This window comes from Salvelinus namaycush, chromosome 3, assembly GCF_016432855.1.
Source record: "Salvelinus namaycush isolate Seneca chromosome 3, SaNama_1.0, whole genome shotgun sequence".
Taxonomy (NCBI): Eukaryota; Metazoa; Chordata; class Actinopteri; order Salmoniformes; family Salmonidae; genus Salvelinus; species Salvelinus namaycush.
In genome coordinates this window covers 12,295,844-12,367,932 of record NC_052309.1, presented here as the reverse complement: position 1 = coordinate 12,367,932, position 72,089 = coordinate 12,295,844, and the positions used below count along the sequence as shown (strand labels likewise).

General features: G+C 41.1%; 2 protein-coding genes across 6 annotated transcripts; one reads left to right on the top strand and one right to left on the bottom strand.

Annotated features, from left to right (window-relative positions):
- The first annotated feature begins 16,274 nt into the window (after positions 1-16,274).
- LOC120044955 (tyrosine-protein kinase Fer-like) lies at positions 16,275-45,560 on the top strand. Its single transcript, XM_038989719.1, has 19 exons — positions 16,275-16,365; positions 26,336-26,638; positions 27,386-27,559; positions 29,447-29,546; positions 29,801-29,984; positions 30,742-30,879; positions 30,988-31,107; positions 31,315-31,437; positions 32,369-32,558; positions 33,736-33,831; positions 34,531-34,737; positions 35,204-35,326; positions 36,882-36,938; positions 37,090-37,205; positions 37,466-37,560; positions 37,676-37,799; positions 42,813-42,967; positions 43,230-43,352; positions 44,206-45,560. The coding sequence occupies exons 2-19, from the start codon at positions 26,429-26,431 to the stop codon at positions 44,340-44,342; spliced, it is 2,472 nt and encodes an 823-aa protein (XP_038845647.1). The 5' UTR covers positions 16,275-16,365; positions 26,336-26,428; the 3' UTR covers positions 44,343-45,560.
- A 3,419-nt stretch (positions 45,561-48,979) lies between these two features.
- On the bottom strand, positions 48,980-68,989 carry LOC120044954 (E3 ubiquitin-protein ligase Praja-2-like). 5 transcript variants are annotated; one of them, XM_038989715.1, is made up of 9 exons: positions 68,917-68,989; positions 58,695-58,889; positions 57,234-58,269; positions 56,613-56,774; positions 54,035-54,304; positions 53,689-53,800; positions 50,909-51,023; positions 49,767-49,882; positions 48,980-49,525 (listed from the first exon to the last, which is right to left on the bottom strand). In XM_038989715.1, the coding sequence occupies exons 2-9, from the start codon at positions 58,885-58,887 to the stop codon at positions 49,400-49,402; spliced, it is 2,130 nt and encodes a 709-aa protein (XP_038845643.1). In that variant the 5' UTR covers positions 58,888-58,889; positions 68,917-68,989; the 3' UTR covers positions 48,980-49,399. The 5 variants fall into 5 exon arrangements, with proteins under 5 accessions (XP_038845643.1, XP_038845644.1, XP_038845642.1 ...); XM_038989716.1 differs by having other exon boundaries at positions 68,848-68,926; XM_038989714.1 differs by lacking the exon at positions 68,917-68,989 and adding an exon at positions 60,209-60,654.
- Between the last annotated feature and the right edge of the window lie 3,100 nt (positions 68,990-72,089).

The following is a 72,089-nucleotide window of genomic DNA, read 5'->3' as shown; positions in this document are numbered from 1 at the left end:
ACCGGGGTTCCGCTAGCGGAACTCCTCCCACATTCCACTGAAAAGGCAGAGCGCGAAATTCAAAAAATATTTTTGAGAAATATTTAACTTTCACACATTAACAAGTCCAATACAGCAAATGAAAGATACACATCTTGTGAATCCAGTCAACATGTCCGATTTTTAAAATGTTTTACAGCGAAAACACCACATATATATTTATGTTAGCTCACCACCAAATACAAAAAAGGACAGACATTTTTCACAGCACAGGTAGCATGCACAAAGCCAACCTAACTAACCAAGAACCAACCAAACTAACCAAGAAACAACTTCATCAGATGACAGTCTTATAACATGTTATACAATAAATCTATGTTTTGTTCGAAAAATGTGCATATTTGAGGTATAAATCAGTTTTACATTGCAGCTACCATCACAGCTACCGTCAGAAATAGCACCGAAGCAGCCAGAGTAATTAGACACCAACGTCAAATACCTAAATACTCATCATAAAACATTTCTGAAAAATCGATGGTGTACAGCAAATTAAAGACAAACATCTTGTGAATCCAGCCAATGTTTACGATTTTTTAAGTGTTTTACAGCGAAAACACAATATAGCATTATATTAGCTTACTACAATAGCCTACCACACTACCGCATTCATTCATCAAGGCACGTTAGCGATAGCAATAGGCACGTTAGCGATAGCGAATAAACCAGCAAAAGATATTAATTTTCACTAACCTTCATAAACCTTCATCAGATGACAGTCCTATAACATCAGGTTATACATACACTTATGTTTTGTTCGAAAATGTGCATATTTAGAGCTGAAATCAGTGGTTATACATTGTGCTAACGTAGCATCTTTTTCCCAGAATGTGCGGATATTTTTATGACACTCAACTATTCTGACCAAATAACTATTCATAAACGTTACTAGAAAATACATGTTGTATAGGAAATGATAGATACACTAGTTCTTAATGCAATCGTGTTAGAATTCTAAAAATAACTTCATTACGACATCCAGCTTAGTTATAGCGAGAGCGTGCCCAAAATCTGGGCGCAAACTACTATTTCACATGTTCGACAGATATATGAAATAGCATCATAAAATGGGTCCTACTTTTGATGATCTTCCATCAGAATGTTGTACAAGGGGTCCTTTGTCCAGAACAATCGTTGTTTGGTTTTAGAATGTCCTCTTCTCCAGTCAATTAGCACGGAAAGCTAGCAAAGTAGCGCGAAGCTCTCCTTCCTGAACAAAGGCACACAACGCAACACGCCTAACGTCCCGAATAAATTTCAATAATCTAATAAAACTACGATGAAAAAACATACTTTACGATGATATTGTCACATTTATCAAATAAAATCAAAGCCGGAGATATTAGTCGTCTATAACGACAGCTTTTCAGAAGGCAATACCAGGTCCCTTCTCGCGCGCTCCAGAAAACAGGAAACTGGTGACACGTCATGCCAAGAGCTTTTATTCGACCCCAGATCAAGTTATACACTCCATTTCTTCTCTCACTGCCTGTCGACATCTAGTGGAAGGTGTATGAAGTGCATGTATACTGATATATATGAAGGCCATTTATAGGCAGGCCCTAGAACAGAGCATCGATTTCAGGTTTTCCACTTCCTGTCAGGAAGTTTGCTGCAAAATGAGTTCTGTTTTACTCACAGATATAATTCAAACGGTTTTAGAAACTAGAGAGTGTTTTCTATCCAATAGTAATAATAATATGCATATTGTACGAGCAAGAATTGAGTACGAGGCCGTTTAAATTGGGCACGATTTTCCCCCAAAGTGAAAACAGCGCCCTCTGTCCTCAACAGGTTAAAGTAATGTTCAAGAGCATCAAGAATAGCTATAGCGTTACCTTGCTGAGCTGCTGTTAGGTTCAGGTTGTGTTTGTATACGTGTCGGCATTCAATTCCCATTATAGTCCTCAAAGTGGCAGCCACTACCTCATCGTCCTTTTCCAGAAGTCCCGTTGCTGGCGCATAGTCCTCCCATTCACCTCTAAACGTATCCCAGTTCGTGCTCCAATCCCCGCTGAGCTTCATAACGGCGGGAGGGGGAATGTTCGCTGCCATGTCTAACCGGTGCTAACAACATTGAAGCTAACTAGCAAACTCACTCTAGCAAAGGCCAATTCCGGCGAAATTTTACTCAAATAAGCATTTGTTTGGTCAACCAGAACAGGTGACTCTAATTTGTGGAAAGCATGGTTAGTTATCCCACTTCTGACACCATGTTTGAATGTTAAATGACGAGACAGAGGCATTGATGCGAGTAACCAGTCTTGTTCAGTACATCACAATGCATCCGGGTATCTCAAGCACCCCGGTAAAACACATGAGTTGCAGTAATGAACATTTACCAACAGATGACATCACTGTGCCATCTTACACCCATAATAACTTACCGTTCTTTGTGCAGCTTCAAATGTCGAACAAAGTTGGAAATTGTTGCGCCTCCATCTGTAATTTTCTTCCCGCATGTTTTGCAAGTTGCAATCCTTTTTTTGTTGATACAGCGTCGTCTTTATATCCAAAAATAATAATTTTGGGTATCATCTTTCCAATGGCTCCATCTGAATTCACCCGCCGACGTTCCTCTGCACTGCCACGAACAACTTTTTCTCAGCTGGCACAATTTGATTGGCTGCTGTCCGATTCAAACTGTAATCCGTTAAATGAAGAGTTGATGCACCGCACACATTTTTTAATAGCATAATTTTAAATATTTGGGCTTGGGGAGGGTATCAAGTCAGATCGAGTCATAAGGCTCAAGTCCAAGTCACGAGTCATTGGTGTTAAAGTCGAGTTGCAAGTCATCATATTTGTGACTTGAGTCTGACTCGAGTCCAAGTCATGTGACTCGAGTCCACACCTCTGCATTTTCGTGCCATCACCTCATGTTTCAGCATGATAATGCACAGCTCTACAGTATGTCACAAGGATCTGTACACAATTCCTGGAAGCTGAACATGTCCCAGTTGGCTCATTGGCTCATTCATTGGCTCATTCATCCCCCTCCTCTCCCCTGTAACTATTCCCCAAGTCGTTGCTGTAAATGAGAATGTGTTCTCAGTCAACTTACCTGGTAAAATAACAGATAAATAAATAAAAAAGTTCTTCCATGGCCTACATAATCACCAGACATGTCACCCATTGAGCATGTTGGGGATGCTCTGGATCGACGTGTACGACAGCATCTTCCAGTTCCCACCAATATCCAGCAACTTCACATAGCCATTGAAGATGAGTGGGACAGCACTTCACAGGCCACAATCAACAGCCTGATCAACCTCAAAGTATTCAGACCCCTTTCCTTTTATCACATTGTGTTACGTTACAGCCTTATTCTAAAATTAATTAAATAAAAAATGTTCCTCATCAATCTACATATAATACTAGATAATATCAAAGCGAAAATAGGTTTTTATAATTTTTTTGCAAATGTATTAAAAAGCAGAAATACATTTATTTACATAAGTATTCAGACCCTTTGCTAGGAAACTCGAAATTGAGCTCAAGTGCAAGTCAGGATCGAGGGAAAGATGTACAGAGAGAGCAAAGTACAGAGAGATCCATGATGAAAACCTTCTCCAGAGCGCTCAGGACCTCAGACTGGGGTGAAGGTTCACCTTCCAACAGGACAACGACCCTAAGCACTGATAAAATAACTTATATGTTTAAAGATAATGATAAAATAATTCTACCCTGAAACTTAACCATTAGGGATTATAGTTTATGTATAAGGAATAATTAAAGTATTAAACATAAGTCCAACTAGGTTGGACTGGGAGGGAGAGAAATGTATGTGTGTGCCTAAGAAAATACTGAGAACAATTAAACTGTGTTTGACCTGACCTGGCTAGAACTCTGAGAAACTTATGATAGGACAGGGAGTACTTCTCAAGGTTTCCCTAATCTCGGGGGAATGGAACTGTCGGCCGGGTAGTGATATACAGTGGTGAGAACTCTGGAGAAGGATACAACTCACCTACTGTTTGTGTGTATGTATGTGCGTAGGATACCTACTGTTTGTGTGGAAGTATGTGCGCCGCTATAAAATGGATGTCTTTGTATAATGGACTTCAGAACGTTCTCGTGAATAAACTGTACTAACCTTTTGCATAAGCTGAGTCTTTGACTAATTATTATTAAACCCATGGTCTTACAAACCTCGGGGATTGGTCAAAGCTATTGATTGTTAGTTATTATCATTGTAATTGAAAATTCTCATGACAGCACACAGCCAAGACAACGGAGAAGTGGCTTCGGGACAAGTCTCTGAATGTCCTTGAGTGGTCCAGCCAGAGTGCGGACTTGAACCCGATCAAACATCTCCGGAGAGACCTGAAAATAGTTGTGCAGCGACGCTCCCCATCCAACCTGACAGAGCTTGAGAGGATCTGCAGAGAAGAATGGGAGAAACTCCCCAAATACAGGTTTGCCAAGCTTGACGTGTCATACCCAAGAAGACTTGAGGCTGTAATCACTGCCAAAGGTGTTTCAACAAACTACTGTGTAAAGGGTCTGAATACTTATGTAAATGTGATATTTCATTTTTATAAATTAGCAGTTTTTGCTTTGTCATTATGGGGTATTGTGTGTAGATTGATGAAGAAAATAAACAACTTAGTCAATTTTAGAATAAGGCTGGAAAAAGTTAAGGGGTCTGAATACTTTCCCGACTGTATTGTATTTTCACAGGAATGAAGTCTCTCTACACAACAACCCCTTAGTTAATTTCATATAACCCAGGGCTTGGAGCCTACAATGCAACTTTACCACCACCTCAGAAGGAAATCATTCAGCAGAAATAACTATTACAGTTTGGCTCTGTAATTTCTCTTTAACTGTCAAGCAATGTCTCGCTTAAACCTCTATAACGAGGTAGTTGAAGCAATAACTTCCTGAAATAGAATTGACCCTGACCTTTACTGTATCTGGAAATGGCAGAGTTGCCTTATATTTAAATGTCTGTCATTTAGGAAACACTCTTATTCATAACCCTAATTGCTTAAGTGGCTTGCTCAAGAACACATCAACAGATTTTTCACCTAGTCGTCTCAGGGATTCGAACCAGTGACCTTTCGGTTATTAACAGCTTGGCTACCAGCCTTGTCGGGCTTTTGCAGTCACTTTCTCAATATGACATCTTAGTATTGGGTTATATATGCACATTGTTTTGTGTCATATTCATTGGTCCAGGTTGACATTTTATTCATACTTTTTGTTTGAATTCATTTGTCTTTTCCACCAGCTGATGTGTATCAGAAAAATAAAGTATTCTCTATAACACTAGCGGATGGGTATTGGTATAAAGGATAATAAGTTGGGGACAAATTGCAATATACTGGGGGTGGTCCAAAATAGGGGAGGGTTTTCAAACTTTGTTATTGCTTTGGGGAGGGTTGTGTGGATTTTAATTGGGCACAGGGGAGGATAGTGCGTTTTTCCCCTGGTTTACATTCACTCTTTTGCAGATTTTATTATATAATTTCTTCCTCCTCGCAACATTTCCTCATCTGCTTGTATGCACCTCCCTTATATCAAGGTGTTTTGGTACTTCCCTTTTGCACTATGCTTTTCCGTGTGCTAACTTTTACTATACCACAGGTCAGTATAGTCTACTAGTCTAACGGTCTATCCTGCCCTCTATCCACTATATCCATTATAATTGTATTGTCCCTAAACAAGATCAGTAGGGGAGATTTTTTTTGCTGTATTTCTCATGTCTTCATTGTTATTTCATGTGCAATGATACACCTGGCCTCTCTGCTGCCTATCAGCTATTCCTATTTGTTCTTGTCGATTCATATAAAAAAATGCATGCAGCGTTGAATGTTTTTATGTGTGGTATTATTGTTAGTTAGCATATTGCAGATCTGGAAAACCATCAGTAGAGTTGAAAATGCCATGGAAACCCATTTAACTTGTATATTTTATTTGGTACATGGGAATATAAACACAAAAGGTATTTTTATGTGCACTACGTCATCACACACAGCCTTTTATCTGCAACAATTTGATGGAAACACATCTCTGGTGGGAGAATGCGGATATTGTTTTTATGCAGATTTTAGAATATTCGCATGAAAATCTGTCGCCAATTTGATGGATACCTAGCTACTGACATGCTTTTCTAAAAACATGTTTTTCAGGCTTTAAAGGTTGGACTAAATTTGTTTTCATGCAAACTGTCCAGTTTCTGAGAGAGCCTGATTTCTCTATACTGAGAGCCAGAGTTGAAGTGACCCGTCTATCTGAATGTTGTGGAACAAACACAATGGACGAGTGTGCGGGAGCTTCTTTTTCCTTCTGTATTCACCACTTGGACTGTATGCACAACAGGGTGAACCCATGCTGAGCCACGACATTGATATGTAAATATGATCTCTGCCCTCTATATTTACAGTATGTGCTGCAGTATCTGGACTAATGTAAACATACATACAGAGGCTCCTTTGTTTTGCCAGCACATGTGTAGGCTATAACCTGTTTATGGGAAGGACAGAGCCACTGTTTGTACTGCATGTGAGGATGCTCCAGGTACAGTAGAAGTTGTCTTTAGATACAGATCTAGGAACAGTTTAGCTTGCAAGAAATCCTTAATTTAACCATTGCAGGAAAAGCACAAAACTGACCTTAGGTAAGTGTCCAGGAATAACTTCCTGGACAATCAATGAGCAGCAGAGAATTTCACTTTTTTTTAACCAGGTAGGCTAGTTGAGAACAAGTTCTCATTTGCAACTGTGACCTGGCCAAGATAAAGCAAAGCAGTTCGACACATACAACAACACAGAGTTACACATGGAATAAACAAACATACAGTAGAAAAAGTATATATACAGTATGTGCAACTGAGGTAGGATAAGGGAGGTAAGGCAATAAATAGGCCATGGTGGCGAAGTAATTACAATATAGCAATTAAACATTGGAATGGTAGATGTGCAGAATATATATATATATATGTGCAAGTAGAGATACTGGGGTGCAAAGGAGCAAGATAAATAAATAAATAAATACAGTATGGGGATGAGGTAGTTGGAAGGGACAGAGATGAGATGTGCAATTATTCACTTTAGTTTCATATGGAAGTTTTGGGTGACATTTGGCTTTCTGAATGATGAAATGACAGATACTGACTTGTGAGATATGATTCTGTAACTTCTTTATCTTAGTGTGAAGCAGTGGAGGCTCCTCAGAGGAGGAAGGAGAGGACCATCATCCTCAGTGAATTTCAGAAAAATAAAATTAGTGAAACATTAAAAAAGTTTTTGATAAAACTATGCTAAATATATTCACGTGACCAAATTATTGATTCAAACATACTGTTTTGCAATAAAGGTCTTCATTAGCCTCAACAGCATTCTCTGGGGTAGCACCATGGTGTAGCCAGAGGACAGTTAGTTTCTGCCTCCTCTGGGTACATTGACGTCAATACAAAACCTAGGAAGCTCATGGTTCTCCTTCCATAGACTTAAACAGTAATTATGACAACTTCCGGAGGACATCCTCCAACCTATCAGAGCTCTTGCAGGATGAACTGACATGTTGTCCACCCAATCAAAAGATTAGATAATTAATCTAGAACTGAAAGCATATGCTACAGCTAGCAAGCACTGTAGTGCATAACATTTGCTGAGTAGTTGAGTCAAAGCGAGAGAGAAAGAAAATTGTTGAACAGTTTTGAACAAATTAATTTAATCAAACATGAAGGAGAAGCAATCGAGAGAAAGACAGAGAGCTAGCTATATTTTGTTGTATCTTTTTCACTTACTTAGCTAACAAATGCAGCTAGGTAGTTTAGTCTACTGAAACACCTGGCTCAGAGAGGGATGTTACGTTAGCTAGCTGGCTATGGCTATCCAACACTGGAACTCTTCCATGTCAATATAAGCTTTTGGTTTTATTAATTTATTGCCACCGGGGCCCATCGTTTTAACCGCTAAACTGCTTTCTGTACACCGTACTGCATGATTGTAGCGGTTTTACTCACTCGTTAGTTCTAGTAGCTGTTTTGACTATGGCATTTGCTAATATGGTGACGATGTAGGCTGTGTTAGCAGGTATGGAAGGTTTTATTTGGAAAGCTTTTGTCGCCTGGTCACAGACAACTGTTGGGTTGTGCACTAAAGTTTACAAGTGAAGGGAAAAGGTGCAAGGGGAAGAGTGTGTAAATGTGAGAAGGAATTACAGTATGCAACGAACAAAATTATCATGCTGTTTGTATGTGGCTGCTGTGAAAGTTAACTGTGTTTGCAGGTGATAAGGGGTGTATTCATTCGTCCGATTATGTTGAAAACATTTCTTAAACACAAGCAAACGGAACGAAACAGGGATAAACATATCTGTATTTGTCCAATGGAAACTCTTGTTTGCAACTTTTTGGACTAATGATTACACCCTAGCAGAGGCGTGTATTCATGGATACCAAGGGAAGTCAGGCTTCCCCAAAAAATTGACAAAACAAAAAACATAGCAAATAATTTAGCATTCATCTCTCTGTTTCATTATTTTCCTTTCAATTTGCAAGAGGCTGAATGTATCTCACTGGAGAAAACATCCAAGCGAGCGAAACAGCACCCCTCTGTCTCTGTATGTGTAGGCCATCTATCTGATGCTGTCTGGTCCAAAAGAGTATGACATAGTTGCCGCCCTGTAGCATTGAATGCAAGGGAAGCCAGCGAGTATTTGGCCTCCCTTGATGAAAAAAGTATAAAACAATAGCCAATCAGCGTTGAGCTAAACTGAGTGAGGTCAAGTGTGAATGGTCCTGGCACACCAAAAACAAAGTGTCAAGGGAAGCCGGTTTGGATTTGGCATCACTCCAATCACATCACATCAAGAGCATATGTAATTGGCAGAAACAACTTGAATTGTTGCATCTGGTTGTATTGTTGTCCTCCGGTGGCTAGCTAGCTAGCTAAAATTGGCCCTTTTCTAAATTAGCCATGGATGGAGATAGGGATATGGACTTGTGGTTTTACTTTATTCTCCATACTGGCCAATGATTACCTGTATAACTGAGATTCTGATCCAACTATTAATTAAATGTGCCCCTGACCTGAGAGGATGGAAGTTCAATATGTAGCTAGATGTAGAAGGCTAAAGTAAACTAGCTAACGTTGCCCATGAAAGGAAGTTAGACTAACGAGGAAGCATTTTAGCCAGGTAGCCTAGGAGAACAAAAAATAAAAGTGTGCACTGTATGACAGAGCAATAGACAGTGTCCTCGACATGAGAGGTGGATGGCATTGGCGTTTCTCTACAAGTAGGGTGAGTCAACGCACACACACACAAATCAGAACCATAGACAGCCACATCATATTTAGCTTACGTTGATTGCACTAAATTGTTTTAGGTATATTTTAGTTGTCACTGTATTAGACTATGCATGGGTGATTTGATGATGTTGAAATGTTGAAGTTGAAATGGTGCTGGAATAGTGGAGGCAACTTCTGTTTTCTTTGCGACTTGCGGTAACTCTCCTGGTTCTAAATCAATAGTTGTTTAGTGGTTCGAAAATGACGGAAACATTAACTTGCTTGACCATGCTGTAGGTCATGTAACTAACTGGTTGTTACATGCAATATGCTTTGTGGACTTCACTGGACAGTGGTTGCTCTCCGGTTTGTGATGAAACAAAGATGTGGTTGAATTTATTCTGCCACTGTGTCTTCTTACTATCTCGACCTTTAGACCTATATATCACAGTCGCAAGGCATATGAACTAACAGGTTATATAGCAAACAACGCAATTATCACAACACACAGGTTGTAACATGGCTATTTTTTCTCTGCCTTCCCAGTGATTTTACCCATGAACTGCTACTGCACCCTAGATCAGCTAGATGCAGGCAAGTGTGCAAGGCGGTATTGAGTAGCGCAGCGGTCTAAGGCACTGCATCTCAGTGCTTGAGGCGTCACTACAGACACCCTGGTTTGATTCCATGCTGTATTACAACCGGACGTGATTGGTAGTCCCATAGGGCGGCGCACAATTGGCCCAGCGTCGTCCAGGTTTGGCCGGTGTAGGCCGTCATTGTAAATAAGAATTTGTTCTTAACTAACTTGCCTAGTTAAACATTTAAAATGTGTCACTGTCTGTCACCTTGATTACTCAAACTTTTCTCTGTAACAACCTCATGATGGGTATAGGGACAATTTATATCATCCATCATGTAGTGGCCTAAACCTATCGATGTTACATTGAGCTGGGTGAATGGAATATGAATGACAGTCATCCAATATGCTGTAATATAAATAAGGCCAGTCATGAGAATTGTTTTTATTATTGTGTGTGTACGTACATTTGGATCCTGTCCAGGATGAGAGAGAGAACCTTTGTGTGTGTATCTGCTCTATCGATACAGTTTTAGTTGGACATTGGCCTCCCGGGTGGCGCAGTGGTCTAGGGCACTGCATCGCAGTGCTAGCTGCGCCACCAGAGTCTCTGGGTTCGCGCCCAGGCTGGGCTGGGTTCGCGCCCAGGCTCTGTCGCAGCCGGCCGCAACCGGGAGGTCCGTGGGGCGACGCACAATTGGCATAGCGTCGTCCGGGTTAGGGAGGGTTTGGCCGGTAGGGATATCCTTGTCTCAGTATGTAAAAATGTAATAAAATGTATGCACTCTACTGTAAGTCGCTCTGGATAAGAGCGTCTGCTAAATGACTAAAATGTAAATGTAATTAATACGATAACAGGGATATGGGCTAGACACCTTTGTGTGACACTAACACAGGTCAAATGATGTTGTTTACTTCCTCAAAGTCTTATAATTAATAGTCATTCACTTTAGCACTATTAAATATGGAACAGGGTTCTCGAACATTGGGTGTGTCATTTGAAAATCCTGAAAGGTCTTAAGGTCCTGTGATAATGGAGCATTTCCATACAGTATTTACCCCAGCGTTTTCCCCAAGTCTCAGACTTTTCTGTTTCCATCTATGAGGGCCGGCACCCGTGTTTCACTGGGTCATGGCCTCAGTGGACCTGCTCTCACTTGGGGCCAAAGCCAGGCCACTGGTACTTTTCAGTTGTCACTTACATAACAACGGCCAACTGTGAACTTTAACACCTTCTCACTAAGCAACTGTTTTGATTATGCAGAGGATGTTGATTCTGCTCTTCACAGGTCCTCACTACTAGGGAAACACAATTCCCCTAGTATAACATAAGGGTGTATGCACTTATACGATATGACCCTGAACTCAATGTGAACTGTTATCAGGGACACACCTCTACAAATACTAACTTATCAGTCTTTCTATAGCAATATTGTTTCCCTAAACTGCTTTGTCATTACTCACAATTGCATCACACCCTATTGTTGAAGCAAGAATTCCTTCTACCCTTCCCTCACAAAACAAAATCCCACTGGGCACAGAAGTCAATTCAATGTATATTCCACGTTGGTTCTGACGTGGAAACAACATTGTTTCAACCAGTGTGTGCACAGTGGGATGGTATCTCTATCTTTGAAAAGAAAGTGAATGACAATGTAGCTGCAAATGTAGACGTAAATACTAAAGAAATAAATATTTAGAGAGGAAATTTGACTGAAAAATAGAGAGAGATCCAGACTAACACAATCCTATAGAATGGACTCAAGGCAATTGAAATTTGCAGTGACCAATGAGAGCATGTCAAATACATTTCCATAGTAGACCTTCACAAACTGGAAATGTTTGATTTACAGTGAAAATGTAAATCATTCTGCTCAGATATTTAAAAAGTTTCAGGAGTTTTTTTTTTATACCTGTCACTGGGCAGAACTGGACTTATTGTGTTCATCTGCTGGTGATGAGCATGTTCGCCGAGTCTTGTGTCAGGGGCTCAGGGCTACTGCACTAAGGCTGTGTGTACACAGGCAGCTCAATTCTGATCTTTTGCCCAATTATTGGCAAAAGATCTGATCTGATTAGTCAAAAGACCAATCATTGGGCAAAATATTATAATTTGGCGGCCTGTGTAAATGCAGCCTAATTGCTGTAGTTAGAAGTGCATTAGGTCGAGGAAATATGATTGACATTACACAAGCTTTATGTTATGTATGGTACGACGTGCTGGCTAGATAAAACACTTTAGGCTGTAAGTGAATGGATAAACACTGCACCAAAGAGAATATATATTCCTCAAGTTCCTCTGCGTGCACATCACTGATAACCGAAAATGGTCTCTTCACACAGACGGTGTGGTGAAGAAGGCGCAACAGTGCCTCTTCAACCTCAGGGGGCTGAATAAATGTGTTGTCCCCTTAGACACTGCCACCATCTAGAAGGCGGAGACAGTACAGGTGCATCAAAGCTGGGAACAAGAGACTGATAAACAGCTTCTATCTCCAAACAAAGAAATGTAAGTTATGTCTATTAGGAAGTAATGAAGTTATGTCCTTCTCTACCAATGGGAATGGATACTTTTGTTTCCTGGTTGGAGCACCACTTGTGTTTTTTCAAGCTGCAATAAATTATGCATCCTCCAGATGAGGCTGTTTTCATATAATTTTACAATATTAGTCATTCTTTCAGTCTGTGACTGTGAGCCGCATTCTCCATAACGTGTTTGAAAATACAGACAAATAGTGACCACTAGCGACTGTTCAGGCTACTGCTGTGATTGTGTATTTCTCCCTGTTGTTTTTCACCAGGATCTCTATGGGAAACAACACGGAAAATAGCAACAGGCAGTGTAGTCACAGAGTTTTCAACAGATTGTGTAATACATGAATCATGTTTCGTTAGCGGATCAGTAGCAGCAGTTGCCGCGTTCAAAACAACTGGGAACTGGGAAGTCGGAGATTTCCGAGTTTCCAGTTCCCAGACAACTGAGAACTTGAAAAAAAACGAGTTTCGATTGGGAAACGTCGTTTTGAACGGTCATCCAACTCGGATTCCAAGTCGGAAACTCGGGCATTTTTGTAGAGCTCCGACTTTCCAACCTGAAGATCACTGACATCATGAGTTGACCTCGTTTTTTTCCAGAGTTCCTAGTTGTCTTGAAAGCATCAAATAGCCTGAACAGTGGCTAGAGGTCGACCTGTTTTTTGGGGTAAATAGGGACCACTAGCGGCTGTTCAGGCTATAGCAGCAGGTGCCGTTTTATAGCAGAGCAGCAGTAGCCTCCCACTTCACTTGACTTGCTTTAGAATGTTTTTAGCTTAATAAATAGGGTTTCTTCACAAATTGTGTACATTCATGGGGTGGCAGATAGCCTAGTGGTTAAAGTGTTAGAATAGTAAACAAAAGGTTGCAAGTTCGAATCCCTGAGCTGACAAGGTAAAAATCTGTCTTTCTGCCCCTGAACAAGGCAGTTAACCCACTGTTCCTAGGCAGTCATTGAAAATAAGAATTTGTTCTGAACTGACTTGCCTAGTTAAATAAAGGTTCTTAAAAAGTATGCATGTGAATAGGCTACAAATTAGCATTTCTGAAAGGAGTACACAGAAATCTAAACTGTGAACGAACAGAGTGCGGTTTATACTGTTGACACCACATGCTCGTTAGCGTTGTGTGCGCGTTTCAATCGGTGATGTTACTCGCTCTGAGACCTTGAAGTAGTTGTTTCCCTTGCTCTGTAAGGGCTGTGGCTTTTGTGGTAAAGATGCTTCGAGGGTGGTTGTTGTCTATGTGTGCAGAGGGTCCCTGGTTCGGGGCGAGGAGAGGGACGGAAGTTAAACTGCACAACACATTGTTTGAATAATATCTGATATTAAGAGCAAATAGACCTGGGGTGGTGTAACATAAAGACAGACTCATGGAATATTATTTTCAAAACTTCTCATCTCAGGGCCTTGCTGTCTTTGTCACAGGCTCTGACGATCACCTTGCCAGAAAACGTGGAAAGGATCAATACCATACAACAATATGAGTTAGTAAATCCTTTGGTGGATGCTCTGCTCAACATAAGAAATGGTTGTTCAAAATTGAGATTAGACTTAGAAAAATAAAAAACGTAACATATATATAAACTACCGTTCAAAAGTTTGGGGTCACTTAGAAATGTCCTTGTTTTCCATGAAAACATACATTAAATAAGTTACAAAATTAATAGGAAATATAGTCAAGACGTTGACAAGGTTATAAATAATGATTTTTTTATTGAAATAATTATTGTGTCCTTCAAACTTTGCTTTCGTCAAAGAATCCTCCATTTGCAGCAATTACAGCCTTTGGCATTCTAGTTATCAATTTGTTGAGGTAATCTGAAGAGATTTCACCCCATGCTTCCTGAAGCACCTCCCACAAATTGGATTGGCTTGATGGGCACTTCTTACGTACCATACTGTCAAGCTGCTCCCACAACAGCTCAATAGGGTTGAGATCCGGTGACTGTGCTGGCCACTCCATTATAGACAGAATACCAGCTGACTGCTTCTTCCCTAAATAGTTCATGCATAGTTTGGAGCTGTGCTTTGGGTCATTGTCCTGTTGTAGAAGGAAAATGGCTCCAATTAAGCGCCGTCCACAGGGTGCGTCATGGCGTTGCAAGGTGGAGTGATAGCCTTCCTTCTTCAAGACCCCTTTTACCCTGTACAAATCTCCCACTTTACCACCACCAAAGCACCCCCAGACCATCACATTCCCTCCACCATGCTTGACAGATGGCGTCAAGCACTCCTCCAGCATCTTTTCATTTTTTCTGCATCTCACGGATGTTCTTCTTTGTGATCCGAACACCTCAAACTTAGATTAGTCTGTCCATAACACCTTTTTCCAATCTTCCTCTGTCCAGTGTCTGTGTTCTTTTGCCCATATTTTATTTTTATTGGCCAGTCTGAGATATGGCTTTTTGCAACTCTGCCTAGAAGGCCAGCATCCCGGAGTCGCCTCTTCACTGTTGATGTTGAGACTGGTGTTTGCGGGTACTATTTAATGAAGCTGCCAGTTGAGGACTTGTGAGGCATCTGTTTCTCAAACTAGACACTGTAATGTACTTATCCTCTTGCTCAGTTGTGCACCGGGGCCTCCCACGCATCTTTCTATTCTGGTTAGAGCCAGTTTGCGCTGTTCTGTGAAGGGAGTAGTACACAGCGTTGTACGAGATCTTCAGTTTCTTGGCAATTTCTCGCATGGAATAGCCTTCAGAACAAGAATAGACTGACGAGTTTCAGAATAAAGTTATTTGTTTCTGGCCATTTTGAGCCTGTAATCAAACTCACAAATGCTGATGTTCCAGATACTCAACTAGTGTTATTGCAGTTTTATTGCTTTTTTAATCAGAACAACAGTTTTCAGCTGTGCTAACATAATTGCAAAAGGGTTTTCTAATGATCAATTAGCCTTTTAAAATGTTAAACTTGGATTAGCTAACCCAACGTGCCATTGGAACACGGGAGTGATGGTTGCTGATAATGGGCCTCTGTACACCTATGTAGATATTCCCTAAAAAATCTGCCCTTTCCAGCTACAATTGTCATTTACAACATTAACAATGTCTACACTGTTTTTGTGATCAATTTGATGTTATTTTAAATGGACCAAAATTTTCATTTTCTTTCAAAAACAAGGACATTTCTAAGTGACCCCAAACTTTTGAACGGTAGTGTATGTGGTCCCAGTCCCAACCCAGTTTTGGAACCCTTGGGGACTTAATTATAGTGTATGTAGTGGGCAAAATTACTACTGTAGTCTCTTCCAACTGAAAGTGGTAACATAAGGTTATTAGCTATAATTGATTGACTCTTAGTTTGTTCCTTATCAATTATGATTGATAAGAATTCTTTACAGTAGGCCTCCCAACTGTACATTTTAGTAATTTAGCAGACTCTCTTATCCAGAGCGATGTACAGGAGCAAGTAGGGTTAAGTTTCTTACTCATAGACACATCGACAGATTTTTTACCTTGTCAGCTCAGGAATTCGAACCAGCGACCTTTCGGTTACTGGCCCACCGCCCTTAACCGCTAGGCTACCTGTACAAATGCCGCCATACAATTTAGTCATAAACTCGAGGGGACTGTAGCCTATTGAAGAGCTAATGAATAGCTATTAATATGTTTGTTTTCTTACCCAAAAACACAAGAAGTCATAGGAGTAGGGAGGAGAGGGGCATATATGGAGCACAGTGAAGCTGTATACCGTAAGATTTGTGAGTGTGATGTGATGGACGTTGGGGCTTGCATGTATGTATGTCAGGAGCAGAGCTGTGTAATTTAACCATTTCTATCTCTTTCTAAAACACACAGTATTTTACACACACACACGTCATAGCCCTATGGTAGACCAGACCCGTACAGAGCCAGAGCGGAAACCCCTCCCGAATCCCAGCTCCGGCAGCCGAGCAAAAGAAAAGAGGAATACCAAGAAATCAGGAGACAAGGAGAAATAACAGGAGAAAAGAAACTATCATAATAAAGTGAGTGCAGTCTGTCATTGATTGTATCAACTGTCTATTTGAATGGGATCATGTAGATTTGATATATATTTGCTAGAGAACAAACACTTTCGAGCAATGGTTAAGGATTTTTTTTCCTGGAGAAAAAAAATGTCCAGACAACCGAAATTAGCAGGAATAGCTAACTTTACCTAGCGGGTTAGCCAGCAAGGTAATAGCTAATAAAAACACCGATGAAGTAATTTCGCATGATATTGTTATAGGAACATTTTATAATAACGCAGAAACTATTTATTAAACTTTTGTTGTCACATAGTTAACAGTTTTCACCCTAAATGTGGGTAGCGTTAGCTAGCTAGCAAGCTAACTGCTAATGCTAAAATAGTTTGCTAGTTAGTTAGCTTGACAATGTGAATCAGATTATGTTCAGATATTTAGATGCTTAGCCTACTCTTGCTAGCTAGTTACTGGACCGTGTTTGGTAAGAAGAGGCACATCCACATTAGGAGCTTTGGCGCATGTTCTGTTCTAATGCCTTTGATGCACAAAAACTTTCCTCAGGATGGGAAACATGTAGGCATGTATTCAATGGCCATCTTAGGTGAAAGTGCAAATTATGTTGTCAGTTTGCAAACAGTTCATTGTGATTGTTATTGTATTCCATCAATGGTTTTGACATCTATGACAGCTTGTTGACATTATAGCCAGTGTTATTGAGAAACAGTTGCTGTGCTGTAAAGTACTGTATCATGGATTGCCACGAAATGGGCGGATGAAACGGATGCAGCTACAGAAAACCTTGTCACAGCCAGCCAACTAGACTTTACAAAACCCCTTGTCACACTCAGCCAGCTGTGTCCAATATTCTCTCTCCCATCACAGCTAACAAATAGCGTAGCCTAACAGTGTTTGCATACACTTACTGCCTACATTAAGCTACAAACATACGTTAGATATGAAATAAAGTCTAGAAAATAATGTATCATCAGGTGGAGTCAGGACACTTTATGTCTGTCAGCCTTGTAGTCCATGACCTTTTCATGCCACAGCAGTGAACTGAATCAGGAGGACATTCCTTTGCTAGACTGCTCACTCAGATGGGCTATTCAAGCAGCAGTGCCACCACCGCTGTTCTGTAGCACACAGCAAATCCTTGTTGAGCTTAGCTAACTCCCACTGTTGGTCCCCTCCGCCAGCCATCACCCACCCACCCTAATTGTGTTATTGCTGGTGAGAAAGAGGATTATAACAACATCACATTAAGAAGACATTTCACTGTCATACTCCTGTGTACAACTTCAACTACACGGTTTGACTCACAATTTGTGGCACACGTTAGAGAGGAAGGCGACCCAGATGTGAAGAATGGCATTGTGGCCACCGATTTACTGAAATTGAGATAGCTGTTCATCTTCAAGTCATTGACTTGTTGTTTGACAAGTTTTCTACAGCTGTGGGCTTATAAAATGCAGGCTACTGGCTGAATGTACCCAAGGTTGATTGTTGTGTCACGAGACACTGTCGGGTCAAAGCAGTGTTTTCCATTAACGCTGTCTGTCGGCTAATCAGCTGGTGACAGACTAATTTTCAGCCAGATACATTTTCCATTTCATATTAAAGCAACTTTTTGGGCGACCCAACCAAATTCACATAGAAATGTGAGTTATAGATCTGTCATTCTCGTTGAACGCAAGTCTAAAATAATTGGTAGATCTATTCTATATTTGCTATTTCTATGCTTCCCATTCTTTAGTTTAGTTTTTGCATCTTTTACTTTTGGTTTTGTACACAAGGTGAAAACACAATATTTTTGTTTATTGAAAATATATTTAAGAGCGATTTAGATGGTACAATGCCGCTCTACATTATACATTGCTCGTTTTTGTCACAAACTGAAATTAGGCAAACTATTTGAATTTGAACAACCAGAAAATGGAGGAGCGGTTTCTGGTTATTGCAACTTTAACTAGGCAACTTTTGATTTAAAAGTTTAGATTCGCTAGTCCGTCTCCCGCTCTCCCGCTAGAATGAACGATATGAATGTTTTAGCAATCTATTGATAGGATAGGTGCCTGTAAGTCACAAAGCAAGCGATATACAAGGAAACGCAGCAGAGAGGGAGAGGCAAGGTGAGAAGTTTCACTCTTTCCAAAATCTGTCCAATTTCTGCCAAATTTGTTTCTATGGACTTATTTTGGACCTAAGCATGTCACCTACCTTCCCGCCTTTGGGACAATGACTCCTATTGTTACGGCAGAGACATGAGCATTCTGTCATTATATAGAGTGCCTTAGGAAAGTCTTCAGACCCCTTGACTTTTTTCACATTTTGTTACGTTACAGCCTTATTATAAAATGGATTAAATAAAATAAAAAGTCCACAACAATTTACACACAATACCCCATATTGACAAAGTGAAAACAAGTTTTTTGAAATGTTTGAACATTTATAAAAAATTGTAAACAGAAATACCTTATTTACATAAGTATTCAGACCCTTTGCTCTGAGACTTGAAATTGAGCACAGGTGCATCCTGTTTCCATTGATCATCCTTGAAATGTTTCTACAACTTGATTGTGGAGTCCACCTGTGGTAAATTAAATTGATTGGATATGATTTGGAAAGGCACACACCTGTGTATGTAAGGTCCCAAAGTTGACAGTGCATGTCAGAATGCCAAGCATCACATCTGGAGGAAACCTGGCACCGTCCCTATGGGGAAGCATGGTGGTGGCAGAATCATGCTGTGGGATGTTTTTCAGCGGCAGGGACTGGGAGACTAGTCAGGATCAAGGAAATGATGAACGGAGCAAAGTACAGAGAGATCCCTGATGACAACCTGCTCCAGAGCTCTCAGGACCTCAGACTGGGGTGAAGGTTCACCTTCCAGCAGGAACGACCCTAAGCACACAGCCAAGACAATGCAGGAGTGGCTTCGGGACAAGTCTGAATGTCCTTGAGTGGCCCAGCCAGAGCCCGGACTTGAACCCGATCGAACATCTCTGGAGAGATGAAAATAGCTGTGCAGCAACGCTCCCCGTCCAACCTGACAGAGCTTGAGAGGATCTGCAGAGAAGAATAGGAGAAACTCCCCAAATACAGGTGTGCCAAGCTTTTAACATCATACCCATGAAGACTCGAGGCTGTAATCGCTGCCAAAGGTGCTTCAACAAATTACTGAGTAAAGGGTCTGAATACTTATGTAAATTTTTTTCCAGTTTTTTTTATTTTTATGAATTAGCAAACATTTCTAAACCTGTTTTTGCTTTGTCATTATGGGGTATTGTGTGTAGATTGAGGAAAAAAACAATTGAATCAATTTTAGAATAAGGCTGTAACCTAACAAAATGTGGAAAAACTCAAAGGGTCTGAATACTTTCCGAAGGTACTGTACATATCTCTGGTTGCAGTTGTATTTCTTTACACGGAGGAGGGAGAGTAAGCATGATGCTTGTGAATTTGCATGTCCCATGTAATGTAAGTGTTAACGATGAGTCAATCTACGACTTACCGGTAGTCTAATTATTGTTTTCTGACACACTAATTTGTTTTTTGCGTGTTTCACATAGCCAGGCACGCTGAGTTGTGGCGCGTAGTAGGCTATTTACTGTGAGTTGATTGACAATTGAACAGCAAGTGTTGATTAGTTTATAAAAGTTGTCGAACTAACTGAATAAAGTCCATATCCTATATCCCTTTGACATTCATGCAATGTGATTATATGTCTATGGTATCGCACCGAGATAAGTAAACCAAAGGATTTCCTAGGTTTACTTTCCTAGAATGCCAGACAGTGGTGCTTAAGTGAATGACTAGTCTTGTCAATCAGTGTAGCCTTCTGAATCGCATCGGGGAGAGCGTTTGCTACTGGTAGGCTTCTTGGCGATTTATCTGCAGATGAATTCTGAAAACCATTTGATGAAGATGGTGAATCATCACTGCATGAAAAGTAGGTAGTGGAGAGCCTCATTCTGGTCCAAATATGACAATTAGTGCCCTCATGGAATCCAGGCATCAAAATGGAACTCAACAATATTCAAACATTTATTGACCTTAGCAGGGAATCAACTAAATGTATAGAAAAATTGGGGAAATTATTTAATTTATCATAAGACATGAACAGAGTGCCTCAGCGATTTGTATTTCCTGCAACTTTCTGAAGAAGCAACAAGAGTGTGTGTGTGTGCAGTGCACATGTCTACCACTTTGTGTAGCCATTAGCGATGATGCTAATGAAAACAGTCTTCTGGTAGATGGAAAGGCTTTCCCAAAAACCTTCTCAATTAAATTAAATGTTAATACGAAGTAGCCTATGCTTACCTGGCAGAATGATATCATGACTATTTTCATCAATCCAGTGGGTATTTGTTTTGCAAACTCTACCATCAAAACACTGCTAAACAACAGCCTCTTGCTAGTTGCACACTTAAATTAAGGGTAATTTACACTACAAAATCTAAATTGATCTGATTTTTCCCAGACCTCAAAAGTGGTCTCCTGATGTGGTTGTTGTTGTGGACTTAGAACATCCAATTTTGTTTTTCTATTAAAAAAGTGTGGGGGGTTTTCTGGAGCGAAAAACTGAGGAAACAGAAACCAGGAAAATCAAAATCATAAATTTATTTTTAAAGATAATGTGGGTTATTTACTTAATTTTTCTGTTTTAATAAAATACATAATTTTAAGAACAAACATCATTGTGGCAATTCATATCTTGCAGTAAAACTGTAAATCAAACTTTAATCTCAAGAGAAGACAGGTTTAATGTTCTCTTATTTAGAAAATAGTCCTGATCATATAGACCTAGACAGTATCCAAAACAAAAATAAACTGTATATATACATTTTCAGTAATTAAAATTGTAAAGTCATGTCTTTCTACACAATACCACAACACATTTTCCCAATCTAGGAGGTAAACTCGACAAAATATTCAATCATTTAGCTGTAGTATTTCAGATGAAATCAAGGCATTAGAATGTACCAGGGGCCACCAAATTGTAGCTTCTTCTGCAAACAATTTGGGCCCTGAGGGCGGCTGGCTACTTTTTCTATTTGACTAACTACTATATGTACTTTTAGAAAACACGGGTCAAAAGTGATCAGACTCCTGACACAACAAGTTTGATCAAAAACAACTCTCTCTTCTTGCACTTTCACTAGGCGGCCAGTCAGAGGCTATTTCTTTACTGTGGGTGACTCACTATGTTATGCAGGCCTTACTTTTCAATGTTGTCTTTCTAGGCCTTATAGGTTAAGTACCTGCCTGATAGTGGAGGAACCCCTTCCATGTGAAATGTTTGAGGGTCCACCATCCCTTCAACCATTTTGTGTCAGGGAAAAGTTGCTGCCATGCTATGTTGTCTTAGGTCTCTCTTTATGTAGTGTTGTGATGTGTGTTGTTGTCCTATTTTTCTATTTGTATTTTTAATTCCAGCCCACGTTCCCACAGGAGGCCTTTTGGTAGGCCATCATTGTAAATAAGAATTTGTTCTTAACTGACTTGCCTAGTTAATTAAAGGTCAAATAAAAAAGGTGAAGGCTTTAATAGCTCAGACACACCAACTGGGCCACAGGTGGTTTTATTCCCCCCCCCCCCCCCCTATATATAAATAATACCAGTCAAAAGTTTGGACACACCTACTCATACAAGGGTTTTTCTTTATTTTTACTATTTTCTACATTGTAGAATAATAGTGAAGACATCAAAACTATGAAATTGCACACATGGAATCATGTAGTAACCAAAAAAGTGTTAACAGGTATTTTTTTTATTTAACTAGGCAAGTCAGTTAAGAACAAATTTGTATTTAACATTGACGGCCTACCGGGGAACAGTGGGTTAACTGCCTTGTTCAGGGGCAGAACGACAGATTTTTACCTTGTCAACTCAGGGATTCGATTCAGCAACCTTACGGTTACTGGCCCACGCACTAACCACTATGCTACCTGCCGCCCCAAAGTTTATTTGTGGAATTTCTTTCCTTCTTAATGCGTTTGAGCCAATCAGTTGTGTAGTGACAAGGTAGGGGTGCTATACAGAAGGTAGCCCTATTTGGTAAAATACCAAGTCCATATTATGGCAAGAATAGCTCAAATAAGCAAAGAGAAACGACAGTCCATCATTACTTTATGACATGAAGGTCAGTCAATCCGGAAATGTTCAATAATTTTGAACGTTTCTTCAAGAGCAGTCGCAAAAACCATCAACACCATTTAACACTTAATTTTTTTGCTTTCTACATGATTCCATATGTAGTTATTTCATAGTTTTGATGTCTTCACTATTCTACAATGTAGAAAATAGTATATAAAAAAAGAAACTCTTGAATGAGTAGGTGTGTCCAACATTTTGAGTTTTTATTTATATATATATATATAATTTTTGGGTAAATAAAATTAAATTGTTGGACATGACTGTGAAAACACCAGGAAAGTAGCTCCCAAATGATTCTAATTTTGGAAATTCCCACACATAATAGAGAGACACGTGATCATATACAAATGTATGCAAGGTTTGAAATTATTGTTTGGGTCAAATATTATATGTTTGGGCCAATTTGCAGTCTACAAATTGTTTGTAATTATGTTCCACCCCCCCTGACCATCCTCTCAAGAAAAAATTGGCTCCTGGCAGATTCCTGAATTATGGTCTAGATTCCAATGTTAGCTAGCTGCGCTAATGTTGCTATTTTGTAGAAAGCGCTTATTGATACTAGCCAGATGGCCACAGCTAGATAACTACCTAGCAAGATGACGAAGAAACAATTTCATTCACTCTCCAAAATCCCATACTGCCAGTGCCAGCCAATAGTCAAATGTTTAGCTAGCTAGTTAACATTAGCATATTTGCTAGCTTGCACAACATAGCTAGCTAAGGACACGGCACTAACTTGGCAGCTAACACAGGCATCTGTTTCATGGAAACTAATCCTTTGTGATTTTAATTATAATGTCAATACTAGCTACAGTGGTTAGTTAGCTTGGTGGAAGTATTTAGTGTTGTATGCATTGTGTCTGTGCGGTAGCTAGCTACCGCACATAGCCTATACATAGTTTTCATATATGAAGTGTGACCCACTCATGACATTTTGTCTCCATATCTGTCAGTTACTGACACTTATTTTCTGTCTTTAGTTTATTGGGCTAAACCTGGCTACTCACAGTTAGATCTATAGCTGGCAAAAATTCACATGGAAAAACAAAACAACTAGGGTTGTTCCATGTCATTTCAGCAAGCTGTGACAACCACCATCTCAGATTGTTCTGAAATCATTTCTGTAGTTAGAAACAGATAAGATAAGCATTCCTCCAACTTTATTTTGCTGAAATGATCTCTGAGAAATTAAGCTAATTGAAACCCAACAGCTTCAATGACTAGTTTCTCTGAACAAGGAAAAAAAAACATCACCAAATACACTGAGAATACATTATATAGGATGAAGAGACAATACTCTAAATCGCAGCGCCATACTAATTGTCTAACATAGAGAACTGTGAATATATACTCATTATTGGTGTGGGGGGTCAGTGGATGGCTTTTGACCACTTCTTTGGATTCCTCATGTCTTACTCATTGTTAGAAAAAAGTTTAGTCCAAATCAGATGTTAGGTACTACAATTCTTGAATGTTATATGAATCCTATAAATTAAAATGTCCAAATGGGTGCAATCAATTAGCTTAATTTCTCAGAGAACAAATTATATTTCAACAAAATAATGTTGCAGTAATACTGATCTGTTTTCTAACTACAGAAACGGTTTCTGAACAATCTGAGATGGTCGGCGTCAAAATCCTCTTTCTTGTGCTTTTTGAAGTGCAATGATCCAGTTTTCATTTTTGTCATATAGGCCTAGCCTAAGATGTTTGAGAATAGGTAGCCGCCCCAAAGCATTTCCGTATTGTAGGCTACTCAATGTGTCTCATGACTTGAATAGGCCTACGTCTTTCTTCATTATAATCACGTTGTGGTTTCCTTTCAGCCTTCTTCTCATGATGCTTGTTGGTGGCAGTTACATAGGTCACTGATCACTTGAACACTAGCCTGGTGTGCTACTGAAGATGCTCCCTCTATCTTATCTGACTTAAAGTAGGTGTGAAAAGAAAACACTCTGTGTGGTGTTGATTTTGGCTACAAGTAAGTGTTCACAGCCACCATTAAAGGGAATGTAAGTGTTCACAGTAATGTGAGGGACAGGTGATCAAGTTTTACAAAATTGCATTGCTATTGTTACAAAAGCTTTTCTAAAATGGCACTGTCCCTGTTTAGCTAGTAGACTTCTAGTAGCCTACTGTGTCAGTTTAATCAGGTTTGTTATCATTTTTTAGGTTAAGTTTATTCTTTCAACTGTGAAAGATTTGCTTCTGATCCAGCTTCTGTAATTGCATTTTGAACTTTGAACTGGTTTTGGAATAAACCAGAGACATTAGCTATAAACTCTGTATAGTCTCAGTGCTCACACTGTACAGTGGAGTCATTTCCTTCATCTTCTTTTATAGCCTGCGACTGGTGGGTGGTAAAATTACATCTTTTGAATTCCTTTGGCAGTGAATTAATAAATTCATAATTTACTGTGACCACATCTGCCATGTCACTGACACTTATTCCACTTGATTTTGCACGGACAGCCTAAATACAATTCACATGATCTTCTGTACTGTTATAATGAGAATTCATAACTCAAAATGTTTTCTGAATGTGGAGGATGTTTTGTGTTGGCTTAGTAGCCTCTACTGTTGTACTTGTCCTAGTGTTCATGCTATGACCCATTTATGACTACTTGCCGAATAAGGCTGTTTCAGATTAGGTTATAGGCTGTTCTGGTTCTGTTATACTACTTTGAATTCCAGCCGCTCCATTCTCATAAGGGGTTCTTTTAAGAGTTTTCACATATTAGATCAAGGCAGACTATTTGAAGACGTTCACTTCCAATTAGGCGATGGCATGTGGGGATGGCATGTGTGATCTGACTGGGATATACACAACAACATTCCCAATAGAAAAGCACATTTTTCTAGTCTCTGGGGCGCTTAGTGCATCTTTGACAAATGGTGTTTGCCCCACTATTTAACTTCCAAAACTGGTAGTTCAAGTTTGAAGATGTTCTTGGAGTCTACTTTATTTATCAGCACTCTTTATTTATCAGCACCTTAAAAGTCTTTAGTGTGAGACACTGGAGCAGAACAGAAGGCATCTGACTTGGAGATAATAAGCTTTTCCCCCGAGGTTTAAAGCCAGATTAAATTGGCAGTCTAGTAGTAGCAGAGGTAGAGTGATTGTCTGTCTTTTTTATAATCTGCCTTGTCTCTGAAGGTTTACCTTCCTATCTCGCATTAGACTAGCCTACTTCCTGTTGCTGTATTGTAGCTACTGTTTCTGGTTTCTATTGACTTTGTCTAACTGTGGCAGGCCTATAAATAGTTACCTGAGAGCAGAGATGAGGGATGGTGAGGTTAGGTAGCCTACATGAATTTGTTACCATTTTGTTTTGGCCGCTTCACTGTTGGCCCACCCACTTCCTAAACTAAGCTGGTCGCCCTCCCCTTCCTCCATTGTGGGTCTTTATTTCAGAAAACTGCCTCTTGCATCAGAAGGTTGTTGCAGTCTATAAAGGGTTAGGCTAATCAAAGGAGTACCTTTTATTTAGGCTAATTCATAGAAAACCTTCCAACTGTCTGCAACTAGTGACTAACCAACATTCAACAAGCAGTTTGCCTTTGTCGACCAGGACAGGTGCTATCAATTTGCTGTAATTTGTGCCAAATGTTTTACACATTTATTATAGTTTCTGTATGTGCCTCACAGGAGGTTGGTGGCAGCTTAAATTGGGAGGATGGGCTCGTGCTAATGGCTGGAGTGGAAAAAGTGGAATGGTATCAAACACATGGTTTCCAGGTGTTTGATGCCATTCCATTGACTCCGTTCCAGAAATGATTATGAGCCGTCCTCCCCTCAGCAGCCCCTGCTGATTTGCCTCAATCCTCCTTCCAGGAAAGATGCAGAACTGAGGGTGACTATCCATCCTCCCGGCCCGGTGAAGTGTGAGACTAAATAGCGTGTCGTGAGGAAAAGGGAAGAGGGACGATGGGGTTCGGACAGGACCTGGGGAACTCCCACGATGGGCTGTTGAAGCTGCAGGACTGGGAGCTGAAGCTGCTGGAGACAGTGAAGCGCTTCATGACGCTACGGGTGAAGAGCGACAAGGAGTACGCCTCACTTCTCCTCAACATCAGCCAGCAGGTGGACAAGCACGACAACTCCTCCCAGATGGACTACATCAGCAACGTCTCCAAGGTTAACACAAACACATATCAATTCAGAAATACAGATATATTCATGTATACAGTACAGACACAAGTGTCAACACAGACTACATCAGTAATGTCTTTAAGGTGAGATAAAAAATGGTGCTTTGGTGAACCTCTCTCTTTCGCTCCCTCAATCTCTCCCTCCATCCCTCTCTCTCGCTCCCTCTCTCTTGCTCCCTCTCTCTTGCTCCCTCTCTCTCTCTCTCCCCCTCCCTCCCTCCCTCCCTCCCTCCCTCTCTCTCTCTCTCTCTCTCGCTCGCTCGCTCGCTCTCGCTCTCGCTCTCGCTCCCGCCCTCCCCCTCTCTCGCTCCCTCCCCCTCTCTCGCTCCCTCTCTCTCGCTCCCTCCCTCGCTCCCTCCCTCGCTCCCTCCCTCTCGCTCCCTCCCCCTCGCTCCCTCCCTCTCGCTCCCTCCCTCTCGCTCCCTCCCTCTCGCTCCCGCCCTCTCTCGCTCCCGCCCTCTCTCTCTCTCGCTCCCGCCCTCTCTCTCTCTCGCTCCCTCTCTCGCTCCCTCCCTCCCTCTCTCTCTCTTGCTCTCTCGCTCCCTCCCCCTCGCTCCCTCCCCCTCTCTCGCTCCCTCCCCCTCTCTCGCTCCCTCTCTCTCGCTCCCTCCCTCGCTCCCTCCCTCTCGCTCCCTCCCTCTCGCTCCCTCCCTCTCGCTCCCTCTCAATCCGCTTCCTCTCTACCCCTCCCTCTCTTCTATCTTTCTCTTTTCTTCCTCTCCCATCTCTCCAGTCTTGGGCCCACATGGTCCAGCAGACAGAACAGCTGAGTCAGATCATGAAGTGTCACGCGGAGGAGCTGAACTCTGGCCCTCTGCACAGACTCACTATGATGATCAAAGACAAGCAGCAGGTTAAGAAGAGCTACCAGAGCATCCACACACAGATCGAGTCCGAGATGAACAAGGTACTGTATACACACAAACACACTCACATTTAGCCTAGTATTGACTTTATTTGTGGTGATATGGGGCATTGTTGACAGGGTGTTTCACACGTGTGAAAGAGGCACTTGTATTGTGGCTAAAATGCTAATCCTGCAGTTAGATCAGGACATGTTTGTTTTCTTTGACTAGACCAGGTATTCTCACACTGGGGTACACACAATAAAAATGTGAATCACATATATACACACAAAATATGTATGTGTATACATATGTGTGTGTGTGTGTATATATATTTATATACACACACACACACTACCGTTCAAAAGTTTGGGGTCACTTAGAAATGTCCTTGTTTTTGGAAGAAAAGCAAATAATTTTGTCTATTTAAAATAACCACTGCAAACCAGGACAATAGGATATTTTTTAAAGTACTGGACAGCTTTGTGACATCAAATGGACTTTGGTGGTCAAGATGTGTTGGTATCTGTACTGATGGTGCAAAATCCATGACAGGGCGACATAGTGGAGTGGTAACGCGCGTGCAAGCAGTTGCTCCCGACGCCACTTGAGTACACTGCAGCATCCACCGAGAGGCTCTTGCTGCCAAGGGAATGCCTGACAGTTTGAAAGACGTTTTGGACACTACCGTGAAAATGGTTAACTTTGTTAAAGCAAGGCCCCTGAACTCTCATGTATTTTATGCCCTATGCAATGATATGGGCAGCGACCATGTAACGCTTTTACAACATACAAAAGTACGCAGGTTATCAAGGGGAAAGTATTGAGATGTTTTTTTGGATTGAGAGACAAGCTTAAAGTTTTCTTTACTGACCATAATGTTCACTTGTTTGACCGCTTGCATGATGACGAGTTTCTCACACGACTGGCCTATCTGGGTGATGTTTTTTCTCGCCTGAATGATCTGAATCTAGGATTACAGGGACTCTCCGCAACTATATTCAATGTGCGGGACAAAATTGAGGCTATGATTTAGAAGTTGGAGCTCTTCTCTGTCTTCATTAACAAGGACAACACACAGGTCTTTCAATCATTGTATGATTTTTACTGTGTAAATGAACTCAAGCTTACGGACAATGTCAAATGTGATATAGCGAAGCACCTGAGTGAGTTGGGTGCACAATTACGCAGGTACTTTCCCGAAACGGATGACACAAACAACTGGATTCGTTATCCCTTTCATGCCCTGCCTCCAGTCCACTTACCGATATCTGAACAAGAGAGCCTCATCGAAATTGCAACAGGCAGTTCTTTGAAAATTGAATTGAATCAGAAGCCACTGCCAGATTTCTGGATTGGGCTGCGGTCAGAGTATCCTGCCTTGGCAAATCACGCTGTTAAGACACGGATGCTCTTTGCAACCACGTACCTATTTGAGAGTGGATTCTCAGCCCTCACTAATATGATAACTAAATACAGGCACAGACTGTGTGTGGGAAATGATTTAAGACTGAGACTCTCTCCAATACAACCCAACATTGCAGAGTTATGTGTATCATTTCAAGCACACCCTTCTCATTAACCTGTGGTGAGTTATTCACCATTTTCGATGGACAATTAAGGTTTTATATGTAAGAAGGTTAAATAAAGGGCAGACTTATTGATTATTATTATTTGTGCCCTGTCCTATAAGAGCTCTTTGTCACTTCCCATAAGCCGAGTTGTGACAAAACTCACTCATTCTTATGTTTAATAAATGTATCGTATAGTGTGTGTGTGGCAGGCTTATTACAATGATGTCAAAAAACAACATTTGAGAGTACGCTGACCCTGGTGCTAGAGGGGTATGCAGCTGGAGGTTGAATGTTTGAAGGGGTACGGGACTATAACAAGTTTGGGAACCAATGTACGAGAGGATGTGATGATGTTTCCGATATGATCTCTCCTAGGTGACAAAAAGCGACCTAGAAAAGTTAAAAGGCACCTACAGACAATTAACAAAGGATGCCCACAGTGCCAAAGAAAAATATAGAGACGCAATGGTGAAAGGTAAGAATTTCTCCTGATTATTTACAGAAAAATATACGTTTAATGTAATGATTCATAGTAGTGCAGTTTATCTTGGAGGAAATATATGAAGTCTTATTCGAGACCAGCTGAAGTGCATCAATACATTAGTCACCAAACCCTGCAGAGGGAGATCATATGACCGACATATCTTGGGCGGCGGATGATGAGGCACAACCATTTTAAACCTCCTCCAGACAAACCAGCAGTACAGCACTTGTTGGGTTTGTTTTCAGGCAAGGAGCCGGAGAAGGCGAGGGAGCGTTACGACAAGGCCACCATGAAGCTTCACAACCTCCACAACCAGTACGTGCTGGCGGTGCGGAGTGCCCAGCTCCACCAGGAGCACTACCACGACACCACGCTGCCCCTCCTGCTCGACTCCCTGCAGAAGATGCAGGAGGAGATGATCAGTGCACTGTGAGTGTGTGTGTGTGTGGCTCCAGCAGAGATTAACAAGGGATACACTACGTAAAGATTCATTCAATGAGCTTGAGAATATCTTGAAGGTTAAAGTAGATTAACAAGTAGATTGTGCTTTGCTTCGTTACGTCTCGACCCTTGGGTTGAACCCCGATGATGGTCTAAGGGTTGAAATGTTGAACACACTTGGGTGCATATGCCACTGTGTGCAGTGTTCCTTTTCTGCAGTGTCCATCCTAGACGTCCAGCAGCACACTGCAGGTTATGAGTCATCAGATCTGTGACGTAAACATTCTTTGGAAATTGTAATACGTAAATGAATAACTATTTGCAAGGGTTCTTCTTGGTGTCGCATGGGATTAGACCCCAGATGAGGCTTAATCCCATCATTTCATAGCGATCGTAGGATTACTAGGAGGCGGGGGCACCCTCTTGTTCAGAATGTCCTGCTTAAGCTGTGTTTTTAATCACAACGTTTTTTAAGTCTTAGACAGATGTTAATAACAGGAGAACAATTCAGAGTTCCTCCACTGAAATGATATTTCTGAACTGAGTGAGAAATACAATGGGTTTTAGAATGACAATGTGTCTATCCCTGTTCATAAACCCGCAGAGCTGTCCATCTGTGTCATCCTCGAGTCACGCAAATGTGTGTTTTTAAACCTTTCATATACTGAGCATACGCTTACCTCAATTTTAACCTTGATTTCTGTATTTTTTAAAAATGATTTTCTGACTGTTCCGTCATTTTCAGGAAGGGGATTTTGGAGGAATACAGTGAAATAACCAGTCTCTTAACTGATGAAATAGTGAAAGTCCACAAAGAAATCCACACCTCCATCGACCAAATTGATCCTGTGTCAGAGTATGAACACTTCATTGAGGTTCACAGGTAGGCTTTTAGTTTAAGGCCTTTGAAATGTTACCTTTTTATGCTTCAATAACAGTACTTTATTTCAATTTCTAATTTTGGTTAACATGAAGTATTATCATCTTCCAGGTCTCCAGAAACCAAAGAACCAAATGTAGAATTTGACGTTTCACTGTTGGAGGAAACCGAGAATCTTCAAGCAAACGAGATCCTATGGAACAATTTGACTGCAGACAGTTTACAAGCGATGTGAGTAGAAAATGTATGAAGGGAGGAGAGTACTGCCCTCATTAACCTTGTCTCGTTCTCTGACGTTTTGAAAAGGTGAGAGGAGGGTGCGAGGAATCAATCCGTACAGCATCTCCTATTAACTAAGGATATAGTGTGTGCCTCTGTTGGCTGACTGATTGTGTCAAAGGTCAGATACACTTTAATCCACTGTATCTCCTTCCGCAGGCTGAAATCCACATCAGATGAGCTGGGCCTCACTCAGCAGAGCCTACGCACCAAGGAGGATCTCATGCAAGACTTGGAAAACAAGCTTGATGAGTCCACCAAAACATGTGAAAAGAAGTCTGAGTACGTTGCTACCATAACAATACAGCTCTAATGATTCTTGCATTCTCGATAAGATTATCTCCCATAGCATGTGTTAGATGTTTTCCTCAATCTCATGGCTTTCAGTTGTACACGTGCCATTAAACAATAACAACAGAGCCCATTAGTGACTAGCTTAATAGATTCCAAGTTTGTCGTTGTTTCTAAGAAGCTCGATTGGCCATGATCTAACTCTAGGAGCATGAATGATGTGAAGGTTCATTGAGGCGGACAGGGTACAATAGACAGAGCTATGTCTGTAGCACAGGGCTCAGCACATATTTCAGGGTCTGCTGGATAATCCCCTGTAAGATACGATGATATTATCAGGCCTGTCCAGTCATCCCCATGTGAAGTCTCAGCTACAGGTGTGATAAAGGATGAGGACTGGTTGTATGGCCTAGGCTAGTTTTTATCCTGTCTGAAGTTCTCTTTTTGAAAACATTAATAAAGTGATTAGGACAGTTGAGAAGTTGTTTTTTGTGAAGAATTGTGCGTATAGGTTTTATCCCTTCTGTGGCAAGCATCACTTTTAAAAACGGCCCTCTGCTTCCACAGCAATGTTTGTTGGGTGTTTGACTAAATTGTTTTGAGTGAAATGTCTTCACACCCATTAATCAGAGCACAGAAACAGCTCAGTTGTTACACTGTAGGCTATATATCCCTCTGGTGGAACGCAAACTAGAAAATAATTTTCCACGTCCTTGTTCCGAGAGGTGGATTAAGTAGTTGTAATACTGTTTGATTTCAGACTAGCGCCAGAGCCTGACCTCTTTCTCTCTCTCTCTTTCCATCTCTGTCTCAATCTCTATCTTTTCACTCTCTCACATTGTCTCTCTCCATCTCTCCGCTTCTCTCTCCCTGTCTCTCACACCACACTCATTCTCTCTTTCCATCTCCCTCCCTCCATCAGTGTGGTGCTGCTGCTCAGTCAGAAGCAGTCTTTGGAGGAGCTGAGGCAAACGGTCCAGTTGTTACGCTGCACAGAAGCCAAGCTGGGCGCCCAGAAGGACCTGCTTGACCACAAGATGCAGGAGAACGAGGGCAAGGAGCCTCCCCCCATGGTCAACTACGAGGACGACGCGCGCTCCGTCAACTCCATGGTGAGTGAGTGGTTATTGTTGTGGAGTTGACCGTTGTTGGTTTTAGAATAGGAAGGATTTACTTGTCAAGTCGGAATCCAATCTGATATGTGATTGTGAACCATGGTGAAACGGAGAACATCAGTGTGGATTCCAGGATATTACTTCCTTTGTAATCAGAAGGAATGCAGCACTTTCCACTCACTGTCCTACTATGAACTTCTCTCTCTGACCTTTTCAGAGATACTGTATAGCGTCTGTTGATTAAATGTGTTTGCTTGATGATTTTGTTAGCCCTAGATACTTTTGCGGCTGATATTTACTTCTATACACTTACACATACTGGTACTGTGTCAGTTTACTGCTTTCTATTCATTGTATAGTAGTAAGCCAGAATGTTTCTTTGTCTTGTGCTGTCTCCATGAACATACTCATTCAGGCAAATCAGTGGGTTTTCATCTAAAGGACACTGTTGTGCTGTCTCCATGAACATACTCATTCAGGCAAATCAGTGGGTTTTCATCTAAAGGACACTGTTGTGCTGTCTCCATGAACATACTCATTCAGGCAAATCAGTGGGTTTTCATCTAAAGGACACTGTTGTGCTGTCTCCATGAACATACTCATTCAGGCAAATCAGTGGGTTTTCATCTAAAGGACACTGTTGTGCTGTCTCCATGAACATACTCATTCAGGCAAATCAGTGGGTTTTCATCTAAAGGACACTGTTGTGATGAATCTTTGAACTTTCATTAAAACAATTTTTTACTTTTCTCATCAATTGTCACTGAAATGTCGATCTAAAAATAGATGTATCTCTGTGTCAATCATGTTCCTGTTATAAACCAGCTCAGAAGAAAAACACTGATAAACATTGCATACCAGTTTTCCACTGGTTTAGTCATTTCAGTGAAATGGGAAACATGTTTCACCAACGTTGAGATATTTGGCTTTGAATGGGGCAGTGTATGAGTGTAAGATAAAAAGCATTTTGTTGACTGCAGTATGTGGTAGATGATATGGTGGTGCTGTTGAGCCTCTCAACTCTAGCTCTCTCTGCAGAGAGTTGGGTGAGCAGAAGAGGGCAGTGTAAGCACATTGTCATAGCTATAAACCTCTATACACTATAGTAGAGTGTATTCGGCTTGCTCAACTGTTTATTCTCAACACATTTTCAACCATATGTCTGTATTTTCAGGACAAAGGCAAAGACAGGACATCAAAGTTTGACACCTTGCGTCATTCCTTAGCCGGCATCCTCCGCTCTCCCAAATCAGTCCTTGGCTCATCATCGGTAAGTTCTGAAGTCTGTTAAAAAAACAGGTTTTAAAGTATTGTGTTCTTGTGTAGTGAGTGGAAACTATCCTGTGTGTTAGCAATTGATGTTCTTCAATAACACAGACCCCAAAACAAATCAGGGGGAGAAAAATAGGTTTATTTGAGAAGGACAAATCAAGATATTATGCTGGTAGGTAGATGTTCAGTCTCCTCTGTCCTCAGCATTTCTCCACTGAACAAAGGAACAGGGTGCCATTTATAACCCTACACCCTAGCCTGGGGTTTACTAATCAGAAGTCCTTGCAGTACCACTGGGCCAATGGCCAAATAACCAGTATCCTGCTCCCGACTCAATGTACAGACCAATGACAACGTGGTACACGTAGCTCTGAGTTCAGGAGTGACATTCCACAGATTCTAAAAAGCTGTTGAACTGAAACCCAACTCCTATTTACATTGACAATTCCCTATTGACCATTAATTCTAGTACTCTCATCCTCTGCGTTGTGTATTTATCTTCAAAATATTCTTATATGTGTATTATACATATTGCATCCAAATTGTGCCTGTTTGATCTGAGTGGAGTGACAGATCTTATAGCTCTCTTGACTGGCAATTGAACAGGAATTGATGATTGATCCCTAACTTTCATTATCAAATCATCATCATATCATTATATATCATCATGTCATATCATTCCATTGTGCGTATCCAGCAGTTTTTCGACGTGATCCCAACTAGTGAGAAGCCCCTGGGGGACCAGGAGTGGTACCATGGGGCCATCCCCAGGACCGAGGCCCAGGAGCTGCTCAAAGAGCAGGGAGACTTCCTGGTCCGGGAGAGCCACGGCAAGCCTGGCGAGTACGTCCTGTCTGTCTTCTCAGAGGGACAGCGGAGACACTTCATCATCCAGTTTGCAGACGTGAGTTCTACTTGTTCAGTTCTGAATAAACTAAAGGTGTTTCTTAGCCTGGTCCAAGATCTGTTTGAGTCATGTTTGGCATGACAAGGAGTTGACATGATGGCACAAACTGATCTGAGACCAGGTGTTTGTCTCATTGCAGAGCCACTAGGTTTCAGCAGTAAAAGAGACAAAATATAAAGGTGTAGTCAGGTATATTTGATGTGATGTGTGTCAGCCAATGGTTGCTTTGTGTCTGTTACTAAGATACAGAGACGAGAGATCACAGGCACCTTGGTGGAAACGGAAATTAATTGGCAAGGAATTCTATGGTTGATGTGTATTTAATTTAATTTGTTCAGATGACAGCTACTAGTAATTGCTTGTAAAGTTGTTTCCGTAACACAAAAGATGATGATTCGAAAAGCTTCCAACTCAACTTTGTAATTAATCAATCCCATGCTCTCTGCCTCCTCTTTGTCCACAGAACCAGTATCGTTTTGAAGGCACTGGCTTCCCGACCATTCCTCAGTTAATTGAACACCATTACACTTCAAAGCAAGTTATTACCAAGAAGTCTGGGGTGGTGCTTTTAAACCCAGTCGTCAAGGTAAAACATATTTCTTCTCCTATCTTTGTTCATACACCCTGTGATTCAGATCTAAAGTCAATGAGTGGTCTCACAACAGGGTTGGGAATGTAATTATTGCTAAAGCCATCAAGCTGTCATGGAGGCCTTTAATCACACTGTGAAACTCATCAACATGCTTAGGTTGTTCATTATCTTGTGGTGTTTGTGGCAGGAGGCTAATTGATGGTCAGGAATAAGCCCTTCTGACATCAACTAAATATTTTAGTTTGAATCAGTAAAGTGCTGTGATCACAGTTGAACAACTTTTTGTTGGAAGTTCTAACTATACTCTTTTTTTTTTAAATCAAACATAAAAATAAAAAATAAACTCCAATGTATTAGAATAGAGCTTCTCAGACGGTTACAATACCAGTTACAATACCAGGTTGTTCTCTTTTGAATCACAGTGATCATACTGTGCTCCAGAAGACGCCTTGCTATTTTACCCATTGACAATGGTAGTGATGGGGAAAAAATATGTGTAGTAAAATATCAGGTTATTATTTTTGACAACCTATATCGTATCGTTTTGACAATATGGCAATATAATTTTTGCGCTGGTTGGCTGTACCTGCACCAGAGCTCCAGTATGTTCTCCATATTCTTTTTAAATAAGGATCCAATTTGCTTTCAGCACTTTTATTTCCATGACTGATCAAAACTTGTTTTCTCATGGCTCTCATCCCTCAGCAGCAGACATATGGTGAGTGATGCGATTGGAACGTCGAATCGCAGTAAAATCACAGTATTGTATCGCAATACATATAGAATCGTGAGAATCGCAATACATATCGTATCGCCACCTAAGTATCATGATAATATCGTATCGTGAGGTCCCTGGCAATTCACTGCCCTAATTGACAGTATTAACTCCTGGTTTCCAGACCTGTATGATGTTTTTCAAAACACATTTCTCATGTATAATAGTGCAAATGTCTTTTTAATATCCGCTCTGTGTTGCAAAAATAGGCCAACACTGTCAATAGCCAGGTTTAATCATAGAGAAGACCTCGAGTCCTCTTCAGCTAGCCTGCTGGTGATGAACATAATGGTGTTTTAATTGCCTCAGCCATCACCAACACGGGGCTAATGGTTGTTGTCATTACTACTGTAATGGATCTGCTGAAGCCTAGGAATAATAAGTGTTTTTAAATGCTCTTTCTTCAAGCACTTCATGGCAAAGCGGTGAAATTTGACCATTAGGCACCACCTCGCTCTTGGAAGAATGCGATTTGGATTTGATCATTGTGTTATTGGATGAGACTGGCCATTGGAATGTTATGTTGAGCTGGGCCAAAGATGGAAAGACTTTGAAATTATTTTCCCTTCTCTGATGTTTTTGAGGCATCAAGGTCTTTTGTGGTTGATTTTTTTTTTTGTAATTGTGCCTCGGATTATAGTAATTCTGAATATAAAGTAGTCGGTCGGTGCTCCAATGTTACACAGTAGCTTTTGTATGGTTTTCATTGTACTGTTTGTGGATGTTCTGTGTCTTGTGTTTACAATTGCCTATGTTTTGTTCCATCTTTTGTAGGATAAAAAATGGATACTCAACCATGAGGATGTTACTCTTGGAGAGCTTCTTGGCAAAGTGAGTGATTTTAGATATCCTTTTCATTTTCACCACATCTGTAGGACAGATATTATCTTGGATTAGTTTTGACATTCATCATCATTGATGTCAATATATGTTTGATTACACCAACTTCTGTTACTGTATCTCTGTTTTTCTTTGTTCTTAGGGCAACTTTGGTGAGGTATTTAAAGGAACATTGCGGGACAAGACTCCTGTGGCAGTCAAAACATGTAAAGAGGATCTTCCACAGGAGCTGAAGATTAAGTTCCTATCAGAAGCCAGGTTAGATGACAAAATCACATTTTTATTTGTCACATGCGCCGAATGTCCTAGTTCCTATCGAGCCAGGTGAGAGGATCACATGTCCCAGTTCCTATCAGAAGATGAAAATGTCTGCTGTCAATCATTTGCAGGTCCCATCGAGTACCTTGAAACGTCTGTTCACTCATCTAACATTATTTCACTTCACACGCTTTTAATCTGGTGATTAGAGATTTGACAGTTATGTAATTACCTCATACTGGTACTTTCTTGATCTACAGGATCCTCAAACAATATGACCACGCAAACATTGTGAAGCTGATAGGCGTTTGCACACAACGACAGCCTATTTACATTGTGATGGAGCTAGTGTCAGGTAAGTCCAGTAGCATAACTTTTTAGGACTCAATTGTAGTGTGCAATTTCCAAAGTAATTGTGTTTACAACACTGTGTTACAAATGTGAATATACATTTTATATCCTATTTGAAGGAGGGGACTTCTTATCGTTTCTACGGAAGAAGAAGGAAGACCTGAAGACCAAACAGCTGGTAAAGTTTTCATTAGATGCTGCTGCAGGAATGGCTTACCTCGAGCTCAAAAACTGCATCCACAGGTATGGAGATCTTCGCCTTGTTTTAGCGTTGTCAACATCAATCTGAAATATTGTATGTTTGTTCTTCTCCATAGAGTATTCCAACTAGGGCTAGGCGACATAGCCAAAATATCATATCACAATATTTGTTCAAATTTGTGATGGTATTTTATGTTTTTTAATATTAAAAGTTCTAAATATACTTGGAGTAGTTTATAACCCTAGGGTGGCAACACAGCAATTGTAAGTGATTTCAATTTGGCTTTCTTCATTCTCCATATACAGTTCATTCCAACTTCAAACAAAAATCATGTTCAGTGTTTTCCTCAATTTCTGCATTTCCTACACTTTTGTTATCATTTCCACACGTTGCCACGCAGGGCTGCATGAAAAGGACAAAAATCTAGGCCTAGTTAATTTGTGAACTGTTGGAATCGTGGAAATATAATGATTATTTAAATTTTATAGTTGGAATATAGTGGGCAGCACCTTGAATACATTGTTGTTTGACATGAGAACGAATGAATAAAACAGGGATGAATTATTGAGAGGGAAGGAACCAAAGTGTTTCCAGGGGAATCTAATTAGATGTTACATTGCATGTTTTCTGTCCTCATGTAGCTAGCTAACATATGCATGCTTCGCTTATAGAGAGAAATAGTAATGGCATCTTTTTGTAGGCCCTAACTCAACCATGGCTCGTTGGTCAAAGCCTATGGGGAAATTAATGGAGTTTTTGAATAAATAGGGGTGTGAACGCTAAAACGTTTAAACAAAGTTGGGATCCTTAGTGTTAAGAAAAATCCCTAAACGAAAACAATGTTTTTTTTTCTTCACTTAATTAAAATCAGTTATCACAAAACATTATTTTCTTGTTATAGCCAAAAGGCTATAAAGGCCTGGGGAAGTTGTGTAATTCACATAAAACCAGAGAGGAAGAGACTACTTGGTGTATTTGCAAGGTTTGTAAAACAAGACATTGCGAGATGCAGATTACCAAAACATATGAGCACGCTTTTGCCTTCTGCCTCTCTCTCCTTTACTCTGGCTTGCCTGCTCTGTCTCTTCGCTAAGGCTGCAAGTGTGTGTTCAGTCTAGCGGTCATACATATTTAATAGTACCGTTATTCTGCATTGTAAATTGATGTGGAATCTTTCGAAGAGTCGGCAAATTTTCTGTTATCGTGTTAAAGGAAAACCCGATGTTGCAATTTAAACGGTAAGCAAAATTGTCCCTTTGTCACATCTCTAGTGGTAAACACAGGCTTAGGAGATATACGTTTTGTTCTATGAGTTCATCTTCATCAGCTAACGTACATTTTTGTGAATTTTGAAGCATTTATGTTCTTAAAAAAGCACAAAGCACACCAATGCTTCATAAAGATCACGTTAACTGACTGATATTATCTCATAGAACAAAATGTATAAGATCTCCTAAGCCTGTGTTAACCTCAGACCTTATTTTGGGGGTTTATCCAAAAAAACTATTCTTTGCCCATAGGGATGGCTGAATGAACCAGAGGTAACTCATTTCCGAGTTTTAGGACTAAAAGCTGGCGAACTCTATTCCTCTCTGATTTAGACGATGCCGTTGCACAAACAACATGCTTGTCTAGACCTACACCAGCACTGGTACCAAAGTTTGATAACTAAACCAAGATAGACCACAGCCCGTTGTTTCAAATGGGAACACATAAGTCATAGTTGGCAGAGCCAAGCACGAGCTTGCGAGATCCTATTAGCTCATTGTAGCGTACATTTGCATATTTCTTTTAGGGAACGCCTACTCTGAAGAACGCGTTCTGGACTCCTTCTCGCCATGGACTCCTTCTAAACATCGCCATTTTTTTTTACTTTAGGGTAAAGTTGACAACTTAGTCCACTCTGTTCGTAACAGATTCTAGTTTTGGGAACAGAACTGTGTTGAGATCAAATGTTTAATCGAAATCCAGCATCTCCCACTGCCTGACACTTGGCTTCGTAGAAACGCTAAGCGGATACATATACATCCGGTGAAATATCTGTTTACCATGCTATATTAGCTAGCTATGTTTTCTGATTCTCTAAGTACATTTAGCAAGCTAGCTAGCAAGCCAGCTAATGAACAATTAGTGGCTAACACAATTGATTTTATCCACAAGGCACAACTTGCTAAGAAAAGACAAACTAGCAGACGGTAGTTTGCAGGCAGTAAGGTACACAAATTAATAGGGTAACTATAGAAAGCTTGTGGTAATCAGCATTGTTGTCACCAATATCTTGTTGCATCTATCTGACCATGCAGACTGCAGAGTGAATGGTAAGAAAGTGTTCGTGACTCCGTGGTTGAGCAACCACATGCTCTCCCTGAGTGACGGGGCAGGGCTTGGTGTGGGAAGCAGGAGGACAGGTAGAAAAGAAGACTCAAGTAGAAAACGGAGTAAAAGATAAAAACGGACAGAGTTGCATATCACATTTAACAAACCAAACATTGAAATACCATTATAGATGGTAAAGTAAAAGCCCAAACCAGTCCATGCATTAATACTGGTATGTAGTAAAATACGATATACAGCCCTAATTCCAACAAATAGCCCTATCTGTCTAATGTTCAAGAGATTGCTCATGCTTTGAATAGTATTTCAGTTAAGTTCTTATTTTTACTTCTATATATGACACACAACTTCATACATGAAGCTATTCTTAACCTAGCATGAAGCCTACTAGGCTGGTCATGGCTCACGTCAACACCATAATCCCAGAATCCCTAGTCCCACTCCAATTTGCATACTGCCCCAACAGATCCACAGATGATGCAATCTCTATTGCACTCCACACTGCCCTTTCCCACCTGGACAAAAGGAACACCTATGTGAGAATGCTATTCATTGACTACAGCTCAGCGTTCAACACCGTAGTGCCCTCAAAGCTCATCACTAAGCTAAGGACCCTGGGACTAAATACCTCCCTCTGCAACTGGATCCTGGACTTCCTGACGGGCCGCCCCCAGGTGGTAAGGGTAGGTAACAACACATCTGCCACGCTGATCCTCAACACGGGGGCCCCTTAGGGGTGCGGGCTCAGTCCTCTCCTGTTCACCCATGACTGCATGGCCAAGCACGACTCCAACACCATCATTAAGTTTACCAATGACACAACAGTAGGCCTGATCACCGACAACGATGAGACGGCCTGTAGGGAGGAGGTCAGAGACCTGGCAGTCTGGTGCCATGATAACAACCTATCCCTCAACGTGATCAAGACAAAGGAGATGATTGTGGACTACAGGAAAAGGAGGACCGAGCACGCCCCCATTCTCATCGACAGGGCTGTAGTGGAGCAGGTTGAGAGCTTCCAGTTCCTTGGTGTCCACATCACCAACAAACTAGAATGGGGGTAGTGCCTTTGGCTAAGCTTCCTACCATCCAGGACCTTTATACCAGGCGGTGTCAGAGGAAGGCCCTAAAAATTGTCAAAAACTCCAGCCACCCTAGTCAGACTGTTCTCTCTGCTACCACGCGGTACCGGAACGCCAAGTCTCTAGGTCCAAAAGGCTTCTTAACAGCTTCTACCACCAAGTCATAAGACTCCTGAACATCTAATCAAATGGCTACCTGGACTATTTGCATTGTCCCCCCCACCCCCATTTTATGCTGCTGCTACTCTCTGTTTGTTATCTATGCATATAGTCACTTTACCTCTACCTACATGTACATATTACCTCAATTCCCTTGGCTAACCGGTGCCCCTGCACATTGACTCAGTACCGGTACCCCCTGTATATAGCCTCACTACTGTTATTTTTTTGTTGCTCCTTAATAATTTTTATATTACATTTATTTATTATTCAGTTTATTTTAGTAAATCATTTTTTCATAACTGCATTGTTGGTTAGGGGCTTGTAAGTAAGCATTTCACTGTAAGGTCTACACCTGTTGTATTTGGTGCATGTGACAAATAACATTTTATTTGATTTACTAATCTAACTGAATTTAAACCCCATGAAATGTCTTCCCCTCTGTAATGCCAGAAGGCCCCCTAAAGTAAGATATGTGAGGGGACAACATGTATCTCTCTCTGCTTAATGCAGTTTACAACACTGTCACCTTTGATGGTAACACACCAAGCCCTGAGCCATATCTCTCTATCCAGGCCAATTTGAGATTGTGTTTTCGGGTGAAAACTAGTATTTCCAGCAAGGCAGACAGTCGCAAGAAGAGAGAGAGAGAGAGGTGCTGCAGCTGCAATCAGTCTTACATTTATCTCAGCACAGCGGGGCTATCAAATCATCTCCGGTGCATTGCTCTTACTTATCTCACCGGGGCCAGTCTCCCTGAGTGACAGCCTAATTTAGCCCAACTCTGTGGCTCGGTGCCGGCAGTCAGCAGAAATGACAGGAGAAGCGCTTTGAAAGATACCGGCGTAGCTGTAGGCCTCTTCTCACAGAGGGGCTGCAGATGAGAGCTATGAAATTGAAATGGGAGGGATGCAGGGTGCAATGTGTCCTGCGAGTGTGTACACATGGACGTCGCACCCACGCATATACGGGGCATACACACTTTCACATACTTACACACACAACCCTGTAGTGTACACACACACACACATACCGGGTCATCCCAGCCACCTGCAGCAAGGCCAACCAAATCTGGTGGATTACTTTTGTCTCTGCAAAGTAGAAATGTTCACATGATCAGATTACAGACAGTATGGTGACCTTAACATGGACAGTGGTAGTGGAGCTCCCCATCTGTTAAAAATAGGGTTGGTTTTAGGTGTCCTGATTGCCTACTATTTCAGTCATTTATTTCATGGCATATTGTTAATATGAAAATGTTAATGTCCTTGATGAGTATTTTTTTTAAACTTTTTTTTAACTTAACACTTATTTGTCTTAAAACTGCAATGTTGGTTAAAGGAATGTAAGTAAGCATTTCACTGTAAGGTCTACACCTTTGTAATCGGCACATGTCACAAATAAACATTTGTCGGAGGAGGATGGAGGGAGAATGGAAGTGAAATTATATTATTATCCCTCCCCCTGTCCATCCTTTAGGGATCTGGCGGCTAGGAATTGTCTGGTGGGAGAGAGCAACCTGCTGAAGATCAGCGACTTTGGGATGTCAAGACAAGAGGACGATGGGATCTACTCGTCGTCTGGCCTCAAACAGATCCCCATCAAGTGGACGGCTCCAGAGGCTTTGAATTATGGTAAACTGGAGGGCCTTTCTTTTTCACCAATTTCTTTATCAAAGCTCCAAATAGATTTATAGGTTAACGGCAACATAGGCCTTACCCCTCAAAGGGTAACTACTGTAGAAATAACTCTCAATAACCATGTTCTTTTGGGAGTATATGATTTGTAGCTCTGCAGGAGGTAGCATAGTTTGATCAATTCTTCTTGATGACACAGCATTTCTTCTTCAATACTTGATGGCTGAGACAGTGGGGTTGTGTTTGGTCGTTGTTCCAGGGAGATACAGCTCGGAGAGTGATGTGTGGAGTTTTGGCATCCTCCTATGGGAAACGTTTAGTCTAGGAGTGTGTCCTTACCCAGGGATGACCAACCAGCAGGCCAGAGAGCAAGTGGAGAAAGGTAAGAAGACATCCCTCCAAGGGTTCAGTGTTGTGTTGATCTCCCTTATTGCCAGCATATCTCTATTAGCCTGGTAGCCAGATCTGTTTGTGCTTTAGCCAACTCCTCTGTTGCTTATTGTCAGGCCAGAAGACAGGTGTATGTTTTCCAGTATTTTTTTTAACCTCTTGACAAGCTCATTCATAAGTGAACCCTCCCTCAGTCGTCAACAGATTGTACCTTACGATTGTTCCTGTTGTGAGGGTCTTGCTAATGATATAAGACGGCACAACACTACATGGCCAAAATTATGTGGACAGCCATTCAAATTTGTGGATTATGCTATTTCAGCCACATCCGTTGCTGACAGGTATTAAATTGAGCACACAGCCATGCAATCTCCATAGACAAACATTGACAGTAGAATGGCCTTACTGAAGAGCTCACCTTTGCAACAAGTCAGTTTGTCAAATTTCTGCCCTGCTAGAGCTGCCCTGGTCAACTGTAAGGGCTGTTATTGTGAAGTGGAAACAGAACGGGATCACCTAGCACGTAAAAATCGTCTGTCCTCGGTTGCAACACTCACTACTGAGTTCCAAACTGTTCCAAACTGCCTGTGGAAGTAACGTCAGCATAAGAACTGTTCGTCTGGATGAGAGAACTCAAAGGATTACTTTAAGGGGTTGTCTGTCTCATTTTGCATTGGAGTTGGCCCTATAGAGACAATTACTTTAACTACAAGAAGTCATGAAGAGAACTGCGTTGGATGGTCATTTGTTCTCTAAACTTATACCCCTGATTATACTGCCTCGATCCATCTTAGGAAATTAAGTGACATTTTCCCTCTGTCTGTCTCCCCCCCCCCCCATCTTAGATTACAGAATGTCCTGTCCAACAAAGTGCCCTGAGGAGATTTACAAAGTCATGCAGAAGTGCTGGGAGTACAAACCTGAAAATCGGCCAAAGTTCGCCGATCTTCAGAAAGAACTGGCCTCGATCAAGAAGAAATAGCAGCCTGGTAGGGGAAGGTGGACCAGGTCATGTCATCACATCCAGGGGATCACCCCCTTACAACCTGAGAGAAACACCACAGAACGTTACAGCCTTGATGCTACTTGTCGTGATTGTACTCACGATGTATACTTTGTCACAAAATCACTGTGTTATTTGCCTAGGCAACTGTTTTGAGCCATTATCAAGGAGAGAGATCTCTGCTTAGCTTGGATCATTGTCAAAATATGACAGTATTATTTTTTTTAAACCTGGTGTTCCTTTATTTCTGTTCCTTTCTCTTATTGAACCTCTGCAACTAAAGGTGTTTTGAGACATAACCACGCAAACATGTGTACAATAGATACAATTCATCATGCTCCATTGCACTTCTGTCGTTTTGCTATTGGTCATCACTCGGGCATAGCCACGATAATGAGAAATGTCACAATTTCTAGTTTTTTTTTTTAGGGCCCTGAGTTTGGTCCTGTTAAGGTTAGATGAGTAATATGACTTGAAAATGCAAAGCAGTCTGGTGCTCCGTGTAGCCGTGCAACGTCTAAAAAAGACTGTCTAGATGCACTCCGTAGCTCATTTCAGTCTTCAGAGACAGATGGGGTTTGAGAACCAGTTCCTACCCAAGGACGTAACAGTTTATACCTAAGGGTATAGTGTCTGTTTTTGTCTCGAGCTTGACTTTTCAACATTCAGCAAGAAGTTTTTTCTTCTTCCTGTGAAGTCTTATTGTGATGTGACAGTTTGATTTGAGATCTGTGAATCATTTCTGTCCTAAGATTTCGTAAAGTATTCTCTTTTTGCCCACTATTTAATGTAGAAAACCTTTGAGTAAAACATACAAGGATAAGTGCAATTTGTGACACCCTTTTCCTATAATTGTTTGGGCTTTGTAATGTAGAAATATTGCAATAAGGCCATTTATTTAGAATTAATATAATTTCACTTAGAATTATTAAATGTTTCAGACCCTCCAGAATGCTGACTATTTTCTACGTTTTGGTCTCTGTTGTTACAAGCTCAATACTCATAATTTGAGAATTAGAATGTACCATAACTGTACTATCTGACTTGAAATGTGAATTTAGCATTTTGTGTCAAAAACAATCCGCTTTTACATAGCTACGAGAGTTTTAAGGAGCTCCATTTTTCATGTATTCATTTTTGTGGTATTTTTTTACTTCCATTTAAAAAAAATAAAACTACTGTTCTAAATCGTTGATAGACATGCATTCAGCAATGAACAGTGAACTTGTTTTCATTAAGTATACTTCGGGCCAGGAGTTGTATCTGACCATGCGACATGACCAAGAGAGAACTCTGGGGCCTAGTCTATACCTATGGTCTACAGTTTTCCTGGCAAGGTAATTCTCCGGTCCCTAATATAGTATATTCGCTATTCCAGCCACTCCTGTATGATGTAATTTCTCTGAGGGTGCCATGTTGTTTCTGTCAACCAAGCTCCTTGCCATTTGTGCTGATAGCCCAAGCGTGTCTTCAAAAGCATCTTCTGTGAAGTAACACGTCACATCCATCCATCAGTTTCACTCCTATTAGAATGATGGAACTCTTGTCTTTCAAAAAACATTCCTCCTGTATTTTGTAAATACTTGTAGATGCTATAACTTGTATTTTATGCAAATGTAGGTCACATTTTGTGTGTTTCTCTATTGGAAGTGTTTCTTCCAATGATTTATTCGATAAAGAAAACATTTTCTATGTTTTGCTTCTGAATCTGCATGATTGTTTGTACATTTTTTAGTATATGTATAAAAGATTTTTGGAAAAATCCTCTTTCCTATCCATTATACAATGTCTCCTGCTCATCTATCCTGTATCCTCATCTTACTGTGTCACAAATTACACCCTATTCCCTATATAGTGCACTTATATGCCAAAGGTAGTACATTATATGGCGAATAGGGTGTCATTTGAGACACAGGCTTTGGTTCGTTGACAGGAGTAACAGTTATTTTCTTCATTTCTCCAGTCAAATTACCTCCTGATATTTAAAGAAATGTTTTGCAACCTAGTAAGAAAAAGGTGTAGAATGAATAGGCGAAGGGAGCTTACATCTTAACTACTGGTTGATGAGCACAAGATATTTCTGTTTAACACATTTGAAAAGCATACACCTTTTTCAGTAACTCTTATTTATTTGAAACACTTAAATAGTATGAGTATTTTATATTAATTTGTCTCCTGTTAGTGTATTAAAATATTTGCCAGTTTTTTGTTTTTATAGAATTTGTTCTATGGTTAAAATTGTTTTCTATTTTTATTCTTCTCATGCAAAGTGACAGTCTAGATTTCCCCATGAGTAGTTAAAAATCTGCTCTACATTACTGGCCAATACATGATACAGACCATTATTACACTTGTGTTGAATGGAATTGTCTTTGTCACTCATTTGTTTTTGAGTGAAAGTGTATTTAAGCTTCACAATTCAATGTGAAAGTATTGTGCTGCATTAACGTTAGCATTCCGGTATGTACTCCAAGACCAGCTTCACAGCATTTGAAGGTGCAGTGCCTTCGAAAAGTATTCATACCCCTCAACTTTTGACATTGTTACGTTACAGCCTTATTGTTTAATGGATTAAATAAATCCTCTCAGCAATCTACACACAATAACCCATATTAACAAAGCAAAAACAGGTTTTTACATTTTTTTGCCAATTATAAATAAACAACTTATTTACATAAGTATTCAGATCCTTTGTTATAAGACTTGAAATTGAGCTCAGGTGCATCCTGTTTCCATTGATGATCCTTGATTACTCTACAACTTGGAGTCCACTTGAGGTCAATTCAATTGATTGGACATGATTTGGAAAGGCACACAACCGTATATAAGGTCCCACAGTTGACAGAGCAAAAACCAAGCCATGAAGTCGAAGGAGTTGTCCGTAGAGCTCAGAGACAGGATTGTTTCGAGGCACAGATCTGGGGAAGGGTACCAAAAATGTCTGCAGCATTGAAGTTCCCAAAGAGCACAGTGTCCTCCATCATTCTTAAATGGGAGAAGTTTGGAACGACCACCACTCTTCCTAGAGCTGGCCGCCCGGACATACTGAGAAATCGGAGAAGGGCCTTGGTCAGGGAGGTGATAAAGAACCCGATGGTCACTCTGACAGAACTCCAGTGTTCCTCTGTGGAGATGGGAGAACCTTCCAGAAGTACAACCATCTCTGTAGCACTCCACAAATCAAGCCTTCATGGTAGTGGCCAGATGAAAGCCATTCCTCAGTAAAAAGCACATTACAGCCCGCTTGGAGTTTGCCAAAAGGAACCTAAAATATTCTTAGACCATGAGAAACACAATTCTCTGGTCTGATGAAACCAAGATTGAACCTTTTGGCCTGAATGCCAAATGTCACGTCTGGAGGATACCTGGCACCATCCCTACGGTGAAGCATGATGGTGGCAGTATCATGCTGTGGGGATGTTTTTCAGCCGGCAGGGACTGGGAGACTAGTCAGGATCGAGGGAAAGGTGAACGGAGCGATCCTTGATGAAAACCTGCTCCAGAGCGCTCAGGACCTCAGACTGGGCCGAAGGTTCACCTTCCAACAGGACAACAACCCTAAGCACACAGCCAAGACAACGCAGGAGTGGCTTCAGAACAAGTCTCTGAATGTCCTTGAGTGGCCCAGCCAGAGCCCGGTCTTGAACCTGATCAAACATCTCTCCAGAGACCTGAAAATATAGCTGTGCAGCAACGCTCCCCATCCAACCTGACAGAGCTTGAAAAGAATGGTAGAAACTCCCCAAATACAGGTGTTCCAAGCTTGTCGCGACACCCAAGACTCAAGGCTGTAGTCGCTGCCAAAGGTGCTTCAACAAAGTACTGAACACTTATGTAAAGTTTATAAATTACCTGTTTTTGCCTTTGCCTTGTCATTATGGGGTATTGTGTGTGTGTAGATTGATGAGGATTTTTTTTTTTTACATTTAAAAAGCTGTAATGTAACAAAATGTGGTTAAAGTCAAGGGGTCTGAATACTTTCCAAATGCACTGTATGTGCATTGAGATTTTTTCCTAAAGCATATTGTTTTTTAATGTGTGTGTCAGACTGTAATTTAAAGAGCTGGGATATTTATTGCCACAACAGACCTTATTGATTGCACTTTTGGCCATGTTAAAGACACACAGACACAATAGTACTGTTGTGTTTAGCCCAACATGCTTCCCTATGAATAAAGACCATATCTAAAGTAACAAGTGAACAATGCACTGGATTTGAATGAGTATCACATTATTATAGTTAGCCCATATTATGTAGTAAGAATTACTGTAGCTAGTGTGGTTGTATTTGAAAAATGTCCTTAAATGTGTTTGCTATTACACACCTGTATGCCCCTTGTTAGATTTAGCTTTCACAATCATGTCCTGTCATTGTTTATACTGTGTACTTGCAATAAAAAACTATTGGCTCTTTGAATTCAACAGATCATGTTATTTCTGATTTGGGAAGGTGGAGAAATTAATATACACCATTATCTTTGAAATCCTTATTCAGAATACAAATATTTGATGATCCGCTTCCATTGTGAGAAATAACGGTGGTGTGCTAAACCTCTTGTGGAAACAACTGAATGGCTTCTACAGTGGATGTATACAAACTCTTCGTAAGGAAGTTATTGGTTTTGATAGTTCAAGACTTAGCCACACTACAGCCTTTATTGAACACGGGAACCAAAATGATTTTGAAGTTAGTACAATGTGAGGTACATAAGCAATGCTTTCATCTGTATTAAAAAAAATGTGCAAGTAAAATCTGAAATGCTTTAACGAAAATCTAGGATAAACAAAAATTGCAATTTCCTAATTTCATATCCTTCATTAAAACATACATTCGTAACAAAGACTTGACATTATACAGATAATATTTTCTCAGAAAATAAGCCTGAACTGTCTCTCGGACATAAATCTTGAACATGTGCAGAACTAATTCAACAATCTCATTCATAGAGTTACATTGCAGAGAGCGACAATGAAAGAAAAAGTAATAAGAACTATTTTTCATTGAAGCGTTGCAGGCCTCTTTTCTGGCTGTGGATTCACCGCATTCCGGCTGCGCTGTGATTGGACGGTGGGATGTCCTGATCCGACACAAACGAGGTGTTAGCAGTGGTCTCCGTGACAACAGGCGACAGTATGTGACGACAGACAGGGCAAGTCCCAGACTAGAGAGAAAAGATACCATAACAGTCAGTATAAACATTTCCATATCATCACTCAAAATACATTGACACAGACCAGGAGCTAGACTGAATATAGGCTGATGCCACCACCCTCATCACATTTAAATGACATGCTTATGTGCAGTACAGGCCATGTACATGAAGGCTTTAGAAAGGAGAGTCTGAATGGGCTTCACAATAAGTTATTCTCCACACACAGAGGCCCTCAGACAGTCACACATACCTTTTGGAGCCAGAGAGTCACGCAGATCTTGTGGAACATGTGGTGGCACGGCAGCTGGGTTGCAATCTCGTCTTTGACGTACTCACCACAGCAGATGGCACAGCAATGTTCTTGACCTAGAGAGAGAAAGGAAAGAGAAAGAAAGGCGAGAGAGAGAAAGACAAGGATAAAGACAGAGGCGCACAAGAAGAACTAATCATAAGTGTCCGAGAGTGGCGTTGGGCCATTTGTCACTTCATGTTCTGCAGCCCCGGCCTCATCCACTCTGTTCTGTATTCACAGCCCCACACGTTTACATTCCATCAGGCTCCATTCACTCGATCCACAAGCACACAGTTGGAACCGCTCGCTCCGACATGGCATGACAAATGGCGGCCATCTCGACACCTGCTTACCGGGGACACACGGCGTGTCAAACTTGACGAGATACCAGACACATTTACATTATGTGCCCATCATTCATATAATGCATTGCTTTACGCACGGCGAGTTATTTCTTATCGTGACACCACATCGCCTTTCTTAATCAACATTGGATCAGTAACAGCAGAATATTTCCATATGGAATGCGTCGATGTGTTGAGACAAACAGCCTGCTGAAGTCTTTATGATCCATTTCATACAGACTAATGAGCACAGTGCTCTGCATCTATATTTTACAGTCTATATATTAGCAGCTGGTTTCTTTCAGTGTCAGTCTGGACTGGATTGCCGGTCCAGCCGGCAAATAGTAAAAATGAGTGCAAGACTGAGGGTGGGGATTTACAGAGTGGACAGTCCCACTAATCACGTCTTTTGATCCTGATACAAAAGGCACTCCATGTTGGTATTAACCACTGCATTAGCTAGGCCATTTACATTAGTTAGCGCATGTCAACATTAAAATAACAAATATTACTCCTTCCACCACTGGAAATATGGTTTTGCTTGATCTTTTTCAAAGAGCAATGTGAATTATGACATTGATGGAATCCTTGAAGGTATTGCACATTTAGCAGTATTTCACTTCTTACACCCAGAATGACAGTCTCTTGTTGCCAATGCTAAAATGGGAAATTGCACACAGCCAATTCAAAGGAAGCAGAGGGAAGGGCTAGTCTGTTTGCTAGAAGACCACAGTGGTAGGACCAATGTGAACTTACCAGTGGGGTCCTCCAATATGGTGATCTGAGGCAGACACTCTATAATCTGTTCTGTAGCCGGAGGGTGGGCCTGCTCCACATCAATGGCCAGGGACTCCAGGTGGGCTAGAGCTGCCTGTGAACCACAACAAGAAAAACATCAGGTGCCAACATCCCTATGTATTTACATGGAGGCGTACAATGTAATTAAAGTGTAGGTAGGTAAACATTGTTAAGAATGGGTCTTCGTGTTGCACAAGACAGCAACAAGTTATTAGTCGTATGTACAGGATATGCATGGTATACATCGTCCAACGAAATGCTCACTTGCAGTTTCCTTCTGGACAATGCAACAACAATAAGAAAAATAAAGTATATTCTAGCATAAGTATTATACAGGAAGGCACAATTTATAGTACAATATTTACACGAGCAGTATAATAAGTCTGGTAGCAGCAGTTGAGATGTGTGCTAAGGTGGGGAGAATCAGAGCAGGTGGTCAGTCCAGTTCATGTGTTCAGCAGTCATGGCCTATAGATAGAAAAAGTTTGAGGCCATTGATATCAGGACTCATGCTCCGATACCGTCTGCCCGACGGTAAAGGAGTGAACAGCTCATGGCTGGGGTGTACGAGTTCCTTGATGCTGTGTGCTTTCCTCAGCCACCGTTTCGAGTAGATGTCCTGGATGGGTGGGAGCATGGGCCCAGTGATGTATTGGGCAGTCTTCACCCTCCGCTGGAGGGCCTTGCGGTCGTGGATGGAGCAATTCCTGTACCAGGCAATGATGCAACCGGTCAGGACGCTCTCGATGGTGCAGCGGTAGTATTTGGAAAGGACCGCCTTAGGAAGTAGAGACGCTGTTGTTGGTCCATGACAAGTCCTTGTGATGTGGACGCCAAGGAATTTAAAACTTGTATCTCTGTACTACAGTCCCATTGATGTGGATTGGGCAATGTTCCCTCTGTTTCCTTAAGTCAACAATAAATGATTTTGTTTTGCTGACGTTGAGAGAGAGGTTGTTCTCATGACGCCACAATGCCAGTTCACTTACCACCTCCCTATAGGCTGACTCATCGTTGTTGGTTATCAGGCCTACAATCGTGGTGTCGTCAGCAAACGTGATAGAGTTGGTGAAGGGCAAAGTTCACGCAGTCGTAGGTGAACAGGGAGTGCAGCAGAGGGCTGAGGAGGAGTTGTTGCCAATTCTCACAGCCTGTGGTCTGTCCGTCAGGAAGTCCAGGATCCAGTAGCAAAGGGTGGTGTCGAGACCCAAGGCTCTTGAGTTTGGTGTCGAGCTTGGAGGGAACAATAGTGTTGAATGCTGAACTATTGTCAATAAAACAGCATTCTCATGTAGTTGTTCCTTTCCTCCAAAATGTGTTACTGCCATCTTCCGTGGATCTGTTGGAGCAGTAGGAAAATTGGAGTGGGTCCAGTGTGCCTGGCATGCTGGCTTTGATGTGGGCCATGACCAGCCTCTTGAAGCACTTCATGATGACAGAGGTTAGCGTGACGGGGTGTTTGTCTTTGGCACTGGGACGATGGTCTCCTTAAAGCAGGTGGAGACTACAGCCTAGGCCAGGGACAGGTTGAAGATGTCCGAAAAGACGCCCGCCAGCTGGTCAGCACACTCAGAAGATGCAGCCAAAGATGCCTGAGCCGGCGGCTGTGATTCTTCACACTTGAGTTTCTCACGTCAGCCTCGGAGAGCAGAAGCACCTGGTCGCCCGAAGCAGCGAGAATCTTCCTGGATGGCTCTGTATTGTCTGCCTCGAAGCAAGCATAGAATGTGTTAAGTGCATCTGGGAGGGAGGTGTCAGTGGGTACCGCACAGCTGGATTTACCTTTGTAGTCTTTGATAGTCTGTAGTCCTTGCCACATGCGAGTGATTGGACGTACATCAATTCAAGATTGAGTCTATTGTCTTTTTGCCTTCCTAAGTCGGAGTTCGTTCTGCTGACATTGAATGCTGCAGTACAGGCTCTCAGCATTGTACGGATATCTCCGTTCATCCAGGGTTTTTGGTTGGAGTATGTCCGGATTGTTATTGTGGGTACATCATCAACAAACTTCCTAATGAAGCCTATGACTGACAATGTATATTCCTCAATGTTGATGGATGAGTCCTGGGTTGATGAATCTTTGAACATATTCCAATCAGTATTCTCTAAACAATCCTGCAGCATTGAGTCTGCCTCTGTCCAGCACCTCACTATTCTCTGTGTTGGTGGCTCCCTCGAGTTGCTGCTTGTAGGCGGGGAGTAGGAACCAAGAGACGTGATCTGATTGGCCGAAGTGGGGGTGATGGAATGCTTTGTACGCATCGCGGATGTTTGTGTATACATGGTCAAGCACGGCAGATCCTCTTGTGGGGAAGGATACATGTTGGTAATATTTTTGGAAAATTTGCTTTAGACGGGCTCGGTTCAAGTCACCCGCGACAATGAAGACTGCTTCCGTGTGAGAGGATTCTTGCTGGTTAATGATCTTGTACAGTTCGCTGAGTGCCACCTTGGTGTTTGCTTGTGGCGGTATGTACGCAGCTGTGATAACACACGTGAATTCCCTCTGCATATAGTGGGGTGGGCGGTATTTTAGCATCATAAACTCCAGGTCAGATGAGCAGGAGCTCAATGTGTCAACATAGGATGGCACAATCTTGAAAAGCACACTAAGCAAAACGTTGAGATGGAATGGTGAACAAATATGATCCTAAGACCTTTCTGTCTGCACTTATGTGTCATGTGGACTTGATTAGAGTGACTCGTGTCATAGTAAGAGTCTAGGGTTTTAGCCTTACCTCCATAGCTTGGGCCAGACGCTCTTCAAGAGCCATGTATGTGAGGAGCTGAGGATCCACATAGGAAATAGCCTGGGCCATCCCAAAGCCCTCTCCAAAGTCATCTAGCAACCTAAGATCAAGCAAAAAAAAAATATTTTTTTCAGATAACGTTATTCCTGGTCAGGAAACCTCCTGGCCCTCCATACATCTACCACGTTGCAAATGTCAATGCATCAAAGTACATTACAGGAGTAAAACGTCAAACATTCTACACACCTCCAGAAAACAATCACAAAATCATGATATATATATATATCCATCTATCTCTCACAATTTGGAGTTAAAACTCCAAATTGTTCCCCACCTCCACTCAGCGTCCAGGTCCTCGCTCAAGCTGGAGTCATCCTCCAGGTTGTTGTTCCCATCCAGGATGAAGAGGCCTGGGTGGACAAAGTGACTCATGCCATCTGGGTCTTCGTCACTACTGCTGCCCGTCTCCTCGTTGTACATCAACCACGGTATCTCTCCCTCCTCCAGAGGGGTCGGCTCCCTGCACAGTGCGTGCACACACACACACAGACGGGTTGATTTCATTGGACACCAGACTGAAGAAAACTGACAAACAGGGAGAGACCTGTCCAATAAGAAACAATCATTTCCATTTTGTGCCCTAAATGGACATGACCAACTTTTCACCTTGCAAATGAGAATCAAAAATACACTGCTCAAAAAAATAAAGGGAACACTAAAATAACACATCCTAGATCTGAATGAATGAAATATTCTTATTAAATACTTTTTTCTTTACATAGTTGAATGTGCTGACAACAAAATCACACAAAAATTATCAATGGAAATCAAATTTATCAACCCATGGAGGTCTGGATTTGGAGTCACACTCAAAATTAAAGTGGAAAACCACAATACAGGCTGATCCAACTTTGATGTAATGTCCTTAAAACAAGTCCAAATGAGGCTCAGTAGTGTGTGTGGCCTACACGTGCCTGTATGACCTCCCTACAATGCCTGGGCATGCTCCTGATGAGGTGGCGGATGGTCTCCTGAGGGATCTCCTCCCAGACCTGGACTAAAGCATCCGCCAACTCCTGGACAGTCTGTGGTGCAACGTGGCGTTGGTGGATGGAGCGAGACATGATGTCCCAGATGTGCTCAATTGGATTCAGGTCTGGGGAACAGGCGGGCCAGTCCATAGCATCAATGCCTTCCTCTTGCAGGAACTGCTGACACACTCCAGCCACATGAGGTCTAGCATTGTCTTGCATTAGGAGGAACCCAGGGCCAACCGCACCAGCATATGGTCTCACAAGGGGTCTGAGGATCTCATCTCGGTACCTAATGGCAGTCAGGCTACCTCTGGCGAGCACATGGAGGGCTGTGCGGCCCCCCAAAGAAATGCTACCCCACACCATGACTGACCCACCGCCAAACCGGTCATGCTGGAGGATGTTGCAGGCAGCAGAACGTTCTCCACGGCGTCTCCAGACTCTGTCACATGTGCTCAGTGTGAACCTGCTTTCATCTGTGAAGAGCACAGGGCGCCAGTGGCGAATTTGCCAATCTTGGTGTTCTCTGGCAAATGCCAAACGTCCTGCACGGTGTTGGGCTGTAAGCACAACCCCCACCTGTGGACGTCGGGCCCTCATACCACCCTCATGGAGTCTGTTTCTGACCGTTTGAGCAGACACATGCACATTTGTGGCCTGCTGGAGGTCATTTTGCAGGGCACTGGCAGTGCTCCTCCTGCTCCTCCTTGCACAAAGGCGGAGGTAGCGGTCCTGCTGCTGGGTTGTTGCCCTCCTACATCCTCCTCCACCTCTCCTGATGTACTGGCCTGTCTCCTGGTAGCGCCTCCATGCTCTGGACACTACGCTGACAGACACAGCAAACCTTCTTGCCACAGCTCGCATTGATGTGCCATCCTGGATGAGCTGCACTACCTGAGCCACTTGTGTGGGTTGTAGACTCCGTCTCATGCTACCACTAGAGTGAAAGCACCGCCAGCATTCAAAAGTGACCAAAACATCAGCCAGGAAGCATAGGAACTGAGAAGTGGTCTGTGGTCACCACCTGCAGAACCACTCCTTTATTGGGGGTGTCTTGCTAATTGCCTATAATTTCCACCTGTTGTCTATTCCATTTGCACAACAGCATGTGAAATGTATTGTCAATCAGTGTTGCTTCCTAAGTGGACAGTTTGATTTCACAGAAGTGTGATTGACTTGGAGTTACATTGTGTTGTTTAAGTGTTCCCTTTATTTTTTTGAGCAGTGTAGTATGCACTGGAAATGTAGGCTATGCAGACAGGTATTTATTTATGTGTATTGTTGTGAATTGTTAGATATTACTGCACTCCTGGAGTTAAGAACAAGCGTTTCGCTACACCCGCTAAATATGTATGCGACCAATAACATTTGATTTGATCAAATGATATACATGTACAGTAGTTTGCATATCTTAGCTAGTTAATCATCAAATCATTATCCATGGGAATGATTCAGCCTACCTCAACTGATTTAATTTATTAATGTAAGACCTTGCTTGGAGACTGTGCTGCTGTGGCACTTGTTATTCCAGCCCACACCTTGGTTCCACATCACAGCATTAACACATGGCGGTGTCTGTCTGAGGGTTGGCTGTGCTTACCAATGACATTATACACTATAGAATATATAGTATACATTAGATATACATACAGTTAAATGCACTTGTCCCTCAGTCCCAATTTCAATACTTCCCCATTTAACTACTCATATCTGCATTACTCTAGATTAGTACATGCATTTAGGCCACTCCCAAGCCATTGATAGCATTTATCATAAGTGACCGTATAAGGCTGTATTATGCTGCAGTTATCAGGAGTGACCCGTATAAGGACTCTGGAACAGTGGAAACGCATTCTCTGGAGTGATGGTGGTGCTTACTCAGGGGGCAGGCTGAGCTCGGGGACTTCCTCAAGACTGCTGTTGTGCAGTTCGTCCAGGCCAGGCAGCGTCACCCAGCTCTCCTGACTGGAGCCACGCTCCTTCTCCAGGCCAGAGTCCGACGTCCACAAGGCTGACCACTCCCCCTCGCTGCACTCCGAGCTGCAGACACACACAACACACACATGCGTCAGTCCACCTAGTAAGCACCCCCACCTAATCTGCTTAGCAGAGAGGTCTCAGCAGTAAAAACACAAGAGCTTCGCTAGCAACCTCCGCTTCCTCAATCCTCAGTTGACACTATCAGGACAACAGACAGCTTCGTGTTCACACTTTCACAGAAAGGCAACAATAGGATTATGAGTTGCAAAGTCAATGATCATCAGAGACCTAGAAAATGCTTTGTCTAACATTTATGTATAATTCCAAATACAGATAAACTATAGTGGAATGTTTAACTGATATTTTCCTTTCACAGAAATCAGACACTTATGATTAGATCCCACTGACCATTATATATATATATATATAAATACACACACGGTTTTGTACTATTTTACTACAATCTAAGAGCAATAAAAGGGTGATATGTAAAAATGACAATATAAAGGTATACTAAACCTTTCCTCAGCCTTCATGAAAGGAACACCCGTCTCATTGAAGTCCTCCAGTTCTTCCCAGATGTCCTTTTCATCATCAGAAATAATTTTGCTACAAGCTTCTCCATATTCACCCCTCCTCTCGATAGTGCTAAGCCCATATGAATCAGTCTGAGGGTAATCAAAGAGAAACTCCTGGTTTGGCCTTTCCGTTTGTGTCAGGAAGAATGGCGGTGCGGACACACACTTGGTCTTGCTGGCCTGTTTGGCTGAGCCACAGTGTGCCTCCTCGCCATGAGAACTCTTCCACTTCTCCAGGTGTGTTTCACTAGACTGCTTACGAATTTTGGGCCTAACCACCATCTCTGACTGGGTCCCCCTCTGGTCGTCGTTCCCCAGCTCAGCAGGACCTTTGGGGCCAACAGTTGCTAGCTCCTCTGGTGTTCGGAACTCAGTGCTGATTTCCGGGTGATCTGTTCTGTTGTGTTCTGATATATTCCACTCAGGAGGGATTTCTTCTGTGTTAGAATCTGATCTAGGATCTGTTCTAGAATCTTTCACTGACTCAGTGTCTCTGAGGGAACAGTCTGTCGTCCCTTCACTAGATTGTGTGTACAAATACGAGTGCAAACCGCTGAGATAGTCAAACTCTTTACCCAGCTCGAAGATCATGTCATCCAGTCTTTTCTGGAGACCGTGAGACGTGTCTGAACCCTGTCCCCCCTCCTCCTCGCCGCCACTACTGTCCGGCTCGTAAGCATCAATATTTACAATGCTCAATATGCTGGAATTAGAAGGGTTGCTGTCCTCGTCCTCGGGGATAGGCCATGCACTAGCTTCTGCACTTTTCTTCGAGCCACCATTTTGGTCCTGGTCTGAGGCTACAGGTTGGTCACTCTTTTTGTAGTGGATGGAGTGGGCCTCCGATGACTGCCTAGAAGTTGATTGTTTCTTGTGAGGAGGATCTTTGCCAGATTTGATTTTCACCTCTGGGTGAACCGAATTCGATGAGACAGGAAAGATGGCGTGAAGCATCGAGGAGATGTTTCCTTTTGAAGCTAGAACGGAGAAAGGCATTTAGTTACAGCTAAAACATCTACTATTACCATGACTTGCCAATACACAACTATTATACTTGCTAAATACTGACATAGCATGCAGCAGCTCCAGCCAGCCACCATTTATGGAGCAGATTGGGGTTTATAGGCTTAGCTGCTCACACTGAATTCCATGTCACAGGATAAATGGATCCAAACCTGCCCCGGTGCAGTACTTATTCACATGCTGCTGCTCACTACAGGAGTTGCTTAGTGGTCTGCCATGATGTCAAAGAAATAATAAACATAACTTTAATTGATTTGTTGACCTTGATATCATGTAGAAATATAGGCCTGACTCAAATGGCCTACAAGCTTGTCCCTCAGCTATTCAATACACTGCAAATGGGACTTAGTCGTATTTATCTATTGCACTGTCAACGTACATATGGAATGCGCTCTATGGACACCGTCCATTTCCGTATCGGGCCAATCCTCCACGCTGGCTGGGTTCCTGTGCTTGGCAGAGGTTGGACGGAAGCTAACGTATGCATGCCTCCTGCCGTATCGCCTTCCTGTGATTGTCTGATGTCCACCAGGTGGTTTGGGCCAGGCTGGCTTGCCAGCTTCCTGACCCATCACTACAGAGAGAAAATAACAACATTGAAACACAAGGCGCCAAATTAAAAGTTGCAGAGAGTGACTGATGGTTTAATCGAACCTGAAAGTAGACCTACTGGGTGATTCCATGCCACCAAAGCCAAAAATATTTTTGGTATCTCAGATTATTCTGGCAATTCTCACATAGAAACTTAATTGAAAGGAAGAATGTTTGACATGCTTTCTACATTTGCATTGCAAAAAACATTTTTTAGATCCTGATGAAAGTGACTTCAGCCCTAGAGTACAGTCGCTAAGTATTAACAACCCTTCCCTTCTCACATTGTTATGTTACAGCCTTATTCAAAAAATGTATCAAATATTTTATCCCCCCCCTTCAATCTTCACACAATACCCCATAATGACAAAGTGAAAATAAACAGAAATACCATATTTACATAAGTATTCAGACCCTTTGTTATGAGACTCGAAATTGAGCTCAGGTGCATCCTGTTTCCATTGATCATCCTAGAGATGTTTCTACAACTTGATTGGAGTCCACCTGTGGTAAATTCAATTGATTGGACATGATTTGGAAAGGCACACATCTGTCTATATAAAAGGTCCCAGTTGACAGTGCATGTCAGAGCAAAAACCAAGCCATGAGGTCAAAGGAATTGTCCGTAGAGCTCCAAGACAGGAGGCACAGATCTGTGTTGAGGCACAGATCTGAGGAAGGGTACCAAAACATTTCTGCAGCATTGAAGGTCCAAGAACAGTGGCCTCCATCATTCTTAAATGAAAGAAGTTTGGAACCACCAAGACTCTTCCTAGAGCTGGCCACCCGGCCAAACTGAGCAATCGGGGGAGAAGGGCCTTGGTCAAGGAAGTGACCAAGTGCCCAATGGTCACTCTGACAGTAGTGATGCACCGATATAACATTTTTGGCCGATACCGATATTTTCCTTGCCAAAAAACCTGATACAGATAACCGATATTAAAAAAATTTGCGTCCTTTTAAGCATTCTAGTACAGTTAAATAGTTAAGACACACACAGACACAGAGGTCTAAGGCCCTGCATCTCAGTGCAAGAGGCTTCACTACAGTCCCTGGTTCGAATCCAGGCTGTATCACATCCGGCCGTGATTGGGAGTCCCATAGGGCGGCGGCGCACAATTGGCCCAGTGTCGTCTGGGTTTGGCCGGGGTAGGCCGTCATTGTAAATAAGAATTTGTTTTTAACGGACTTTCCTAGTTAAATAAAAAGGTTACACACACACAGATCAAAAAGTTATTGTTGGCATTTACGTATGTCCCCATTACCAGTAAAACATAATCAAAACCTATTTCTTTCACTTACTTGCTGTGCTGTTTCATTGTTCAGTCGTTTCATTCTCAACCAGGATTTCATCATACATGTCAAGCAGTGACGTTTCAGCTGTCTGTCCGTGGCTTCTCTTCCTCGGTGCCCACTGTCAATGTGTCCGTTTCCATCTTGTCCAGCTGTGTATGTAACATTTCACGTAAACCCTGTTTCTTGTCTGCATCGAAGTAGAAGTCCTTGTACATAGCGTCGAGCATGGTGGCGACAGAGTAAAGAGAGAATGCCACCGAACCACTTGTTCACAGCCTGTGTCGGCAGTTTGTTGAGCAGGCGTTTCAATGACAGAGGGTATCACGTCTGCTGCAGGCTTATTTCTCGAGTTGTTCAAATGGAGCTAGCTAGTGTGTTCATGTTTCCAAGTTTCAAACGTGTACAGATACATCCTTGTTTAAAACCTCATCCAGAGAGCTCAGGACCTCAGACTGAGGCGAAGGTTCACCTTCCAACAGGACGACACTAGGCACACAGCCAAGACAACGCAGGAGTGGCTTCGGGACAAGTCTCTGAATTTCCTTGAGTGGTGGCCCAGCCAGAGCCCGGACTTGAACCTGATCGAACATCTCTGGAGAGACCTGAAAATAGCTGTGCAGCGACGCTCCCCATCCAACCTGACAGAGCTTGAGAGGATCTGCAGAGAAGAATGGGAGAAACTCCCCAAATACAGGTGTGCCAAGCTGATAGCGTCATACCCAAGAAGACTCAAGGCTGTAATCGCTGCCAAAGGTGCTTCAACAAATTACTGAGTAAAGGGTCTGAATACTTATGTAAATGTCATCTCAGTAAAAGTAAAAGTACACATTAGCAAAAATGTCTAAAAACCTGTTTTTGCTTTGTCATTATAGGGTAGTGTTTGTAGATTGATGAGGAGGAAAAACAACTTAATACATTTTAGAGCAAGGCTATAACATTACAAAACCAGGAAAAAGTCAAGAGGCCTGAATACTTTCCGAATGCAATGTATACATGCCTCCTGTAAGACCCTATGATCTGTGAACTGTACATGATGCAGACAACATCTTGGTGTCATAATATTTATAGTGTGCTCTAACATATGGAGTAGGGGTCGACCGATTAATCGGAATGGCCGATTAATCGGGGCCGATTTCAAGTTTTCATAACAATCGGAAATCGGTATTTTTGGCCGCCGATTTGCCGATTAAAAATAATAATAATAATTTACACCTTTATTTAATCTTTATTTAACTAGGCAAGTCAGTTAAGAACACATTCTTATTTTCAATGACGGCCTAGGAACGAGGCAGAACGACAGATTTTTAACCTTGTCAGCTCGGGGGATGCAATCTTGCAACCTTACAGTTAACTAGTCCAATGCTCTAACACCTGATTACATTGCATTCCACGAGGAGCCTGCCTGTTGGCGAATGCAGTAAGCTAAGGTAAGTTGCTAGCTAGCATTAAACTTATCTTATAAAAAAACAATCAATGACTGTCATTGCTCCAATGTGTACTTAAAACCTGTTGAGGATAGAGGGCGCTATTTTCACTTTGGGGAAAAATCGTGCCCAATTTAAACGGCCTCGTACTCTATTCTTGCTCGTACAATATGCATATTATTACTATTGGATAGAAAACACTCTCAAGTTTCTAAAACCGTTTGAATTATATCTGTGAGTAAAACAGAACTCATTTTGCAGCAAACTTCCTGTCAGAAAGTGAAAAATCTGAAATCGAGACTGTTCCAGGGCCTCCCTATTAACCTGTTGAGGATGGGGGCGCTGTTGTGACTATTTATGCTAATCGTGTAATTTTTGAAACGGCTTCCCACAAAATCCTTGATCGTACAATATGCATATTATTATTATTATTGGATAGAAAACAGTCTATAGTTTCTATAGGAGTTGAAATTTTGTCTCTAAGTGGAACAGAGCCCATTCTACAGCAATTTCCCTGACATGGAGTCAGATTTCAGAAATTTTGGCCACTGTTCTGGAGTCAGTTAAAAGGGCACTGTTATTGCTATGACTATACGGACACTGCTTACGTCTTCCCCTGGATGCCTTTACGTGATGACGATTTGAATGGGGTCGATTGCGCGTTCACAGGCCCTATAAATAAAAAAACCCTGTAGGTAGGAGCTCCTTTGCAGCTGCGTAATGCGCGTGGAGGACATCGACCTGCTATTTTTCCAAGCGTTAGTTTAGCCTGTTATATTTTTCCGGTCATGTTTTTACTCGTTATAGGAGTTAAAAACATCATAAGGTAGTTAATTTAAAGCGTTTTATAGCAATTTATATCCGTTTAGTGCGATTTTGGGACATTTATTTCTTTAACGCTGTGAATAGCTGGGCACGCTTCCAGTTCATCCCGAACGCAGTTGGCATTTCCACATGGCAAGAGGACAGCTTTCCACCAAAAGACGATTACTCCCAAGAAAGGATCCTTTGCCCAAGATACTGATGGAAGAACAGCTCAAAGTAGGACATTTTTATTATGATAAATCGTGTTTCTGTCGAAAAATTTTAGTGGCTTAGGACGCCATGTTTTTTGACGTAGCTTCGCTTGGCGCAAACTGTATTGAAAAGTAAGGATAAATTAAAAAATGTAATTCCGCAATTGTATTAAGAATTAAATTGTCTATCAATCCCTGTCCACCCTATATTTTTTAGTCACGTTTATGAGTATTTATGTATAAGAGTAGATCACTGTCTAAGTGGCGCAAGGACATTTTCTGACCAGCTGAGCTACATTTCACATTGTCTAACCATGATTTTGGTGGCTAAATATAAACATTTTCGATCAAACTCTATATGGATTGTGTAATATGATGTTACAGGAGTGTCATCTGAAGAATTCTGAGAAGGTTAGTGAAAAAATTAATATATTTTGGCGATGTTGACTTTTATCGCTCACTTTGGCTAGAATCAATGCTGGGCTGCTATGTGCTATGTGCTATGCTAATATAACGATTTATTGTGTTTTCGCTGTAAGACACTTAGAAAATCTGAAATATTGTCTGTATTCACAGGATCTGTGTCTTTCGATTCGTGTATGCTGTGTATTTTTACGAAATGTTTGATGATTAGTAAGTAGGTAAACACGTTGCTCTAAGTAGTTTTTCTATTCCATTTGTGACGGTGGGTGCAATTGTAACCTATGCCATCTACCTGAAATATGCACTTTTTTCTAACAAAACCTATCCCATACCATAAATATGTTATCAGACTGTCATCTAATGAGTTTTTTTCTTGGTTAGGGGCTATAAATATCTTAGTTTAGCCGAATTGGTGATAGCTACTGGTGTTGGTGGACAAATAAAAGATGGTGGATTATGCTAATGTGTTTTTAGGTAATAGATGTACATCTTTACATATTGTGTCTTCCCTGTAAAACATTTTAAAAATCGGACATGTTGACTGGATTCACAAGATCTGTGTCTTTCATTAGCTGTATTGGACTTTAATGTGTGAAAGTTAAATATTTTAAAAAAATATTTTTTTTGAATTTCGCGGCACTGGTTTTTCAGTGGGGGTGGGGGGGGAGTGCCGCTAGCGGCACACTCATCCTAGACAGGTTAATTTGCTTGAAATTTATGACTATACATGCACTTCATACGCCTTCCACTAGATGTCAATAGGCAGTGAGCGGTGAAATGGGGTGTCTAGCTTTCTCTGAGGTCAAAAGAGAGGTCTTGGAATGACATGACCCCAATTTCCTTTGTTCAGGAAGACGCGGGAAGGACATCAGCATTGGCTTCTGAAAAGCTTTCGTTATAGACGGCTAATATCTCCGGCTTTGATTTTATTTGATAAATGTGATAATATCATCGTAAAGTATGTTTTTTCAATATAGTTTTATCAGATTATTGAACATTTTTCGGGAGTTTTGGCGTGTTCCGTTCTCTGCGTTTGGTGACGATGGACAGCTTCGCGCCACTTGGCTAGTTTTGGTTGCTAATTCAACAGACGAAGAGGACATTCTAAATCCAAACAACGATTATTCTGGACAAAGGACCCCTTGTACAAGATTCTGATGGAAGCTCACCAAAAGTAGGACCCATTTATGATGTTATTTCGTATTTCTGTCGAAAATGTTTAGTATTATTTTCCGCCCAGATTTTGGGCGCTGTCTCGCTATAACGTAAGCTGTATGTCGTACTAAAGTTATTTTTAGAATTCTAACACGGCGATTGCATTAAGAACTAGTGTATCTATCATTTGCTGTACAACATGTATTTTTTAGTAAAGTTTATTATGAGTTATTTGGTCAGAATAGGTGAGTGTCAGAAAATATATCCGGAGATTCTGGAAAATTTGCTACGTTTTCACAATGTATAACCACAGATTTCAGCTCTAAATATGCACATTTTCGAACAAAACATAAGTGTATTGTATAACCTGATGTTATAGGACTGTCATCTGATGAAGCTTATCAAGGTTAGTGAAAAATTATATATCTTTTGCTGGTTTTTTACGATCGCTAACCTTTACTGCTGATAAATGGGTTGTGTTTTTGGCTATTGTGGTAAGCTAATATAATGCTATATTGTGGTTTCGCTGTAAAACACTTAAAAAATCTGAAATATTTGCTGGATTCACAAGATGTTTGTCTTTCATTTGCTGTACACCATGTATTTTTCATAAATGTTTTATGATGAGTATTTAGGTATTTCACGTTGGTCTCTGTAATTACTCTGGCTGCTTCGGTGCTATTTGTGATGGTAGCTGCAATGTAAAACTATGATTTATACCTCAAATATGCACATTTTCCGAACAAAACATAGATTTATTGTATAACATGTTATAAGACTGTCATCTGATGAAGTTGTTTCTTGGTTAGTTTGGTTGGTTCTTGGTTAGTTTGGTTGGTTTTGTGCAAGCTACCTGTGCTGTGAAAGAAATGTCTGCTTTTTTGTATTTGGTGGTGAGCTAACATAAATATACGTGCTGTTTTCGCTGTAAAACATTTTAAAAATCGGACATGTTGGCTGGATTCACAAGATGTTTATCTTTCATTTGCTGTATTGGACTTGTTAATGTGTGAAAGTTTAATATTTCTACAAAATATTTTTTGAATTTCGCGCGCTGCCTTTTCAGTGGAATGTGGGCGGAGTTCCGCTAGCGGAACCCCTGTCCTAGACAGGTTAACCATAAACATCAATGCCTTTCTTAAAATCAATACACAAGTATATATTTTTAAACCTGCATATTTAGCTAATAGAAATCTAGGTTAGCAGGCAATATTAACCAGGTGAAATTGTGTCATTTCTCTTGCGTTCATTGCATGCAGAGTCAGGGTATATGCAACAGTTTGGGCCGCCTGGCTCTTTGCGAACTAATTTGCCAGAATTTTACGTAATTATGACAACATTGAAGGTTGTGCAATGTAACAGGAATATTTAGACTAATGGATGCCACCCGTTAGATAAAATACGGAACGGAATAAACGTTTTGTTTTCGAGGTGATAGTTTCCGGATTAGTCAAAGGTATATGGTTTAGAGAGAAATAGTCGACGCGTTATAATTCCTGTAATAACTTGCGGCTGAATTTGAAAGGGGTTCCTTCGTTATTTTACCGTTCATGTCTTCCATAGAGAATGTCTTGATCTACTTCAAATAAGGTCTGTGTTTCGTGCAGGCTTAAACCGCCTCAACGTTTTGATACCCGTGTAAATCTCACTAGGATAAGGTAACGTTTGTCAACATATTTTCATAAATCCACTCTACAAAAAAAATGATCTTCGCTTATATTTAGCCAATATTGATCAGAGTTACCTTGTCCTATGGATATCTACAGTTATAAAATTGCCACGGTGATGTAAGCTTACACGAAACACAGACCTTATTTTAAGTGAATCTAAAAATATCCTATGCAATAAATGAAGGAACCGCTTTTCAGATTTTGCTAGGTGTCATGGGAATTATGACTCACACTTTGGTTGTCAATTCTTACCATGCCCATTATTAAAATAGGATTTCCTGCATATAGAAATTAAGGTTTTTGTTTTCAACATTCATCACAGGTAACTTAAACTCTATTTTTATTCAAACAGTTGAGAGTATTTGTCTCCTAAGCAGACTCTTCAGTATCATTGTCACTTCAGAGCTGTGTGTGTGTATTTATGTATTATATTAAGTTAAAATAAAAGTGTTCATTGTTCATTCGGTATTGTTGCAATTGTCATTATTACAAAAATGTGTGTGTGTGTGATATAATATACATATTTAAAAAAAATTTTTTTTTAAATAAATCGGCTGATTAATCGGTAACGGCTTTTTTTTACCTCCAATAATCGGTATCGGTATTGAAAAATCATAATCGGTCGACCTTTAATATGGAGTATGTCTAAATTCTGAAATATAATTTCACATTAACTTTATTCACTCAACATAAAAAAAATATGCATGTTAATATCCAGGTTGTATCACAACCGGCAGTAATTGGGAGTCCCCTAGGGCGGTGCACAATTGGCCCAGCGTCATCCGAGTTTGGCCAGTGTAGTCAGTCATTGTAAATAAGAATTTGTTCTTAACTGACTTGCCTAGTTAAATAAAACATCTCAAATCAAAAGTATCCTTTTTGATTTTGTTCATTTGAAGACATCGTTTGGAACAATATACTCTACAAGTACATCAGCTTTCCAGTGGGCTCACTACTAATTCTGAAGATTTGATAAATTTTATAAGCACCACCAACACAGTGAATGGGAAAATGGATTCAAAGGGGACTCCCTCTGCTGGTAATTTGTTGAATGTTTAATCCTAAAGGAGGGCTGTGATTGGTTAATGACCTAATTTCTATGTATAAAATGGGTCATATCATTAAAAGTGCCATAGCACTCACTCTGGAAATTTGACATGTTTGAAGAGTATATTATCACAAATATGTCTAACAAATAAGCTAAATCAAATGGGGTACTTTTGAGATACGTATTTATTTATGTTGAATAAATAAATTAGAAACATTCAGAATCTAGACATAGTCCATATTGTCAAAATAAACCTATTGTCTAAAAAGAGTTAGTGTGAGAATAACTGCATTTTTTTATAGCTTTGATCCAGATACAAGAAACACTGCTGCAAACCATAACAGTTGTTGAGGCCTTCTTAACACTTAAAAACAGTCTGGAAAGTTAGCAAATAAAAGCAAAACAACAAATAGGATTAACATGACATGAAAGCAAAGTAAACATTCATGGACTTGCTAAAACAATTGTTAAACTAGCTACAGATGTGACCAAAATTGACATGAAAGGGGAAGAAGGTTTTATACTACCAAATTCAGTACTAACAGTTAAATTATCCCAACAAATGATAGGCCTATATGAAGCGATTTCAGTGCCAACAAAAATTGCATTTGAAATCCATATTTTTTTTTATTTGTATTAGGATATTGAATAATTTTGAATTTGTAATGCACAAATTGAATCATCGAATTCAGAAATGTAACTTTCATTCCATGATTTGAAACTGAATTGAATAAATATTGCATTTCATTTTAAAATTCAATCCTTTCAATATTGATATATTCGATTTCAATATGGTAGATATTGCATTCATGTCTGTATCAAGTTTACAACTGATAAACTTGAAATTATCAAAGTTTCATATATAAACATCGCAGATGCATTCATATTCAGTTATAAAATTCGGCTCATAACATTTAGATTCAAAACCAAAGACAACATCCTGGAGAACAGAGAATCAAACACTCACTGTGGTAAACAAACTTCTGGCCGTTTCTGAAGCCAATGTGGCATGTTTAATTTATTTCCTTCCAATGAATTTGGCTCTAGGATTTGAACCCAGCTATTATGACACCATTCTTGAATGCTAAGACTCTCTGGCGCATTGGCGTGCCTTATGTTCCCCTCTATGATGATCACAGGCTGCGTTAGAAGGCCCCCATAAGAATATAGTTGAAATGCCCTGTCATAGCCCTTCCACTCCCTATTTAATCTTGCTCTTGTGACGGTTTATTTATCCCAACCTGCTACGTGAATTATCCTAAACTGCTGCGTTAATTAGCCTAACCTGATACAAAAAGTCAAATCTGACGTTAATTTGACAAGAACTAGATTCCTTCTAGCCATGACCCCTTGGTGACTGACTTAGTTCGAACCTGGTCTCCTGCATGTCACAAGACTGTAAAGGACATCAATTTAGTTTATACAATTATTTTACAAACTAGCTTGATCGCGAGCTAATAGCAAACAAACACTTTGTTACATTTAAGCAAACTAGACAGCAATGAAACGGAATAGGCAATAGCGTAGCTAGCTACATAATTGTTGAAACCGGCTTGCCATTGTTGTCTAGCTAGCTTGGTTGCAAAGTTGTTTTACTGACGCCATTCGCTAGCTAGATAAATTGCACAGCACTCAAGACAAATAGCTATAGTTTACGATAACAGTAGTCAATCTAGCCAGCTGGTTATGTGGCTGCTAGTTGACATATTAGGGTGTATTTTCAGAAAATAAATTTCGTGTTTAGTACACGAAAAAACCCTTGGCCTTGGCCTAACGTTAGCAAGCTAACGGTAACGTTATCGTGTTATGCTGGCTAGCTTGTCAAAAGAGCTTCTTCCTCATCCAGTTAGCTAGCAATTTCCAAACGCCAAGGGACAAAACGGTCCACTTGTTATTAATCAAACATTACCGGTCCCAATATTTCTTGTTTCTTTTAACCTATAGCGACATCCATTATTCAAAGTGATCTCTGTATTACCTGTCCCCCAGGCTTTCTCTCCGTCCGAAACTGCGAAAAAAAACAGTAAGCTAACGTCATCGGCAAACTTAGTGTCATATGACAGGATTTGTCCAATCAATTGCCAAGACTGCACTGGCAATCGATAGCCTCTTAGGGATCCGCCCCTTTTTTTCAATTTTCGCCTAAAATGACATACCCAAATCGAACTGCCTGTAGCTCAGGACCTGAAGCAGGGATATGCATATTCTTGATACCATTTGAAAGGGAACACTTTGAAGTTTGTGGAAATGTGAAATGAATGAGGATAATATAACACATTAGATCTGGTAAAATATAATACAAAGAAAAATTATAATAAATGTGTGGCTTGTGCAATTTGATTTATTAAACACCTGGAACATCTTTGTTGGCGACTAAAATAGATTGTCATCCAATAAATCAAATCAAAATCAAAGCAATGTGTATAGGTCACGTGCACAGGATACAGGTGTAAATGGTACAGTGAAATGCTTCAGTAACTCTCCTAAAAAAAATGCAGTAGCCTACGATATCAATCAATAATCAAATGCCAAATACAAAGTCCCAAAATGTGTATTTATTTTATTTTATGTATTTTATTTCACCTTTATTTAACTAGGCAAGTCAGTTAAGAACAAATAGTTATTTACAATGATGGCCTACCAAAAGGCACAAGGCCTCCTGCGGGGACGAGGGCTGGGATTAAAAATAAATAAATAAAATATAAATATAGGACAAAAAACACACATCACGCCAAGAGAGACAATGCAACACTACATAAAGAGAGACCTAAGACCACAACATAACAAGGTAGCAACACATGACAACACAGCATGGTAGCAACACAACATGGTAGCAGCATAAAACATGGTACAAACATTATTGGGCACAGACAACAGCATAAAGGGCAAGAAGGTAGAGACAACAATACATCACGCAAAGCAGCCACAACTGTCAGTAAGAGTGTCCATGATTGAGTCTTTGAATGAAGAGATTGAGATAAAACTGTCCAGTTTGAGTGTTTGTTGCAGCTTGTTCCAGTCGCTAGCTGCAGCGAACTGAAAAAACGAGCGACCCAGGGATGTGTGTGCTTTGGGGACCTTTAACAGAATGTGACTGGCAGAACGGGTGTTGTATGTTAAGGATCAGGCCTGCAGCTATCTCAGATAGAGGGTAGTGAGGCCTAAGAGGGTTTTATAAATAATCATCAACCAGTGGGTCTTGCAACGGGTATACAGAGATGACCAGTTTACGGAGAAGTATAGAGTGCAGTGACGTGTCCTATAAGGAGCATTGGTGGCAAATCTGATGGCCGAATGGTAAAGAACATCTAACCGCTCGAGAGCACCCTTACCTGCCGATCTATAAATTACGTCTCCGTAATCTAGCATGGGTAGGATGGTCATCTGAATCAGGGTTAGTTTGGCAGCTGGGGTGAAAGAGGAGTGAATACGATAGAGGAAACCAAGTCTAGATTTAACTTTAGCCTGCAGCTTTGATATGTGCTGAGAGAAGGACAGTGTACTGTCTAGCCATACTCCCAAGTACTTGTATGAGGTGACTACTTTAAGCTCTAAGCCCTCAGAGGCAGTAATCACACCTGTGGGGAGAGGGACATTCTTCTTGTCAAACCACATGACCTTTGTTTGTTCAAAACGAGGTTAAGGGTAGATAAAGCTTGTTGGATACTAAGAAAGCTTTGTTGTAGAGCATTTAACACAAAATCTGTGGAGGGGCCAGCTGAGTATAAGACTGTATCATCTGCATATAAATGCAGGAGAGAGAATCCTACTGCCTGAGCTATGTTGTTGATGTAAATTGAGAAGGCCTAGGATTGAGCCTTGGGGTACTCCCTTGGTGACAGGCAGTGGCTGAGACAGCAGATTTTTTGACTTTATACACTGCACTCTTTGAGAGAGGTAATTAGCAAACCAGGTCAAAGACCCCTCAGAGACACCAATACTCCTTAGCCAGCCCACAAGAATGGAATGGTCTACCATATGAAAAGCTTTGGCCAAGTCAATAAAAAGAGGAGAACAACATTGCTTAGAATCAAGGGCAATGGTGACATCATTGAGGACCTTTAAGGTTGAAGTGACACATCCATAGCCTAAGCGGAATCCAGATTTAATACCAAAGAGAATACTATAGACATCAAGAAAGCCAGTCAGTTGATTACTGACTAGTTTTTCCAACACTTTTGATAAACAGGGCCTATAACAGTTAGGATCAGCTTGATCTCCCCCTTTAAATAAAGGACGAACCGTGGCTGCCTTCCAAGCAATGGGATCGTCCCCAGAAAGGAGAGACAGTTTAAAAAGGTCGGAGATAAGCTTGCCGATGATAGGGGCAGCAACCTTAAAGAAGAAAGGGTCTAAACCATCTGACCCAGATGGTTTTTTGGGGTCAAGTTTCAGGAGCTCCTTTAGCACCTCGGACTCAGTGACTGCCTGTAGGGAGAAACTTTGTAGCGGGGCAGGGGAAAAAGAGGGAGAAGCATCAGGGATAGTCGCATTAGAAGGAGTGAGAGATGAGGAAATGTTGGATGGGCAAGGAGGCATGGCTGAGTCAAATAGGAATCCTGAATGATTGAAGTAGTGATTAAAGAGCTCAGCCATGTGCTTCTTGTCAGTAACAACCACATCATCAACTTTAAAGGACATGGGCAGCTGTGAGGAGGGGGATTTATTCTCTAGGTCTTTAACCATTTTCCAGAACCTCTTGGGGTTAGACCCACAAAGAGAGAACTGCTCCTTAAAGTAACTAACTTTGGCCTTCCGGATAGCCTGATTGCACTTATTTATCATTTTCTTGAACGAGAGCCAGTCAGCCTGAGTACGCGTGTGCCAAGCCTTTCGCCAAATGCAATTCTTGAGGTGAGTAACTCTGCAAGATCATGGTCGAACCAGGGTCTGAACCTGTTTTTAATTCTTATTTTCTTTATGGGGACGTGTTTGTTAACAATACCACTGAAAATATCAAAAAGGATGACTATGACAAATCAGGACAGGTCGTTTCACTGAGCAGCCATTATAAACACAGGCTGTAAAACAGTGATCACTAAGGTCATTACAGAAAACACCAGACTGATACCTATCAGGATTATTTGTGAGGATAACATCAAGAAGAGTAGCCTTTTCTGGGTGTTTGGAGTCATAACTTGTGGGATTGGT

Bases quoted from the DNA above. Each gene is read 5' to 3' on its own strand.
- LOC120044955 (XM_038989719.1), top strand. From the start codon at position 26,429: ATGGGGTTCGGACAGGACCTGGGGAACTCCCACGATGGGCTGTTGAAG. The intron at 26,639-27,385 runs GTTAACACAAAC...CCATCTCTCCAG, and splicing joins ACATCAGCAACGTCTCCAAG to TCTTGGGCCCACATGGTCCA. The intron at 36,939-37,089 runs GTGAGTGATTTT...CTTTGTTCTTAG, and splicing joins TTGGAGAGCTTCTTGGCAAA to GGCAACTTTGGTGAGGTATT.
- LOC120044954 (XM_038989714.1), bottom strand. The intron at 51,024-53,688 runs GTAAGGCTAAAA...TGTGGTTCACAG, and splicing joins GTCTGGCCCAAGCTATGGAG to GCAGCTCTAGCCCACCTGGA. The intron at 49,883-50,908 runs GTAAGTTCACAT...TTCTCTCTCTAG, and splicing joins CATATTGGAGGACCCCACTG to GTCAAGAACATTGCTGTGCC.